Below are 72,089 nucleotides of genomic sequence, written 5' to 3'. Positions count from 1 at the left end.
TATTACTGATAGTGCCTGCAAGAACCAGTAGATTTTGGTTAGCGTACAGTACGGTCCCTTCATCCATATATCCCGATCGAATCAACAACCATTGGTATATCGAGAGTTGTTCGAGATTCGACAACTATGCATAACATCTTGGAAATCTATTAGTGACATCGCATGTGTTACTAGGAAAACCCATTAACCTAAAACACATCATGTACTCTGGCCAGAGATTCGTCACACTAATATCTCCTCAGATTGCATAGGATATCCACACTCGCAAGTATGTGATGAATCCTTGACAACAAAGTATCACTCCTATATGTGTCGTAACTGTACCCAATCCCGACACCTAATGACCCCAATAGAGTCGGTAAATGAGTCAAAGTACAGTACTAGCATATAGAGTCTCAATGATGTTTCAAGTAATAAGGACTAATGGTGTACAACCAAAACCGCGGACTTTATCCACTCGATAAGTGATAACCACTTGGAAAGTCCGAATAGGGTAGTTCGATCATTCATCATATGAATATCCATTTGCATGCTTTGAACATCTCTATGTTCCATACCAATGAAACGTGGTACTCGGCATCGCAAATGCTAGTCTCAATCTCGAGCGATCCTTATCCTTATTTGCGGACGGCTCAATTGACTAGGAACAGTTTAGAATATACAGTGACTATAAGATGTGTTTCATGATAGCCATCCCCATGTGCTACCACATCTTACATACACTATAGTATATTCAAGGTCTTTATCAAAACAACAATAGTATATCATAATATAACATTATGAAGAAAGATAAAGTCAATGCCATTATAAAAGTGTAAATTATATTAAACAAAAGATTGTTTTACATAGAGTCATAAAAGCCCTTAGCCACAAGTTGGCTAACCGGGCACCCACTCTTTCATATTCTTGTTCAGAAGAATCACTTATAGCATAAGCATCGAAATAGCTGAAGACGCTCGAGATTCAATGTCTGATTATGGATTTTGAGCTCGTAGCGATCTTATTGTTTAGAATATCTGGTATCTATTTTCTTATGAGGAGATTTTCGTAATCTTCCTGATCTTAGAATCTGTAGTACTGGATTCACGGTACAGACTTGGTATTAGAAAGAGAAGATGATTAGAAGTACTGAGGAATTTCTGATTGGGAATCCTTTCTATCCGGAGTAATTGAATGCAGCAGCTGTAGCTCTGAGCCGAAAGATCTGTTCTTATTTTATCTACTTTCGGTATATTGTTTTGATCGTCCAAATTAGAATTGTTTGAGAAGATCAAGATTGTTCATAGATTTGATTTGATTTATCAGTATTCGTTGAAGAAAAGTCAGAACTGAACCAGTTTGAGATTCAAGTTGGTGTTAATGCTTTATTTGTGTTTAAGCATTTTGTTGTGCCAGATGTTTCTGATGGAGACATCGTATCTTGAGATTGGCACATTGCAGTCTATTCAGTATTCTTTGAGATGATCGAAAGGTATACGATGATTGCAGAGTCAGTTCTGGTAATAGCAGATGAAGAACAATGTTAGAGGTACGTTTTTCTGATGTTTTGAACTATCTGCAGTTGATAGCAGAGAGAGAATGACCCGACGGTCTGTTATACAGTTTATTCTGGTTCAGAATGGGATAGAGATCATGTTTCTAATGGATTCGTCAGGAAACTTCTTTGAGCAGTCTGAGTTTGAGGTACTATCTGTTTAAGATTGACCTATTGGTGAAAGCTGCTACTGTTTTCCGTACAGGATGATTCTCAGAAGTAATCAGAGGATAAATATTCTGTCAGAATTTTGTCAGACCGTTTGATTTACGAATTTGGTCTTTCAGATAGAGATCTTTGATATACCCTTTCTTTGCTATAGTCTTCAAAGAGGCTTTTGTTATTCGATTACATCTGAGTTCAGTTGTTATCCTCAGAACGACGGACAGTCAGAACAGATGATTGGGATTAAGAGGCTTTGTCGAATTGTGCTGCTATGCCGATGCAATATCTGAATAGCCTGATTTGGGTTGGGTGAGGGTGAGCAGTCCATGTCATCTCTTAAGCTCAATTATTACCAGATTTGGTAATTCATGGTACCTATCTTGAAGGTCCATGGTTTGAATTAGAGGAAGATATCCCTGACTCCGGGAGGAGAAGATCTGGAGTATGGTTCTTGATCTTTGCACTAGCTGACGAGTGTCGCAAACTCCTATGGAGTTTTTGTACAACAACAGCTATCAGATGATTATCTGGATGGATTCTTTTGATGAGTTGTACGAGCAGAAATGAAATCTCTTTGTATTGGGATGATTCTTTTTCTGAGATACCTGTTTTGGGACCAGATTTGTTTCGAGGTTTTTGAATAGATGATGTTTGTCTGTCGAGAATGAAGACGACTTGGACTAGATAGTCGAAGTATAAGAATGTTAGATGCAGAATTTCATAAATTGATCGGAAAGATCGAATATTTCTGAAGATTTCTACTTTCAGAGGATTTCTCATATATGAGAAGTGTAGTGACCCAACCCGGATCCACTACCTAATCAGAGTTATAGTAAAAGCGCATGCAATAAAAGCTTAAAGCATAAAGTGCGGATAATTAAAATACAACAAATCCAATCGGCAGAATACAACCGACGATATCACAAGTGTATAAGTACTGTTATACAACCAAATCGAAGGTTCAGGGTAAATAAATCCCTACCCTCTACAACTTCACACTCTCCCAAGGTCAATCTTGCTGAGAGCCACCTGAACCGTCCAGCCTCAAACCTGCCCCGCCAAGGTACACAACGAATACCCAAACATAGGGGCGTGAGCTAGAACACTCAATACGAAGCAATGATATAAATACAAATATGTGCACACAGATGATTTAAAACTCAAGTTAAAACACTTGCTCATGGCGCCGAGAATATACAGTACCGGCTAGAGAGCGACTCCGCGGGGTACTCGTATACTCCATATCAGGGCTGAGCCAACCCCATCCTGACCCGAATCCAAAACAGGATACAAGCCTCATGTGGAAGCTGTCATACCTGACTCGAGTCCAAAATGAGATCATTGTTCCCTATGGAGACTGTCAATGACTCACATCTCTCCGGATGCAGTCACACGTAAAATCATGTATGTGCTAAGATGGTAAAACATGCTAAAACATTATAAAGCATATAGCACATACTCATGCAACATATATGCAAATATATCATGCCGGCTATCTCGGTCAGTACTTACGTACCTCTAACACTGCTGGACAACCTAGCTCCACTGGCCTATACTCCAAGCCTACTAGTCCAGTTTCTACTACAATGCAAATATCCATGCATCAACAATAAAGCTCTAAAAGCTTTAACTAAGCTAAAGCGTACTCCTAAATATTTTTAGGATTCCAAAGCTATACCTGCGTCCGTCGTTAGCCTTTTGCTGTCGATAGCCTCAAAACTAGGCCATAGCTCCACGACGACGTCTAGATCACTAAGCCAATTCCGGATTACCGATAGGACGCCTAGATCTCCCTAGATCTGAGTTAGAAGGCCTAGGAATTGAGAGAGAAGAGAGGAAATGAGCGAGTCACAAATGAACCTTGGCTCCTCTATTTATAGACGGCATTCGGGCCGTCCGAACTCGGCTTCGGGCCCTCCGAACTGGTTCGGATCCTCCAATCATGACTTCGGATTGTCCGAACTTGATCGGATCGTCCGATCCTAACTTTGGGTCCTCCGAAGTCCCATCAGTGACATCAGCCATGATGTCACCTTGCTGATGTAATTGATGACGTAAGCCCTAACCCTGTTCGGGTCCTCCGATTCCACCGACGGAGCCTCTGATCCTCTTCGGATCGTCCGAACTCCTCGGGCCTCCGATCCTGACTCCGATCACGTTCGGGTCCTCCGAACACCAGTTCGGAGCGTTCGAACCTCCCGAGCCATGCCCACCATGTTTGAGTATCCTGGATCTATTTCTGGAGTCCGTTAGTTCAACAGGACATCCCTAATCATGTATTAAGAACATGATCATGTGATTAATTACTTATTAATCACTAATTCGAGCTAATCGGTAAGGAGCTCTGGAAATCAACGAAGTCCCCGGTAACAACTCGATGTCAAACTCGATCTCCCGCACATGTGGTAAGCCTGGAATCTCTTCTGGAAACACATCTGGAAAATCCCGAACCACTGGTATCTCCTGAATATCGGGTCCCTCCAAGAATGCATCAATGGAATAGATAAGGTAGTCTTCCCCGCCAGACTCTAGACCATGACAGGCTTTCAGAGCTGACACCACTGGCAACGAGGGTCGCACTCCCTCACCATAGAAATACAATGCCTCGCCATCCCCAGGACAAAACTGAACGAACCTCTGATAGAAGTCCACCATCGCTCTGTAGGTGGTCAGGATATCTATCCCGACGATACAATAGAAATCCTCCATGGATAAGATCATCAGATTAGCACTCAGCTGATGTCCCTCAAAATCCAGAATGCAACCCATGACTAGAAGCTTAGCCAAAACCTCTTGACCCATAGGAGTTGAAACAACTAACAACACATCTAGAGGAATGTAGGGTAGACCATGTCTCTTAGCAAATCGTGCTGAAATAAATGAGTGTGACGCACCAATGTCAATAAGAACACATGTAGGATATCTACACAAAACACAAGTACGTGCGATCATCCTGTCGCTATTAGCCTCTGCCTGCTCCTGGTTCAGTGCATAGACTTGCCCGTGAACGCGTGGTCGTAGAGAAGAGTGACCACGGGAAGAAGTCTAAGAATGCTGCCGCTGAGACTGATGCGGCTGCTGCTGATATTGTGGCTGCTGGACAGATGTGTGGGAACCTCCAGAACCACTAGCTGCTCCCATAATAATAGGGCAATCTCTCTTCAAGTGTCCATCCTGTCCATACTGAAAACATGTGCCTGAAAAATGGGGACATGGGCCTGGGGGATGCTTCGCCTACACTGACGACATCGGCTCTCTCTCTGGACACCAAAATGATGAACTCCACCAGATCCGAAAGAAGAAGAAGAAGTACCTCCCGGCTTCTTAAAATACTGTCCTCTTGGACCCAAGGAGCTAGTCGGTCTGGAAGAAGAAAAAACCATAGATCGGTTCCTTTGAATACTGTCCTCCGCTTGGTGACAATGGCTCACCAAATCCTCATAGGTCATGTCACCACCCACTGCAACCATCTGGTAAATCTCAGGGATAATACCCTGAAAGAACAGATCAAACTTTGTCTCAGATCTACCGGCGAACTGTGGAAAATAAGGGAGAAGCTCAAAGAACTTATGCTGGTACTCGTCAATGGTCATGGTCCCCTGCCGCAAAATCAGCAACTCGCTCACCTTCGACTGACGCAAGGTTGGAGGAAAATAAAGTTTCTCAAAGGCAGTCCGAAACTCAGCCCACGTAGTTGCTCCTCTAGCTGCTATGAATGGTGTGGAAGTGAATCTCCACCACTTCCTGGCATTTCCATCTAAGATAAAAACCAAAGTCTCCATCTTCTTTTTCTCAGTGCACTGGAATTCCCTGAAGCAGTTCTCCATATGCTCCAACCAGTCTTCTGAAACTCCAGGTGCCTCACCTCCAAATAGTGGCTTGGGACTCATCTGAAGAAAACGGTACATGCTAAATCTCCTCCGCTCCTCGAGGTGCCTAGGACGATCCCTTCTACGGTCGTGACGATCTTCCCAATGACCGCCTCCACTGTCGTAACTCTCGTCGTAATCTGCCATTTGTCATATAATAACAGATAATATCTTAATCCGCTTTACCAATCCTCAGTTGCAATGCACTCTGATACCAAAAATGTAGCGAACCAACCCGGATCCACTACCTAATCAGAGTGATTAGCGCATACATAAAATAATTAATTGAAGCGTGAAAGCGGATAAATAAAATACAACAAATCTTAACGGAAGAATACAATCTACGACAATAAAAGTGTATAATTTACTCTTTATACAACCAAATCAAAGTTCAGGGTATAAATCCCTACCCCCTAAATCTGCTGCTACAGAATCCTCAATCCTGCTGAGAGCTGCCGTGACCGTCCAGCCTCAAACCTGCCCCGCCACAAGGTACCCAAATACCCAAATACAGGGGCGTAAGCGACTACGCTCAATACATAAGCAATGATATACATACATACATGTGCACACAGATGACTTTAAAATACTATTTAAAACAGTCTGCTCAGAGCGCCATGAATATACAGTATCGTGCTAAGAGAGCGACTCGGCGGGGTACTCGTATATTCTCCTATCATCTATAACTCCTAGTGATAGAAAAACCAGGGGCTTAGCGTCCCCAGACACGAATCCATAAGGAGTAACTCATCATCGATGGAAATGGTCTAGACTCACATCGTACTGGATGCAGTCTTACGTAAAATCATGCATGTGCTAAAGTAGTAAAACATGGAATACATGGCACATGCGAATGAAACATATAAGAATATATATCATGCCGGCTATCTTGGTCAGTACTTACGTACCTCTAACACTGTTGGTCAAAAATTAGCTACACTGGTCTAAGTTCTAAGCCTACAAGTCCAGTCTACTGAGCCTACAATGCAATTACCCTTGCATCACTAAATAAGCTCTAAAAGCCTTAATTAAGCTATTATATACTCTTAGATATTTTTAGGAAGCCCAAGTTATACATGCGTCCGTCGTCAGCCCTTTGCTATCGATTGCCTCACAACTAGGCCACAGCTTCGCTACAGCGCATGGATTGCACCGCCACTCCCAGATTCCCAATAGGATGCCTAGAATTTTCTAGATCTAAGCTAGAAGGCTGGAAGCTATAGAGAAGAGAGGAACTCGGTGCGCCTCAAATGAATCTCGGCACCCCTATTTATAGGCGACGATCGGAGTGACCGTTCTCCGTTCAGACCCTCCGAACACAATCAGAGCGTCCGATCCCAACATCGGAGCCTCCGATGTCCCATCCACACGTAAGAAATGATGTCACCTTGCTGACGTTGATGATGACGTACGCCCTAGCCCTGATCGGACCGTCCGATCTTGTCGACGAACCGTCCGATCCTCTCTTCGGAGCGTCCGATCAATCCAGGCTTTAATTGTTTGTTTTATACTGATCAACCCCTTAATCACCTTATTTGGTTACGGGTCACTACAACCTTCATGTTGTGCGAATGGACATTTGTTTTTTTCTTTCACTCTTTTCCAAATTTGAAATCCTTCACGAGTAAACTTGACATGCTTCGAGGAATTACTCTAAAAAAGATAGAGTGGAAAACAAAATGCATTATTTTTTGCTATCGAGTATTCTAGCCATGGGAATTGTGCAAACCAAGTATACTGAAAATGCCGATTTTGACTTGCATATGAAATGGATGGATACTTGCTATGTAGTAGCCCGATTTCATTTTACAATATTAAGTGATTTTAAACATGTTAGAAATGACATATAATTTTAAAAGTGTCAAAACATATTTAAGGAGTCATTATTTGGTAAAAATAAGTGGAAAATCAGATCCGGAACGTCCAAAAATGGTAGGGAAGATCCCGGGGGTCCAAAACCAGTTCGGAAGCATGTTAAACAGTTCAGATCTTCCGTGCAGATCGGAGCTTCCGATCCCAGTCAGAAACAGGTGTCAAGGAGATTTAAACACGTAGCCACATGAAGGAGATCGGAGCTTCCGATCGTAGTCATCCGAAACATGGCATGCATGCGCAGATCTGAGCTTCCGATCCTGCGATCGGAGCTTCTGATCGTTGCCTATAAATAGGCCATCCAAGGGCCACATTTTCACACCAATGCAACTCTTATCTCTCGGCTTTATCTTAATTTGAGGCCTTTAGGTCATTCTTTGGCTGGTTCAGGGAGTTGGCAAGGTGCTCCGGGGTTGCTACGGAGAGGTACCCAAGTTTTGGGGCAGTCGTCATCAGAGGGCTAACGACGGACGCAGGTATAGCTCTAGATCCTTATAGTAAATAGGGAGTATGTTATAGTAAGACTTTAGAATAAAATTATAATGCATGAGTACTTTGCATTGTAGTACGGATGATAGGATTGGACATAGAGCTGGTTTAGCTTGCCTAGTGTATGAGGTACGGAAGTATTATTCGAGATATCCAGATTGAGTATGCATGTATTATGTGTTTGCATGGATTATGTGATTGCAAGTTTTATATGCCTTTATTACAGCCTGTCATGACTGTATGTTGCATACATGAGCATATTGAGCATTTATCCTTGAGATATCTGGTATTATGATATCATGTTAGTTGATGGTTGGACACATAGATTCGTGTTAGGTCACCAATATCAGTTGGACACAAGAGCTCATGCCAGGTCACTGATAATTGGTTGGACATGTGTACTTATGTTAGGTCACCATCAGGGCTTCTGGGTATGTCGGTCACCTCCTGTAGCGACGGCTCAGCGTGGCACATACCAGGGCCCAAGTTTGTTCTTGATCAGATATTCTTGACCTCGTGTCTTGGTAAGAAGTTTATTTTCATTCATGCACATATAATACAGTATACTCATACTCTCGTACTGAGAATGTTAGGCTCACTTCCGGTTGTTTTCTGTCGGCTGGATGCCTTATTCTATGGGGTAGTTGCAGGTAATTCTCCCGGGGTCAGGGAGGTTAGGTGGTGACCAAGGCTGGATAGCAGGGTTAACCACTAGGTTTTGCTTACCTGGTACTACTTTATTTTAAGATTTCTTAGTTACTCTGATTAAGATTATTTTATTGATTAATTGCAAGCTTAAGTTCTAATTAGTAGGTAATCACGTCGCGAGTCACTACATGCTCAATTTAGGATGATATGGTCCCATTTTAATATACTCTTTTTTGATATCATTACGCATATCAATATGATATGACCATATTGGTGGACGTAATCCCGGATCATGTTCTAAGTAAGGACCACCAATTGTTGAAGGAATATCAACTTTCTCAACTTCTTCAACTTCAATTCTCGGAGATTCATGAATAGAAGATAATTCAATATTGGTGAAGACATAGCTGCACGTTTTTGACCATCATTCAATTTCTTATAAAAATGAGTAAGCTTTGATTTTTTTTGCTTGAGAATATGTTCACTTGACATAATAACCAGTCACCTGTGTAAATTTCATTATTAAAATTAATTAATCACACCAATAAATGTAGTTTGAAAACTAAAATTTTGAAATATTAAAGCAATTCTAGTCACAATTCAAAAAGCATGAAACAATTATTTTACAATTAATTTAATTACTAATAACTAAAAATATACCAAAAAAATTAAAAACAATAAACGAAATATTTAAATAAAAATAAAAAAATTCAAAAAAGATTATTAGAACTTAGTAGATAATAATGATAAATGATTCAAAGTTCAAACTTACACAGTACCTAATTCCCAAACTAAAAAACCAAATAACAAATGATATTTAAATAGTCTAATAATTAATCAATAAAATATATTCAAATAGATAATGGACCTAACTCTCCAAATGTCACGTTTTTGTTCTTTTGTGTTCAATGGAGTGGAATCAAGCGGTCGGTGGTCCCCCACGAATAACTGCCGAGTGCCGGCTGCCCCGATGTAATTCAAAAAGAAAAAAGTGAAAGGGCGCATTTTCTTCGTTGTTTCACCGTTCGATCACTGATTAAATAATTTTAAAGGATTTCATATTGAAATTGGGTTGGGCTGAAGAGTGGGCTAAATTAATATAAAATCAGAAATATACTAATCATATAGGCTATAACTCTAGCACAGTCCAGCCCCTTCTTATGGTCCGTCTCTGTCTTTATTCAAAACACACAAAAATCGAGTCATTGTGGCCTCACTTTCTTCCTCAATATTGGTCCGGATCATCGTGGTCTCTAGTTCCTTGTAGTAATCATCCAAGTTCCTAGACCCTTGCTTCAAAGTCTGTAAATGTCTAAACATATCACGATAATAATGGTTAGGCACAAATCGCTTCCTCATAACTCGTTTCATTTCATCTCACGTTTCAATAGGCCGCTCACCACATCTCCTAGTAGTGGTAACAAGTTGATCCCACCAAATCAAAGAATTATCCAAAAACTCCACCACTGCCAACCTCACTTTCTTAAGATCAAAATAGTGATGACAGTCGAACACAAACTCCACACGCTTCTTCCACTCTAAATACACCTCCGGATCAGACTTCCCATGAAACGCCGAAATTTTCATCTTAATACTACTAATATTCCCATCCTCTCTACTTCCCTCCGTGTATTTTCCACGCATCTCTTCTTGCTTATTTCTACCCCCATTTACTCGTCTCTCCCTTTCCCAATTCTCGTCACAAATCTCTTCATTATCCTCAAAATCATCCACATTCCTACTTTTACTCCTACTTCCACTACCACTTCTTCTAGCTTACTCAACCTCTCATGTAATGGCCCCAACTCTGACCTCATCACCGTAGAAAAATGCCACATAAAGGCATCCATCTGAACCTTGGAAATTCCTTGATTCACACTCACTAGCATCTTTATTAAGATCCATTGTACCTACAAGAAAAAAATGTTAGTAATAAAATATCCTCACACAAATTCTCACAAGTCACTCCAAAACGAATCACTCAACGTTCTCTTTTTTTCACTCAAAATATATGATAGGCTTTGCTTTGTGGAGTAATTATCAAACCTCAAGTTAAAAACTTGTAGATGCCGGAAAATTGACTTCACGAAAGATCGAACAGACACAAGTGAAAAGAAATATATGTATATTCGATTATACTTACCCAATGATGAACACAGACACATGTATAGATAACTTGTAGCACAAGAGACAAAACTTGGGCAACAAGATAGAAACAACGAAGACTTGACGAAGAATAGATTTAGATGAAGAACGACTACAAAAAACGAAGAACAGATAAGAACATATACTTGTCTCAAATAAAACTGTTATCTGATGTCAAATGATATGAATCTGGTTGATTAACAAAAAGCAAACACAAAAATAAGTCAATTCGTGCCCTCAGATCAATTAAAAACAAGACTCAATAGATGTTTTCGATCTTTTTAAGACAAGTATAAACTCGCAAAAAAATTAACAAAAGTTAAAAATTAATTTTCACCTTTAATCGATAAACAATTAACAACGAAAATTACGGAACAATTGAATTCAAGAAAACCTTCAGATAACTTGTATCTGACAATCTTCAATGAAAATCAATTGACAAATGCCACAACGTTTAGAACTTTGATAAAATTGATTTTGAACAAAGTGAAAACTTCAATAAAATTCTTGATAGAATTTCAAGAAAAATTATGCATAAAACTGAAAAACTATTATAAATGAATAAGAATAATGTATTTATATTTTACAACTCAAAATAAAAGATAATACAAAATATTTCAGAGATATGCTAAAGTATTGTTTTAATAATTTCCTATCAAAACTAGGACACCCAAAAATAAGAAAAATATCACGAAATAATATAATAAATAATTACTCTCTTTCACACACAATACGCCGTGTTGTGTGAGATTCTCTATCAAACGCAGATGCGCCATCCCCAAGAGCAGCTGTGCAAAAATTCAGAAAGTTTTCTCACATGAAATTTCTTCAAGAGCATATGCGCTTCACATCAAGATCAGAAGCGCTGAACCAAATCTTTAAGGAAGCGCAGAAGCTCTATAATTCCCGCATAAGAGCAAGGCTTCATATCTTGTTTCTCTCGGATTGCTCAGACGCGCATCTTCATGCTCAGAAGCGCTAAACTCTGAAGACACATTCGCAGATGCGCAACTCCAAGGCGTAGACGTGCGGACCCCTGTACCATAACGCGCATATGCGCAAAGACTAAGGCGCAGAAGCGCTTCCGGCTGTGTTGTTCTTTTCTTCACTTGTTGATCATTTTCCACTTCAAGAACATTAAAACACCCCTCAAGTTGATTTTCAAGAACTCCAACTCCATTTTGATAATTTGTCATGAAATTTTGAAGTGCTTCTTTAAATTTCTTGCTCCGACCTCTCGTAATTGGTCCTTGTGGCATCTCCAATGGATCTTTAGCTTCCTTAGACACTTTTCCAATTTACTCAACATCCATGATTGCATCACCTAGTCTTGGAGTGGATTTTTGCAAAATATTATAATAGTCAAAGTTTTCTAGAGTAAATTCTTCCGAGGTGGAAGAAGTGGTGACATAGGAGTCTTTGAATTCTCCGAACATCCAGAAACAAACCACTATGTCATCTTACATTCAGTTGTGCATTCTTACTTACTTGCTGCTCCGATCAATCCATTGAATTATTAGTTCTAATCTGTTAGTTGAAATCATTCCTCACAATACACTTGTTTGCCAATTAACATCGACACAGGAGAAGAGAAGAGTTCAGTTGACTAATCGCAACTGAACCAAAGAGTTTCGAGGGTCAACTGCTACAGTGATATCGAGAAATCAGTTTATCAAGTTGTTTCTCAAATCACGATCATCACCTACATCAAACAAAGAAAGATCAGCAATATTAAAAGTAGTACTCACATTATACTCACCTAGCAAATCCAATTTGTAAGTGTTGTCATTGATCCTCTCAAGAACTTGGAACGGTCCATCACCCTTAGCTAGGAGCTTTGAATGCCTCTTTTTTGGGAATCTTTCCTTCCTCAAATGCAACCACACCCAATAATCTGGTTCAAACACCACTTTATTGTTTCCCTTATTAGCTTGATTTGTGTATTGCAAGTTTTTCTTCTCAATATTTGCTCGCACCTTATCATGAAAATTCTTAACAAATTCCGCTTTCTTCTTACCATCCATATTCACCATTTCACTCATAGTCAAATATAGGCATGCTTATGGGTTCCACCGGACCGGTTCTGGCTCAATTAAGGTCGAAACCGGTCAGAATCGGTTCCGGACCAGTTCCAAGGTAATTAACCTTGGAACCAATTCGAACCCTTGTTCGATTCGATGTGAACCGGACCGGTTCCAGTCCGGTTCCAACCGGTTCCGTAACCATTTATTAAATATATATTGTTTATTATATTATTATAATGGAAAAATTTTATTTGAATTACTTTTGAACTAAAATAGTACATCGTAATATAAAATTTATTTAAAAAAATAACTTGTAACATTTATTTTTAATTTTTACATCTAAAATTCATCACGATTAACTAAAATATACTTCGAATACTCCAGATCTTCGTCGGAGCATGAACTTTGAAATTCGTCGAATGCTCCAGCGATCCTATTCTTTTTTTTGGCTGCAAACCAGTCTTGGAGGCATGTCAACATACTAAGTGTTTTTGGCTTTAAATTAGTTCTTTGATCACCAATGATTCTTCCACACACTGAAAATGCCGATTCGGAAACAACACTAGAACTTTGAACGGCTAGGACGTCTCGTGCAATTGACGCTAGCACTGGATAAAGCTGAGAATTTACTTTCAACCATTCTAGAACATCAAAACTCTTGGTAGTCTCAATATATTGGCTCAGATAAATTTGGATCTCATTGTAATTAGTTGTTGTTGTTTTTCCCTTCAACTTTTGTCTTTTCAAACTTTGAAAGAAGTTGATTGCTCCACTTTTGCCTATCTCCATCGGTCTCTCGTCCGACTGTGCACTCGGTTCACCCTGTTCTCTTGCATACAAGTCAAAAAATTCTTGGAGAGAATGTGTTCTTGACTTATTTTGATCGGCAACATTCTTCCCAATAAATTTAGCGTAATATTAAAAAAATATATCTAACCCACATTGGCTTTGACTAGGATCAAGTAGTGTTGCTAAACCATGAAAAATTGGGATATTCTCCCAATATTTCAAAAATTTATCTTACATATTAGAAATAAAATCATGCATAAATGAATCACCACAATGTTCCATAAATTTAAAGATCATATTGAAAATCAAAGGCAAAAACATGGGAGAAGTAGGGTAGTGAATGCCAGAAAATATTTTGGTTGCTTCTTTAAAAATTTCTAGCAAAGAAACACAATGACTCAAAATATTCCAATCATCGTCAGTCAAGAATAAAGCCTCTGCAGCAATATTATTATAGTATGTAGTAACTAAATCTTTAAAACGTAATAAAGTTTGAAGAAAAGGATATAAAGAATTCCATCGAGTGTCAACCGGTGCAAGAAATTTTTAAATCTAATACCATTTGATTCTACTATTTTTTTCCAATCACGTCCATATCTTCTTTCACGTAATAATTTTCCACATATTATGAATTTTTCTATTACTGTACACAAGCGATCATCCAATGCACATTTAACACTTAAGTTGATAACATGACAAGCACATCTAACATGAAGCAACTTACCATCTAAAATCGGCTTTAATGAATCTTTTATGTATTTAATTGCAAGATTATTGGCACTCGCATTATCTAATGTAATTGACATAATTTTATTTTGTATTCCATAAGTCTTAGCAACATTACAAACATATCTAGCTATAGTGTATCCATTGTGTGACGATTCTAAATAATCGAGGGATAAAATTCTTTTTTGCATACACCAAGTTTCATCAATCCAATGCCATGTAACAACAAGATAAGATTCAAATTTAATATTAGTCCAAATATCAGTCGTCAAACTAACTCTACACGAAATATTTGAAAGATGCGATTTTAGTGTTTCCTTGTATTCTTTATACATATCAAAACAATATTTTTTTAAGTGTGTGTCTAGAAATATTATGAAAACCCAGTTGAATAGTACTAGTTAATTCAACAAAACCTTCTTGTTCGGCTAGTATGAAAGGTTGACAACATTTCGTAACAAATTTAACAATGGCTTTTTGAGAAATATTTTTAGTAATCGTAAAAGCTCTACCACTTGAAGGATTAATTTGTTGTTGAGTTGGTTCTCTATCGAATGGTTGTAGTGTATCCGGGTCAAGTTTATGTACCTTTACTAAATGTTTTTTCAAAGTACCAGTACCACCGGAACCACCACCAGTTTTGTAAGAATATTTGGTTTTAAAAATTTTACATACGGAAAAAGAGTTGTTCGTACCTTGTTTTTCGATATCAAAGTGATCCCAAACTTTACTTCGTTTTGCTCGGCTTGTCGTCGCACTAGTTGATATCGTGTTGCTTTCTCGAGCGGATGATGGTGTCCCCGCATCTAAATTGGGGATTTGCATTGGTTCTTCCTCTTCGTGCCCAGGTTCGACTTCATCAAAGTCGGGTATATAGGCAAAATCTTGACCAAGATCGAAGACACGCTCGCCATCACGACCATCACCACGATTTGAAGATGATGCCATTGATTGTAGAGAAAGTAGAATATAAATAAATATATATTTGAGATATAACTATAGAGAAAGTAAAGTAAAGAATTGTGAGAAAATTGTTGTGTCAAAATAATGAAAACTATCTAGTATTTATAGTAAATTTTAGGGTTTAAATTATAATTTTTTTTAAATATGACCCCTTGGTTTGGGGGCCAAATTGCAATTAACGAAGCAGCAGCCGTTCAACGGCTACTGCTTGGCACAAATGTCAATGGCTACAAAATTGTAGTCGTTGTCAATTTTTATTTTTTTATTTTTTTAAAAAAAGGGTTTCTGATTGGGGGCCAAAAAATGATTAAAAACATTGGCCCCTGATTGGGTGCCAAAAAATTGACCAACGGATATCAATTGTAGCCGTTGGCATTTTTTCTTCTTTTTTTTTATTTTTTCAATTTTACTGGTTCTGGATCCGGTTCTGGGTCGGATCCGGATTTATCCAGGTCCGGTTTAGGAACCGGAACCGGAACCGGATGAACCGGTTCATAAAATTATGAACCGGTTCAATCCACTAATTAATGGATTGGCCCCGGTTCCGGGTCCGATTCTGCCATATCGGATCCGGTTCCGGGTTCAATGGGTCGGGTCCGATTCGGTTTCGGGCCGAACCGGCTCGTTAAGCATGCCTAGACAAAGAGGTTAATGGATTAAAACCATAGACAATTTCAAAAGGAGAAAAATTCATAGTAGAATTCACACTAAGATTATAATCAAACTCAACAAAAGGCAAACATTCTTCCCAACCTTTTAAATTCTTTCTTAATTATAGTACGTAAAAAGTTCCTAAAGTCCTATTAACAAATTCAGTTTGACTATCCGTTTGAGGATGACATGTAGTAGAAAATAGTAATTTAGTACCAAGTTTGCACCATAAAGTTTTTCAAAATTATCTCAAGAAACGAGTATCTCTATCAAAAACAACATTCCTAGGCATGTCATGCAATCTAACAATTTCACCAAAGAATAAATCACTAAATCAGCAACATGCGAAGCATCATCATATTTATGACACACAATAAAGTGAGTCATCTTTGAAAACCTATCAACCACTACAAACACAAAATCCCTTCCCTTCTTAGACCTTGGTAATCATAGAACAAAATCCATAGAAATATCTATTCACGGTTCACTATGAACGGGAAGTAAAGTATAAAGTACATGTGGTTGTTGTCTAGTCTTAGCTTTCCTACAAGTCACATACCTCTCACATATCCTCTCAACATCATGTTTCATGTGACGCCAATAGAAATATTCATGCAATGTTTGAAGAGTTTTAGTCATGCCAAAATGTCCCATCAAACCTCCCCCATGTGATTCCCTAACAAGAAATTCTCGAATAGAAGACTTAAGAATACATTATTTATTTCCCTTGAACAGATAACCATGATGCATATAAAACTTATCCATTGGACCACACATACATGAATCTTAAATTCCTCCAAAATCCCAAAGTTTCTCACTAAAGTAAGCAACTGGTCGTTCTTCTTGCATCAAAATGTCTCCAATTACTACATCTGATGCATTACATTCAATTTCAAAAGTATTAGCAAAATCAGGTAAAACAAGTAAATGAGCATTAATTAATTTTTGCTTAATATTATTGAAAGACATCTCTTGTTCCTCGCCCCAATGGAATAGAACGTTCTTCTTTATCACTGCAGTCATAGGCGCTGCCAACGTGCTGAAGTTTTTCACAAACCTCCTATAGAAGCTTCCAAGTCCATGAAAACTTCGAACTTGACCAATAGAATTAGGTGTTGGCCAATCTCGAATAGCGCTTACCTTTTCTTCATCGACTCTCACCCCCTGAACATTTACAAAAAACCCAAGAAACACAAGTTTTTTTGTACAAAATACACACTTTTTCAAGTTAGCATTTAAATGTTCAGCCTTTAGTATGATTAGTACAATTCTCAAGTGTTCAACATGCTCATTCAAATTCTTGTTATACACCAAAATATCATCAAAATAAACCACAATAAATTTTTTAATATGTGCACCCAAGACATGATTCATTAATCTCATAAAAGTGATAGGTGCATTAGTTAATCCAAAAGATAGAATCAACCACTCATACAATCCATAAATAGTTTTAAAAGTAGTTTTTCACTCATCACATTCTCTCATTCTAATTTTATGATAACCATTTATACGATCAATTTTTCTAAAAATACTAGAACCATGAAACTCATCTAGCATATCATCTATTCTAGGTATGGGATGCATATACTTGATGGTAATATTATTTATGTCTCTACAATCAACACATATTCTTCATGAACCATCTTTCTTAGGAACTAACAAAACAGACAAAGCACACGATGATATGGATTCACGCACAAAACATTTATCTAGAAACTCACTTATCTGCCTTTGTAGCTCTTTAGTTTCCTCCGGGTAATAAGCTGAACGATTCGGCAATGCACTTCTGGCTACAAGTTCAATTTGTTGTTCAATTCCCCTCAAAGGTGGTAATTCTTGAGGTAACTCCTCCAGAAATAAGTCTTCAAATTCTTGCAAAAGAGAAAACATGTGTATGAAAAATTTCTCTCAACTCACTTTTTTGGGTCATACATATTTTTTTATCGGCCTCTTTCTTTTCAATTTTTTTTTCATCTTTTTTTCTCTCATTGTTTTTTTCTAAGGTCATCTCAATTTTTTGTTCACTCTTTTTTTCGGTCTTTTCTTTCTTTTTATTTTTTAATTGATTCTCCAACACTTGCTTTGGAGACATATGTAGCAATACAATGGGATTTTTTTTCTAAGTAAAGGAACAGCAACTTTGAAACCATCATATACCACCCTCCTATCAAATTGTCATGGTCTACCTAACAAGATATGACAAGAATGCATAGGCACCACATCACATAATACCTCATCTACATACTTCTCAATAGAAAATGGTACCAAAACTTTCTTGGTCACCTTTATCTCCGTACAATCATTAAACCACTTCAATCTATATGGTTGATGATGCTTCAAAGTAGGCATACTCAAATTTTCCACAAGTTCACAGCTAACCACATTGGCCCAACTCCTACCATCAATAATAAGGATGCACATATTTTTATTCACAAAACATCTAGAATGAAATAAATTTTTCCACCGGTTATCTTCCTCTTCTTTATGCTGAGCACTCATAATCTTCCTAGTCACCAACAACTCTCCAACAAAAGCCCTATATCCCTCATCAGGATCCTCCAACTCAGGCATATCATCATAATTTTCAATATCATTCTCACTTTCAGACTCAATTTCACCATATGAATTCACAATAATCAACTTTTATTTTTGCATTGGCTAGCAATATGATCAATCCCTTGGCATCTAAAGCATTTAATATCTCTAGAACGATTAATAGGAGTTTCAAATTTACCTAGTTCTCCTTGCTTTGATGTTTCTTGCTTGGTTTCGACTTGTGGCTTGGACACCATTTTGCCATCCTCTCGTTTTGCAACGTTTGGACGTCAAAAAGTCGAAGAACCTCGAACTAAAATATTTCGACCCATACTCCTCATCTTGAGTTGTTGTTCCACTTTCATGGCAGTCTGCACCATCTCATCAAGATCAATAAAGTGCCAAAGTTTCACCTGATCATGAATCTCCCTATTCAAACCACATAAGAATCGTGTCATGGTTGCCTCACCATCCTCCTCAATAATAGTTCTAATCATAGTAGTATCCAACTCCTTGAAATAATCCTCCACACTCCTCGAACCCTACTTCAAATTTTGCAGTAGCCTAAACATTTCACGATAATAGTGATTAGGCACAAACCTCTTCCTCATAACCCTCTTCATCTCATCCCAACTCTCAATAGGTCTCTCACCACACTTTCTCCTAGTTGTAACAAGTTGTTCTCACCAAATAAGATCATAATCAACAAATTAAACCACCGCCAAACTCAACTTTTTAAGCTCAGAATAGTGATGACAATCAAACACAAACTCTACCCTCTTCTCCCACTCTAAATACGCTTCAGGATCAGATTTTTCATGTAACGCGGGAATCTTCATCTTAATACTAGTAATGTTCCCATCCTCTTTACTCCCATTAGTATATTTCTCACGTACCACCAGTCTCCATGCATAGTGATATGAATCCTTTTGAGAATGATTAGCAAACACGATTATAAATTAAATCGCACCCTCAAATAAATAAACAAAAGATTCAAAGTATTTTTCCCAATCTTTGAAATAAGTAAATCAAACTGACAAATTCTGAAAATAAAACAAAGGATAGAATTTTGAACTTCCACCTTTAATCGATAAATCGATTAACAACAGAAATCACGAACAATTGAAACCAAAGAAAACCTTCAGATAACTTATATTCGACAATCTTCAATGAAAAATCAACTGACAAACGTTTCCAAGTAATTAAAAAGTGAACAAGTTTGATTGAAATCCAAAGCAAAGCTTTGAAGAAAATTCTTGAGAGAATTTCAATAATTTTGTGTAAAACTGAATCTGAATTATTATTAATGAAAAATAAACAAAGTATTTATAGTTTACAATCAAAAATAAAATATATAGCAAAATATTGCCTAAAGATATCAAGGATATCATCTAGAAAGTTTCCTAGTAGGTCTAAAATACTTAAAATAAGAAAAACTTATCAAAAACCCAAGCACACACACAACAAGTCAAAGTGTGTGTTTTTCTAGAAAAGTCTCGTTCGCTCGAGCGGACAAGAATCCGCGCTCGAGCGGATAATACTCTGTCCCTCTATTCCACTTGAGCTCGCTCGAGCGGCAGAATATTGCGCTCGGGCGAGACGTATTCTGTCCCAAAACTATTTTCTTCACTCTTTTCAACCTCTAACACTTCAATGACGCATAGACAACTTCAAAACTGATCTTCAAGTGCTCCAACTCCATCTTGATAATTTATCATCAATATTTGAAGTGTCTTCTTGAATTTTTTAGCTCGACTTCTCGTTATTGGTCCACGTGGCAACTCCAATGGATCTCGAACTCTCATTGCCACCTGATCCACATACGAGCTATCCATGATCGCATTATCCTCCCCTTCTTGAAAAGGATTTCTCCTCAAATCTCGTTCATCCCCTCCATCAAATAGAGATAATTCAGAAACATTAAATGTAGTACTCACATTATACTCACTTGACAAATCCAATTTGTAGGCATTGTCATTAAATCGCTCCACGACTTGAAAAGGACCATCTCCTCGAGATAACAACTTTGAACTCCTCTTCTCTGAAAAACTCTCTTTTCTTAAGTGCAACCAAAACCAATTATCGGGTTAAAATACAACCTTATTTCTTCCCTTCTTCGCTTGCTTAGTATACTGCAAATTCTTTTTCTCGATATTTTCACGTACTTTCTCGTGCAAGTTCCTCACAAATTCATCTTTTTTCTTCCCATCCATATTAACCCTTTCACTCATAGGTAACGACATCAAATCCAATGGTGTCAATGAGTTAAAACCATAAATAATTTCAAATTGTGAATAACTCGTAGTGGAATGCACACTACGATTATAAGCAAACTCAATAAATGGCAAACAATCTTCCCAACTTTTCAAGTTCTTTTTAATGATAGAACGCAACAATGTTCCTAAAGTTTTATTTACTACTTCAGCTTGATCATTAGTTTGTGGATGACAGCTAGTACAAAATAATAACTTAGTACCAAGTTTACACCACAATGACATCCAAAAGTAACTCAAAAATCGAGTATCACTATCAGAAACAATGCTTCTAGGCATGCCATGCGATCTCACAATCTCAGTAAAGAACAAATCTGCAACATAAGAAGCATCATCTGATTTTTGACATGCAATAAAATGTGTCATTTTAGAAAACCTATCAAACACAACATAGATAGAATCCTACCCCTTCTTAGACCTCGGTAACCCAAGAACAAAATCCATATAAATATCTACCCATGGTTCAATAGGCTAGAAGTGGAGTATATAACACATGTGGTTGTGATCTAGATTTTTCCTTCTTACAAGTCACACACCGCTCATACATTTTCTCAACATCATGCTTCATATGTGGCCAATAAAAATGTTCATGCAAAATTTGATATGTTTTAACCACACCAAAATGCCCCATTAAACCATCACTATGCGATTTCCTAACAAGTAATTGCCTAATTGAAGACTTAGGAATGCATAATTTATCTTCTTTAAACAAATAACCATCATGCATGTAAAACTTATCCCTTGGACCACGCATACGCGATGCATAAATTTCACCAAAATCAACATCACTCGCATACATCTCTTTCACATGCTCAAATCTCAAAATTTTAGAATCTAATGTAGTTAAGAGTTTCGTGACAACGCATTCGCTACCACATTCTCCTTACCATGCTTGTATTTGATGACATAAGGAAAAGTCTCCACGAACGCTACCCATTTGGCATGTATTTTATTCAACTTCTGTTTTCCCTTGATATGCTTCAAATATTCATGATCCGTATGAATCACGAACTCTTTTGGCCTCAAGTAATGCTGTCATGTCTCGAGTACCCTCACCAACGCATAAAACTCCTTATCGTAGGTAGGATAATTCAAGGAAGCTCCACTCAATTTCTCGCTGAAATACGCCACTAGCCTTCCCCCTTGAGTCAAGACGCTTCCGATTCCTATACCTGATACATCACATTCAATTTCAAAAGTATTAGTAAAATCAGGCAAAACAAGTAAAGGAGCATTAATTAACTTTTTCTTAATGATATTAAAATACTTCTCTTGATCCTCGCCCCAATGGAATGGAACATTTTTCTTGATAACCGCAGTCATGGGCGCCGCCAATGTGCTAAAATCCTTCACGAACCTCCTATAAAACTCGCAAACCCATGAAAACTTCGAACTTGACCAATCGACGTAGGTGTCGGCCAATCTCGAATGGCACTTACATTTTCTTCATTCACTCTTACACCTTGTGCACTCCAACAAAACCAAGAAATACGAGTTCTTTTGTACAAAACAAAACATTTCTTCAGGTTAGCATATAAATGTTCAGCACGCAATGTGATTAATACAACTCGCAAATGCCCCACATGATCATTCAAGTGTTTACTATATACCAATATATCATCAAAATAGACAACCACAAACTTTCCAATATATGCATGCAAAATATGATTCATGAGACACATAAAAGTACTAGGTGCATTGGTCAAACCAAAATGCATAACCATTCATTCATACAAACCATATTTTTTTTTAAACGTAGTTTTCCATTCATCTCCCTCTCTCATCCAAATCTGATGATAACCACTCTTAAGATCAATCTTACTAAACATACTAGCACCATGCAGTTCATTTAACATATCATCTAGTCAAGGAATATGATGTCTATACTTGATGGTAATGTTATTTATAGCCCTACAATCAACACACATAAGCCAAGATCCATCTTTCTTAGGTACTAAAAATACAGATACAGAACATGGTGACATCGATTCACACACAAAACCTTTATCTAGAAGTTTATTTACCTGTCTTTGCAGTTCCTTGGTCTCTTCCGGATTGCTCCTATAAGCTGGACGATTCGTCAAAGCACTCCCGGGTACCAAGTCGATTTGGTGCCCAATCCCCCTCAAATATGGTAATCCTTGAGGTAGCTCCTCCAAAAATAAATCATCGAACTCCTACAAGAGAGAGATAACAATGCTCGGAAGATCTCTGGCTATATCACTTGTGTTAAGGAGTACCTCCTTATAAAACATCAACACAAGTGGAACATGAGAACTCATAACATCCCTCAACTCACTCTTTTGGGCCATATATATTTTTTTCGGCCTCTTTTCGCTCAATTTTTTTCTCATCTCTTTTTTTATCATTCTTTTTTTTCTAAAGTCATCTCACTTTTTTGTTCACTCTTTTTTTCGGCTTCATCTCTCTTTTTCTTTTTCATTTGATCCTCCACACTTGCTTTGGAGTCATAGGTAACAATACAATAGACTCTTTTTTCATTACAAAAGAATATTTATTTTTAAAACCGTCATGCAACACTTTCCTATCAAACTGCCACGGTTTCCCAATAAAATATGACACGCATGCATAGGGACTACATCACATAAAACCTCAGCAACATACTTGCCAATATAGAATGACACCACAACTCGCTTATTAGCTCTCACCTCTGTACAGTCATTGAACCATTGCAACCTATATGGTTGAGGATGCTTTAAAATAGGCAACCCCAATTTTTCCACAAGCTCGCAACTCGCCACATTCGTACAACTATCCAAATCAATAATAAGACTCCGCACCTTTCCATTCACAAAACAACAAGTATGAAAAATATTTTTTCTCTGACTCTCTTCATCTTCCTTAGGTTGTGCATGTAACACTCTCCTAGTCACCAATAATTCACCAACAACAGTCTCAAACCCATCCTCATCATCAGGATCTACTAACGCAGTTGCGCATACCATCATAATTTTCCTCACCCTCATCACTTTCAGACTCCACATCACCACAAGCATTAATAATCATCAATTTCTTATTTGGGCATTGGCTAGAAATATGATCAATACCTTGACACCTAAAAAATTTAATATCTCTAGACCGAGCATTAGAAGTTTCAGGTGTACCTTTTGTTACTTGCTTTGGTGCCTCCAATTTGGTGTCAGATTTTGGTTTGGACACTGTCTTGTTATCCTCCCATTTTGCAACGTTTGGATGCTAAGAAATCGACGACCCTCCACTAATAGTCACTCGACCAGCTCCTCTCCTCTTGAGTTGCTGCTCTACCTTCATGGTCGTCTGCACCATCTCATCCAAATCAAAACAGTGACGAAGCTCCACTTTATATTCGATCTCTCTATTTAAGCCACACAGAAAACGTGTCATTGTAGCTTTATTATCTTCCTCAACATTGGTCCGGATCATCGTGGTCTCCAAGTCCTTGTAGTAATCCTCCACACTCCTAGACCCCTGTTTCAAAGTCTGCAAACACCTAAACATATCACGATAATAATGTTTAGGCACAAATCTCTTGTTCATTGACACGCTTCATCTCATCTCACGTCTCGATAGGCTGCTCTTTGCACCTTCTTCTAGTGGTCACTAAATGATTTCACCAGATTAATTCATAATCAACAAACTCCACTACTGCCAACCTCACTTGTTTAAGATCAGAATAGTGATGACAATCAAACACAAACTCCACACGTTTCTCCCACTCCAGATATGCCTCCCGATCATATTTTCCATGAAACGTTGGAATTTTCATCTTAATACTGCTAATATTCTCATCCTCCCTACTGCCCTCCGTATATTTTCCACGCAACGCCTCTCGCCTATGCCTACCCCATGTACTCGTCTCTCTCCATCCAAATTTTCATCAAAACTTTCTTCACCATCCTCAAAGTCATCCCCCTTCCTATTTTTATTTTTTTCCACTACCACTACTTTCCTCCAATCTACTCATCCGCTCATGAAGAGGTTCCAACTCCGACCTCCTCATCCTAGTCAACTGTCTTATCAACGCCTCCATTTGAACCTTGAAAATTCCTTGGTTCAAACTTTCTCCTTCTTTAAATTCATGGTACCTGCAAAAAAATTGTTAGTAATAAAAAAATTTTCACACAAATTCTCACAGTTCACTCCAAACGAATCACTCAAACACTCCTTTTTTTCACTTAAATTGGTGGTAAGGCTTTGTTTGTAGAGTAAAGGATCAAACCTTCAAGTTTAAAAACTCTTAGACGCTTGAAAATTGACTCACAAAGATTGCACAGAACACGTAAGGAATTTTATGGACAACTGACCTTGACTCGCGCCCATGGATGAACAAAGGCAAAGGAATTGGCCAAATGTTACTTTTCTTCACTTTTATTTTAACAAATTTTCGGCCCCTTCAGATTTTTTTTTGACCGATTTTTTTTGTTAATAACTTGTAGCACAAGACACAAGACTTGGACGAAAAGATTGATGCAGAAACGACCTTGAAATTTGGAAAAAAAAATAGAATCGGATGAAGGACGAAATATGAAGAACGAAGAACACGAAGAACAGATATAGATGAAGATAAGATACTTACTTGATTCAAAACTTTGGCTTTGATACCAAATGATATGAATCCTTTTGAGAATGATTAGCAAACACGATTATAAATTAAATCGCACCCTCAAATCAATAAACAAAAGATTCAAAGTATTTTTTCCAATCTTTGAAACAAGTAAAACAGATTGAAAAATTCTGAAAATAAAACAAAGGATAGAATTTTGGACTTCCACCTTTAATCGATAAATTGATAACAACAGAAATCACGAACAATTGAAACCAAAAAAAACCTTCAGATAACTTGTATCCGACAATCTTCAATGATAAATCAACTGACAAACATTTTCAAGTAATTAAACTGTGAAAAAGTTTGATTTGAAAGCCAAAGCAAAGCTTTGAAGAAAATTCTTGAGAGAATTTCATTAATTTTGTGTAAAACTGAATCTAAATTATTATTAATGAAAAATAAACAAGGTATTTATAGTTTACAATCAAAAATAAAAGATATAGCAAAATATTGCCTAAAGATATCAAGGATATCATTTAGAAAGTTTTCTAGTAGGTCTAAAATACTTAAAATAAGCAAAACTTATCAAAAACCCACGCACACATACAACACGCCGAAGTGTGTATTTTTCTCGGAAAGTCTCGTTCGCTCAGCGGACAAGAATCCGCGCTCGAGCGGATAATACTCTATCTCGCGATTCCACTTGAGCTCGCTCGAGCGGTCAAAAACCCACGCTCGAGCGAGAACAACTCAGCCTGAAACTCTCTATGAGGCTCGCTCGAGCGGCAAAATATTGCGCTCGGGCGAGACGTCTTCTGTCCCAAAACTATTTTCTTCCCTCTTTTCAAACTCTAAACTTCAATGACGCATAGACAACTTTTAAACTGATCTTCAAGTGCTCCAACTTCATATTGATAATTTATCATCAACATTTGAAGCGTCTTCTTGAATTTGTTAGCTCGACTTCTCGTTATTAGTCCACATGGCAACTCCAATTGATCTCGAACTCTCATTGTCACCTGATCCACATGCGAGCTATCCATAATTGCATCACATAGACACTAGACCACTGATGAAATTTTTGGCTCTCCTCGTAGATGCCTGGCGATGAAAGAACTTAGTGTTTCTGTCACCATTTGCTAACCAATTAGCTCTGCTTCGCTGTTTCCGGTATATATATTTCCTCCTTGATAACCATATTCTCAATCTCTTTCTCAAGTGGAGGGATCTGCATAACTGCATTCTGCCAACATTTCAGAGTTTTAATCTTATTCAACTCGGCTCGTTTTCGTTTGATTTGGCTATATGGATGTTTCTGAAACGTGCACCAGCCCACAAACGATGAGACTCCTTACACCTTTTGATACGCTCAGTTAAAGTAAATGTAAATACAAAATCAAAAAATCTAAATCAGCACTGAAAAATAGTAGGTGATTAATATATGACCGATTAGCTTTGTTTAATGTTTAGATAATTTGAACTTAGTGTCAAACAATGGTATTAATGGTAATTACTCTGTCATCAATTGAAATCCTCGTGTAAAGTGTAATAAATTATAATAAATTATCGTTTTACCCTATGAAACTATAGATAACATCTAATACTTCAAAAACACTTGTGTAAAGTGTAATAAATTATTGTTTTACCCTATGAAACTATAGATAACACCTAATACTAACACAAAGATGACAAATATTTATGAGACATATTTTATTTGAGTTAGTTATAAAAATTATTAGTTTTTTAGTAGGTATTTTATGAGACAGTTTCGTGAGACGGACAATCATACTCATATTTACAATAAAAAATAATAATTTTAACATAAAAAATAATATTTTTTATCGGTGACCCAATTAAGATATCCGTCTCACGAAATTGACCCGTAAAATCGTCCCACAAAAGTTTTTGTACAGTTTTTATGCTTAAAAAATTATTTTTTATTATAAATATAAACATTATTGGCGCATCTCACAAATAAAGATCCATAAGACAATCTTAAATATTATCCGAGCGTGTTGTCATTTTAATCTTTTTCTTTGATACGTGGACACGTTTTGATTTTGTGTTATTGAGGAAAATCGGTTCATTGATAAAACTATATTTCAATAGGTGATTAGGTGCGATTTTTTTTCTCGCATTACTATTATTATTCATTTATGTTTATATACAAATTAGAGATGTATTAAAATAATCAACAAAATCTTCGAGAAAAAAAAAATCATATTGGTGTGTTCTTGTTATTCAAAAATTTCACATCAAATAAATTACTTCGAACCGATAATTAATGAACCAATTTTTTCAATAAACCAAGTCGAATGATCCCAAAATATTTCTGTGTATCAAAAGAAAACATGTGAGATGGCTCGTCCGGAGACGAAGTTACTCCGACGCTCAAGTCAGTGTAGGATTCAATAGAAAGTGTATGAAAAGAGTATAGAAAATACATTTATGAAATGTGTAAGAGCGTGTGAAAGAGTTGTAGAAATGGTCTTATGAGCGTGTATGAGTGTGTAAAAACATATAACAGACATACCGTAATAAGGGTTAGAGACTCTTATTTATAGGAAGAGAGTTTCAGTCCATATAGAATTTGTAATGTATAGGGCAACGAGAACCATGCATATCTATGCAATATTCTGATATATCTCTAAAATATAAAGTCAACCACTTCATAGTTCTTGCTCATTTCATTCGTCGTCATGATCACTTCTTTCCGGGAGGTAGTATTGATGATATGATAAAAATTATATCATATATTATTTATATTTTAGAGATATATCAAAATATTGCATGGATATGCATGATTCTAGTTGCATTATACATTAAAAATTATATATGGACTGAAACTCTCTTTCTATAAATAAGGGTCTCTTACCCTTATTACGGTATGTCTTTTATATGTTTTTACACACTCATACACCCTCATAAGGCCTTTTCTACAACTCTTTTATACGCTCTTACACATCTCATATATGTATTTTCTATACTTTTTTCATATACTTTCTATTGAATCCTACACTGACTTGACCGTCGTAGTAACTTCGCCTCCGGGCGAGCCATCTCACATGTTTTCTTTGATATGCAGAAATATTTTGGAATCATTCAGCTCGGTTTATTGAAAAAATTAGTTCGTTGATTATCGATTCGAGATAATTTAATTGATGCAAAATTTTTGAACGCATCATCATGTATTATTATTTTATTTATTTCTGGAATAATGTATGGGGGATTGTTATACTAATACGAGTATACGAGGACGATTTCGCTTGGTCTGACTATTACGATCCGGTCAACGACTAATACCCAAATACTTTGACGCAACTGAAATTAATTAAATATTCTCTTTAAAAAAAATAATATAATATTAATTCTTGTAATTTGAATAAATATCCGACCGTCAATGTTCTTCTACAATTGGTGATGAAAAAGTCGCACGCAAAAAATAAATAATAAATAAATAAATGGAGGTGTGAATCAAATCATTGTCATCAAACCTTTTTATAAAACTGAGGGGTCGAGTCAAATACCATTTGTTGCATCAAAATCATGAATATTATATATATATATATATATATATATATATAGTTTTTTTATGGTGTCCAACTCATATGCCCACCATGTACAATATGTGAGTTGACCAACACAATTGATGAGTTGACTTATCACATATTGTACATGGTGGGCATGGAGTTGAGCATATAAAATTGGGCACCATAAAAGAACTCTATATATATATAGATCTATCTATATATATAACCTGCAATGTTAATCTTATCTTAATCTTATAACCATGAATACACGATGAAGAAAATGGATCGGGCCCACGCTGACGCAGTCCACCATGGAGATAAGAATTATGTTAAAGGCTACTTCAAAGTTAGTTCCCAAAGAAGAGTTTTTGATGAATATTCAAAGTCATGGGATTGAATCAATGTTTCCAGAAAGTGCCCCCATAGACAAGAAACTATGTTGGCTACGATCTCAAATCATTGGCAGCGACTCATTTTTCGACACCCCCTTTGGGAGACGACGCCTCACTTACGCTGATCACACCGCCTCCGGTCGATCCCTCCGCTACGTCGAGGATTACATAGCATCCAATTTGCTGCCTTTCTATGGTATATATATATATATATGCATGTGTGTGTGTGTGTGGAAATACAGAAAGTTTCATTTCATCATCTTATTTTAAATCGCATGTTTTGATATTTCCAAACCTTTGTTGCACCATGCATGATTTTGTGTTTTTAACTAACTCTAATATATATCTATCTACCTGACATGAGAGGATAATAATTTTATATGTTTACATACATAGATGTTAAAGATATTAGTGATTGTTGAAGTATACAACTATGTATATTGGATTCTTGTCATTTAATTAAAAAAATAAAATTTACAATATGATGATGATTGTTTAGGCAATAGCCACACGAGTGATAGTTACGTGGGGATACATACAACAAAAATGGTGAATGAAGCAACGAACTATGTGAAGAAATGCCTAGGTGGTGGAGAAGATGATGCGATAATGTTTTGTGGATCGGGATCGACGGCGGCGATTAAACGGCTGCAAGAAGTGATGGGAATCGCAGTCTCCTCTATTCTGAGAGAGAGAGTATTGAATTGCCTGAGCGACGAAGAACGGTGGGTGGTGTTCATAGGGCCGTATGAGCACCACTCCAACATACTGTCGTGGCGTCAGAGCCTGGCGGAGGTGGTGGAGATCGGCCTCGATGACCGGACCGGCTCGGTCGACATGGAGGATTTCAGACAAAAACTTGAGCTGTATAAATCTCAGAACCGGCCCATTCTTGGTTCTTTCTCGGCTTGCAGCAACGTCACCGGGATTTGCTCCGACACCCGCTCCATAGCTCGACTTCTTCACCGGTTTGGAGGCTTTGCTTGCTTTGATTTCGCGGCAAGGTAAACATACATGCATGTGTTAGGCTACTGGTTACTTGGCCACAAGAAATTAGATAAAAACATCTAGAATTAATATTGAAAGAACAAACTTGAACAATCCACATAAACCCTAGCCAAAGCTAGTATTTCCCTAGCCAAAATGCTAGTTACAACCTGCAAAAGAGAACAACCGAACGAATGCTCCTAAATCTAGCCAACTCCCTTCTTTATATAATTTTTCCTTCTCCCTTCCTCAAATCACTATTTCTAGAACCATCGATGGGTTAAACACTCACTTAGGCCCAAATTATCTTATCTAGGCCCATTATGCTTGGGCTCCTAACAATACCACCTTCTCAAAACCAGCCTTGTCCTCAAGGCTGGAGTTGAAGCTAAGAAGTCGATTTGGCTTTAGGTTGAACATCCTTCTTGCCAGAAGTGAAACCAGTAGGGCTGCCATTCCTTCCACCCGACATCGAAGACAACTATCTCAAAACCAAGTTCAAAAAACTCATTACCAAAATAGAGGAAATAAAGAGGATACTCTTCATCCCACTCTGTATTTATCTCAGATTTGTCGACCTTTTTGTAAAATCCCTTCACTACAGTTACTTCTTGTGCCGTAACACCATAGTCTCGGCCCCAATAATCCATCGCAGTTCTTATACCAGCAACAAGATTTTCTCTTCCATCTTTAGCAACTCCCACTATGGTCATATGTTGATCTAGGAACTTGAAGTTGAATTCTGTTGTCTTGTTAGCTCTTAATTCTTTCACCACAACCTCTGTCCACCCGTGTTTAGGTAGCTTCTTCTCTCCATTCTGCCAAGCAGCTAAATGTTCACCAATTAGTATCTTGTTCTTTCTTTCCAATGATTGCAAAAGTAGCCCTTCATTTTTCTTTACATCGAACAGCTTTTGCCTAGCGTTCACTTGTTTCTCCTCCCCTCCAAGACTCATTTTTTGAACCTTAACAACTGCAACTGGAATCAGTCTATGGGTTCTCATTCCAATCCAAATTCCATTCTTGAACCCGCTGAAACAACATAAATTCTGTCTTTCCATACGATCTCTTACCTGAGTCAACACAATCGCACCGTATAGTACATTTACCCCATCCATTGTAAGCCCTGACATATGGGAATCACAGTCCCCTATCCTTCTATCAGCGACGTCTTCAACAACGGCCTCTATGCGCTGGTATTCGAGCAATAATTCACCATCTTCTTCGTCTACCACCACGTAGGGATGACGCTCGGTTAAGCTATGTTCCACGCGGTGGGATAAAATACCAGTGCTAAGTAGTTGGGCCCAAGTAATTGTAATTGGGCCATGGGTTAATTGGGCTTCCCAATTGTCCATGGGTCTATCAACCCAATAGCCCATGTATTCTAAGTCTACCAGAGCCCATTTTTGGGTAGTCCAAACTTTAGGTCTCACAATTTGCAAGCCCGTGATCGACTCCCCTTTCTTCAACGCTACGAGAAATTTTCATGGCGGTTTTTCCTTTTTTGGATCTTTCTTTTTAATCCATGGGAATCCTTGGATCATCGGTCTGCCTTCCACTCTCGGATCGGTTTCCGAAGAAAGTTCCACTATGGTATCTGAAGCCCAATTGCCGTGTAAACCAGTGACATGGTTGTAGAAGAGTTCTGGGCATCCACTCCTAGATCCAAACTCATCCTTGATGATCACCGTGTAATCTACCTCTCCTTGTGAGACTTGTGGGCTCTCTTCCTTCACTATAACATGTATTCTAGATTTTATTATGATATGGCCAGTGAACTCCTCGTTCTCCATCTCCTTCTCGCTCGTAAATGCACCCAGACCCCATATTTCCAGAGACAGCTCCTTCTTCGATGATTCACGTTGGGCAGAGGCTGCATGGTACTCAGGAGAGCCAGGTTGGTGGCTGGAATCCTTGAATCTATCGGGCAGCAACTTCTCCACAAGAGAAGTTATGTAGTCTAGCTTTTTGTGGACGGAATCCATTTCCTCCTGAAGCACCGAGACTGAGTTTTCGAGAATCTCGATCCTTTCATCCGAACGAGTGGTGGCCATGGCAGGTCGGACCCATTGTTAGGCTACTGGTTACTTGGCCACAAGAAATTAGATAAAAACACCTAGAATAATATTGGAAGAACAAACTTGAACAACCCAGAGATAAATCTTTGTACATAAACCCTAGCCAAAGCTAGTATTTCCCTAGCCAAAATGCTAGTTACAACCTGCAAAAGAGAACAACCGAATGAATGCTCCTAAATCTAGTCAACTCCCTTCTTTATATGATTTTTCCTTCCCCCTTCCTCAAGTCACTATTTCTAGAACCATCGATGGGTTAAACACTCACTTAGACCCAAATTATCTTATCTAGGCCCATTATGCTTGGGCTCCTAACAATACCACCTTCTCAAAACCAGCCTTGTCCTCAAGGCTGGAGTTGAAGCTAAGAAGTCGATTTGGCTTTAGGTTGAACATCCTTCTTGCCAGAAGTGAAACCAGTAGGACTGCCATTCCTTCCACCCGACATCGAAGACAACTATCTCAAAACCAAGTTCAAAAAACTCATTACCAAAATAGAGGAAATAAAGAGGATACTCTTCATCCCACTCTGTATTTATCTCAGATTTGTCGACCTTTTTGTAAAATCCCTTCACTACAGTTACTTCCTGTGCCGTAACACCATAGTCTCGGCCCCAATAATCCATCGCAGTTCTTATACCAGCAACAAGATTTTCTCTTCCATCTTTAGCAACTCCCACTATGGTCATATGTTGATCTAGAAACTTGAAGTTGAATTCTGTTGTCTTGTTAGCTCTTAATTCTTTCACCACAACCTCTGTCCACCCGTGTTTAGGTAGCTTCTTCTCTCCATTCTGCCAGGCAGCTAAATTTTCACCAATTAGTATCTTGTTCTTTCTTTCCAATGATTGCAAAAGTAGCCCTTCATTTTTCTTTACATCGAACAGCTTTTGCCTAGCGTTCACTTGTTTCTCCTCCCCTCCAAGACTCATTTTCTGAACCTTAACAACTGTAACTGGAATCAGTCTATGGGTTCTCATTCCAATCCAAATTCCATTCTTGAACTCGCTGAAACAACATAAATTCTGCCTTTCCATACGATCTCTTACCTGAGTCAACACAATCGCATAGTATAGTACATTTACCCCATCCATTGTAAGCCCTGACATATGGGAATCACTGGCCATATCAGGAGCGAGAAGGAGTGATGGGAATCACTGGCCATATCATACTAAAGTCACTGGCCATATCATTGTAAGCCCTGACATATGGGAATCACTGCCTTTCTAGCTTTTTGTGGACGAAATCCATTTCCTCCTGAAGCACCGAGACTGAGTTTTCGAGAATCTCGATCCTTTCGTCCGAACGAGTGATGGCCATGGCAGGTCGGACCCATTGTTAGGCTACTGGTTGCTTGGCCACAAGAAATTAGATAAAAACACCTAGAATTAATATTGGAAGAACAAACTTGAACAACCCAGAGATAAATCTTTGTACATAAACCTAGCCAAAGCTAGTATTTCCCTAGCCAAAATGCTAGTTACAACCTGCAAAAGAGAACAACCGAATGAATGCTCCTAAATCTAGCCAACTCCCTTCTTTATATGATTTTTCCTGCCCCCATTCCTCAAGTCACTATTTCTAGAACCATCGATGGGTTAAACACTCACTTAGGCCCAAATTATCTTATCTAGGCCCATTATGCTTGGGCTCCTAACAATACCACCTTCTCAAAACCAGCCTTCTCCTCAAGGCTGGAGTTGAAGCTAAGAAGTCGATTTGGCTTTAGGTTGAACATCCTTCTTGCCAGAAGTGAAACCAGTAGGGCTGCCATTCTTTTAGGCTACTGGTTACTTGGCCACAAGAAATTAGATAAAAACACCTAGAATTAATATTGGAAGAACAAACTTGAACAATCCAGAGATAAATCTCTGTACATAAACCCTAGCCAAAGCTAGTATTTCCCTAGCCAAAATGCTAGTTACAACCTGCAAAAGAGAACAACCGAATGAATGCTCCTAAATCTAGCCAACTCCCTTCTTTATATGATTTTTCCTTCCCCCTTCTTCAAGTCACTATTTCTATAACCATCGATGGGTTAAACACTCACTTATGCCCAAATTATCTTATCTAGGCCCATTATGCTTGGGCTCCTAACAGCATGCATGATGAGTTTCAACTACGGTTAGTTTACTTTTAATGGTATTATTCGAATTGTTTTATATTTATTAATTATTGAATCGACAGCGGTCCTTATATAGAGATTGACATGAGGTCCGGAGATAAAGATGGGTACGATGCCGTTTATCTAAGTACACATAAGTTCTTGGGAGGTCCAGGATCGCCGGGGATATTGTTGATGAACAAAGCCCTTTACCGGCTAGGCTCTGCTCCACCGTCCACTTGTGGCGGCGGAACCGTTAATTTTGTCAATGGCCGCTGTGAAGAGGTACATATGTATATTGAAGTCGTTTTGTCACCCGACCTCATCTAGAAAGAAACTTGGCACTGCTAACTAGAATAGTGAACTAAAGCCACTATTCATTGTGAATTGATTAATAAAAATGAATTGTGCCTTTAAAGTCGACTTGATTTGTTTTTGTTCTAAGAGAAAGTGTTGTTAATCCACTTGAATTTGAATGAAATATTATAAATATCATTTAAACAAAAATGTTTAATAGAGTCGAGAGAGAGTTAATGTGGGGATGGCTAATTAATAACATGCTTTCTCTAGCTTTAATTTGATTACTTTTGCACTGCAATATTCAGGACACCTTATATGTGGAGAACCTAGAAGAAAGGGAAGACGCGGGAACCCCACCAATAATTCAGAAAATAAGAGCGGCGTTAGCTTTCTGGACAAAGGAATGGGTTGGTCTCAAACACATTGAGTGGTTTGAGGATATATACATAAGACGAGCTTTGGAAAGACTTCTCCCCAACCCAAACATATGTGTTTTAGGAAACACCACCTCCAAAAGACAAGCCATATTGTCTTTCTTGATATGTTCTACCACACATTCTGAGGACGAGACGTTATCGCGTCAAGATAAGGAAACAGGGCTGGATTTGTGGGGAGTCACAAGAGGTAAGCCGTTGCATGGACCTTTTGTAGCCAAGCTGTTGAACGACATATTCGGAATCCAGGCTCGTGGAGGTTGTGCTTGCGCAGGACCCTATGGACATAGGTTGCTCAACGTTGACGAGTCACATTCGTTTGGTATCAGATCACTCATAAAAAAGGTGAGTACTCAATGCGTCAAGATATTCCTGTATATGTGACACAGATATGGGCATGGTAATATGAACACAACATTGTCAATATTCACACCAAAAACCATTAATCATAGCATGGCATGGGGTTCCATAATACTATCACAACCTCACACATACGTACATGGCCGAATATCGGGTTTTACATGTTCGGAACTAACATACGAGGAATACGCTTTCTCACTAGTTGGGCATTAGATAACAAATACAATGCCAGGACAAAATGAAATATATGACGTCTCACATTTCAGAGTTCTTGAATGTCTCACATTTCAGAGTTCTTGAATGGTTCTAATGTCATGGTAAAAAATGACTTTTCCGAAATTTGAACTCCTTTAACAAAAACAATGGAATTAAATAAGTTCACTAAGATCATTTGCTACAATTTTGATCACAGGGTTACATGGGAATTAAACCTGGGTGGACACGAGTGAGCTTCCCATACTACATGCCCCAAGAAGAATTTGAATTCATTCTGGCAGCAATCGAATTCCTATCTGTTTATGGGCAAAGATTCTTGCCTCTGTATCATTTCAACTGGAGAACCGGAACATGGATTTTCAAGAAAAATGCACTTTCCAGCAACAACACAGGGAGCGGCTCGTCTTTGGCCAGCCTGATCAAGTCACTAAACCTGGAAAGCAATAAAAAACAAATAATTATGAGAGATGATGTGATACATAGGTATACCAACTACTTGGAAGCTGCAAAGCACATAGCCAGCCTTCTTCCAAAATTCCCACCACAGAGAAGTATACCAGAAGGGATTGACGTTGATTTTGTGCCATTTAGATTCTAGAGTAATTTTTTACACAGTAATTGTTATCAACGAACCATGAGATTTAGCTCATGATTTTAGTTATACTATACACCGAAATTAACTCATGGTGGAAAATATTCACAAATTTATACTTGCAACTTTAGATGAAGTTATTTATTCTTTCAAGACTACCTCAAGACAAACTCAACTCCTCAAAACAATGTTACAATAATGTACGAGAAGACGAGTTATATAAGAAACTGTTATTAACTACTTGCTAGGAATCCGATAAAATAAAAGATAAAAACTAAACTTCAGTTTAAATATATCAAGTGTGTTTTTCTTGAAATCATTAAGATCATGAGCATTGAGGTATTAACTTGCCTGTAATACCTTCTCTAATTTAAGGGATTCATAACTCTTTAAATTGAGAACATAACTGATGTTAACTGCATGAGAAAACTGGAAATTTGTATGGGATGCAGATATGGAAGCTGACAAGCTCCCATTTACACGTTAGCCAGCACAAGAAATCCACAGAGGCCCGATAGAAGACAAGATGACTAGTAAGCATCAGCCATCAGGTAGCACTTGTACAGGAAGGGAACTTAACAATGAAAAATTATTTTGTTGGAAAAAGAAGGAATTTACCATATATACTTCACTGAATCCTACAGGAAATGGCTGGACATTAGAAGTTGCGGTTTTTCTTTATCCTCTTCGATTTCAATAGCAGCCTCAGCCCTAATTTCTTGAACTCTTTTATCCCATATTCCATCGATCAAATTCCATGTGTCATCACTTATGATTTGAGTCTGCATGAAGACACAAAACTTATCATATATGGGCCACAAGAAAAGAAAATTATATGATGGCAATTTTGCTGTAGACACCATTCAAATCAGCAACTAAAAATCAACCATTCCTTCTCACTCCATCCCCTTACGTGCCCTCGACCATGTTTTCCCCTTCAATGACATGAAGGAAGGAAGCAACAGAAGAAGTCTTTTGCACGTACCTCCATAGGACGAGGTGCACCAAAAGTAGCAAATCCCACATTTCCAGGTGCAAAAGTTACCCTCCCAGGAAGTGAAACACCATGAAGTCCCCAACGTCCGGCATATATAATGGCTCCATATTCATCAACTTCCCTCACAGCAGGCTGAGATACAGGAAATTATCGTTTTCAAAAGTCATGAAGATGGTACAAATTTGCAAGATCAACTACGAATTTCCCATTGACGGAACGTGTTCCTCCTAGGTAATGACCACAGCCATCAATTGAAGCTCAGAACTCCTTACCAGTTACCACCAGATACTTTTGTATTATCTTCAAGAAAATAGTTTTTAAATGTTCAAGCGTTAAGACATTTTAAAATAACTTCATTATTTACATCTAAGAGTGTTTGGTGCTAAAAAAAACCAAATAATAACAGCATGACTCACCAGCCTACAACCACAACTACCCAAGAAAATAACGTGGTTCAAATTTGAACTGTTGCATAATATGAAACTTAGATGCAGAGAATTTTTCATTGGAGCTTGAATGCAACTCCTCGGACAACAAACAAACTGAAACTCAATAGGTTCAAAGACGAGAAAATGTAAGATGGTCTCTTTCGTTTCGTGACTAAGTACGCTAATGCACACAGCAAGGATGTCGAGTTGTCGACCATAAAGTTAAGAATACTGAAGATCTAAATTTTCATGTATGAAACTTAGGATGTCATAAATTGAAGGACATGCGTAGAGTAGTAATCAAGGTTCTAAAATTCGCTAGGCGCTAGACCAGCGCCTAGGCGGGGAATAGGCGCCGCTAGGCGGATTCCTCGGTATAACATAATAAATCAGATATTATAACTCCAACACGATAACATCAAATTTAATATGAGTTAAAAATCACATAACTAATAAAATTCCACAAATTTACTCTACTTCTCCATAAATTTCTCTACTTACTATTCTCCATATTTTTCTTCTCTTTTATTTAGAAACGACGTTGAAAGTGTTTTTGTGGAAGGGTAATAAATTTTTTCTGTCATTTTTTTACTGGGCTTATAATTTAAAAGCCCAAAAAAATTCATTTCCGCCTATAGCCGCCTAGGCCCGCCTAGGGGCCTAGGACGCCTAGGCTGGCCAACTAGCACTTTTTCGGTGCAGTCGGCCGGCGCCTAGCGCCTAGGCCGATTTTTAGAACACTAGTAGTAATTTAACTTCATCACTTCATTTTAATCCCTACCAAGCCTGTTTGGCTCAAAAAGCCTGTACATGATTGATGATAAAAGCAGAACCCGAGACAAACCCAGTTTGGAAGCTAAGGTCAGTATATACCTGAGGTATTCGGGGCGAGCTGTTATAAATGTCCCAAATTTCATCTGCTTTTATCTCTCCTTCTGCAAGTAGAACATCTGCTTGTGGACAATTAATCAGCATGCGGCAAAAGATATGGAGAAACTAAAATAAAGGTAGGTTGATGAAAAATGCAAGAGTGGAAGACCTGTTATGTTCTCCACAGCAGGACGGTGCTCACGTATAACACATGCACACTTTTCCACGGCAAAACGCATATACTCCTCTCTGAGTGCTTCAAGTTTGGCAGCGAGCTGCCAATCATGATTACAGTGCATTTACTATACCCATAAACCATTGAAGAAATAAAATCAAATTTCATGCTTAAAATCGTGATGTATCCTTACATTAGGCACAAGATCATTTTGATATCTGTAACAGGCCTTGCCAAAAGCAGTCATTCCAGTTTGCAGGATTAAGAATTCTGCAAGTCTGGAAGCTTCCAGTGTTGCCTTGGAAGAAATCCAGCATAGATTGTCAACTCCAAATATCTCTTCTTCAATTACTCTGGCTAAATATTTAAGGCATCAATCCCATGAAAAGAAAATATATTTTTTCATTAATATTTGGTTCCGATGGGAAGCACCAAGAAATTTGTTCATATAAAAGATACTGACAAAAATATGGAAGTTCGAAAGCATGAAATGGAGTATCTACAGATCACAATGGCAGGTTGCACTGGTCCTCGTATGCACGGTTTACGCATAGAGTTAAGCCTATGGTCATTGTGAAATAAAATTTGGATTATAGACAGAACAAAAATAGTAATCTGATACTGCAATCGTTTCTGATATATTTCAGTAAATATTAATCAGATTCACCAAAGCCAGGTAAGGTCAAGCATTAATGGAACTCCTGCTACAAGTATTTGAAAATATTTCAGCTGTTGGTAGAATATCAATATTCAAATAATGTCATAATGATTAAAAATGATCAAACTAAAACATAGGGATTGTAAGCTATACTGAAGGGCTGCATTTCACTAGAACCAACCAGTCCAAATAATCCATTCCATAAAATAGACTATCTGACTTAGTCAAGCACTATTTATCAAGTAAAAAGTTAAAATAATTGAGACTAGATGTATGCTAAGAACCATGTATTTGAACACTATGATTTCATTAATACATGAGAAAACAGATATTTGGTCAAAAACATGATTCTGTACAAGATAAATACCATAATTTGTTGTGCCAAAAATAATTTTTCGCAGTTCCTCAACAAGAAAGAGGAAGCTCCATGGGCTAAGTGCAGCATTCCAATAGATTGCCTAAAAAATACAGCGGGAACCTACTTTTATTTGAGGGAAAGACTCATTAGGAAATCGTGACACCTAAATTACAATGTTGAAGAGTTCTACACAACACAATGGCATACTCCAAAGCTATTGCATCAGTCAGCAAACATCTCTCACTACATATCCATGCTTGATCTATTGCACCCGTTCAACACTCAACCTCTTGCCTCTGATCATACGACTCACCAAAAAGAATTTGGCGAGTATCTATCGAGTCACAAAATACAGGCAGGCATCTTTCGAGCCCCCAAAAATAACTTTTAAAGTTACACATTTCGATATGATTTGTGAAACTCACGAGCACATGCGTAGACTATAGAGTTTACATAATCTGCTTTTCTCTTGAATACCCTTCCTAATGTCTCGCTGTAGCGCATGTTTGGCTGACTGCATATGGAATTAATATCCGTCTGAAAAATTATCAAGCAAGGAATCAAAACTCAATCATAATCAAAAATGGAATAAATACACACATATGATCTGATAAAACATACATCAGTGAAGGGACGAAAGGGATCCGGAATGTAACACGCAAGAACAGCAACAGCTGCCTCTCGATATGCCAATCTCAATTTTAACTCTTCAGGAACTTCTGTGCTATCTTCTTGGCCAGTTTCAAAAGTTCCCTTTTGCTGTAAGATTTAATTGACATCAAAGTAATAGTAATTAGAAATGTTAGACGCACTAATATGCATTAGTATCATAGAGCCTATGTGCAAGGTAGATATCCATCCGTACACGGAGCCCGTAAAAGTCAAGACAATATCAACAATATATAAAGCTCCAATCTCTGACTAAGTCTAAATAGTTATTAGTTTCAAAGAGATTATTTATTATTATTTTACATTTCTTTTCTTTTTTTTAAATATTATTACTAACAACATTTAAAGTACACCAAAAAGGCACCTGAGCGGTAAAGGTTAACCAAAAATTGGACTTAATTGTTAAAGCATGCAATTCATCAAAAGGCTGCACCTTAGCTTGTTCAAACTACAAGGACTGAGCCTCGCCAAACCTTAAGCCTAGATGCACGCATTGAGAGATTATAATAAATATGACCAAAGAGATTATGCACAAAGCTCGAACAACATAAAAGGTAAAATTTCTGCATTTCTATGAAGTTTAAAAGATCACCCGCTTAAAGGCCTCAAGAAGTTCTTCTCGTCCTATGTAGTCTAAGTCCTTTCTAGCAGTCAAAATTCCAGCTTCATTCCTGTCAAGTTTATATCATCAGATTGCTCTTCACAATGAATAGTTGAGCAAGACTGAAGTTTTTAAGGTTTATTTACAGTATGTTTTGCAACTCTGCTCCGGTAAAATTCTCTGTCAGCTCAGAGATTTCCTTCAGTAGAGTCTCTTTCTCTTCCTCTGATCGAAAATATTTATTTCGAGCATGAACCTGTCATGTCAGAAATGAGAACTGACAGAAGGAAAATAAAACAAAACTGTTCCTTTTGTGAATATCATTTACCTCTAGCTTTACCGAGGTCAAATGTACACTAGTGAATAACTTAAGCATACCTTCAGTATGGCCAATCTACCATCTTTTGATGGTAATCCAACACGAGTAATCTTGTCGAAGCGGCCTTTTCTTAAAAGAGCAGGATCAAGAATATCCAATTTATTGGTTGCACCAATAACCAACACCTGATAAACGTAATCTTCTCAAGTCAACACTGGAAATTACAATCGTCCTTAAAAAGAGACAACAAATTAATCTAAAGTCAACCTGTGATGTTGATACTTTAAACCCATCCATTTCAGTAAGTATTTGAAGCAATCCTTGTTCCCTCTCAGCACCACCCTAGTATGTCAAATAAATGCAAAAGTACATGTCTTAAAACTTGCAAGGAGAAATTTAGTTGCTAAAAGAAATTCCACTTGTAAATACAAGATGAACCACTATAATGTACTGGTAAACTCTGAAAGTAAACTTGTTAAGTTTGACATCTAATATCTCTCAATTGACCTTCCTTGCGTGCATAATAGAGAACTCTGGATTGATGAGGCTTGCACTTAAATTGGATGTGTTTCTGTTCAAATAGATATTTGCAATATGTAAAGAAAATGTAGCTCTACCGTTTTTATCATAAATTATTCACCAGAATCACATTCCATTTTGACAAGTATCTGAAGAACATTTCAAACTAATAAAGGAAATTTTTATGATAAAAAATTAGTACGACTTCTCTTCAGAAAATAACAGTTAGAAACTTAGAATTAGTTATAGGTCACCAAGTCAGTGGACTCAAAACGTATTTGAGTACATCACGAACCTACAAGTATCAGTCTTTCAAGTTTTACCCCTGCAGAAAGAGAAGTCAGGAAAAGAACACAAATTTGCTGACGGACAATATAAGATAAGAATAGTCATACCCCACCAATATCAGGTCCACCACGCTTGCTACCGATTGCATCTATCTCATCAATAAAAATGATGGAAGGAGCAAATGACCTGGCACTGGCAAATAGGTCTTTCACACGAGAGGCAGCCACGCCAACAAACATCTGGAAAAAATTAACAATAAATTAATTTGGTTGATAAAACTTATTTTAGAGCACCACAATTCCTTTGAAGTCACACATGTACAATAGTCTAAATCTATGATTGATTATTCTCACAAATAACTAAACTAAAGGCCTCTATAGGGACCCAAATGAAACATCTCTGAATGAGAGCTAAAACGCTGGACGAGAACCATAGCTGTGGAGATGCAGGCTGGGAAAAACAAAGGCCCCTATAGCGAGGCTAAGAGATTTGCAGCAAGCCTAGAAAAGGAAAGAAGAGTAAAAGGCGAGATAGGTTACAGAGGTCTAAGTACCGACAGTCAGCGGTTCAAGGTTTTGGATCGAAAGACTATGGCTAATCTTCAACGAGCTAGGCTTTGGGTTCCAAGATTTGGTTCGAAAGAGTAGGGTTCAGCAAATCAAAGGGCGGGTTCAAGGCCTGGGTTCAACGAGCTAGGGTTCAACAAGATAGGGACCAGCAGAGCTTCTACGCTGCCAGGCTGGGGTACGAAAGAACAGGGTTCAATCCGAGGCATGGGTTCAAGGCTTGGGTTCAACGAGCTATGGTTCATCGAGCTAGGGCTTCCGTACAGCCAGAGAGAGTCATTCACCTTGCATGCACAACGTAACACCATCGAATAAGGGTCATGACACAATAGGTACTATAATCCACCAACGGACTCTACCATTTAGGGAGTTACAGTAAAAATTTAAAGCCTCACATCCTTTGATTGTTAAAATAAAAGAATATTTATCGGTAATATAAATAAGGTTCACTTAGTTATATGTGGATTCCTCAAATGTACGTACTATCAAATATAACATTAGGCAAGTGTGTCAGTACCTGGCCACCTAGTCAACATTAGACAAAAGCAGTTTCAATGTTTTTCGTAATTTGCTACGAGATCAATTTCCAGAATAATCTTACTAATAAGGAGATAGAAATGATCTTGTGAATTCTAGTGCTTGACGATTGTTGAAGAATAAATTTAAGTCTTGGTGTTTAACAATTAATTAAAGGCAAAACAAAACGACTGATAAGAGTAACTCAACTGGACGCAGATGGACAACTTACCAGAGTTACTCAACTGAACAGTTCAGTCGTGATTAGGAACCCGTCCTAAGCTTATTAAATATTTATACGACTGAACTAAGGCGACTTAACTTATCAAAAGAACATTCAACTGAACTTTAGCATAATATTTTGAAGACTGAAGTTGACGACTCAAATTAGTACTTTGATTGAACTACGACTAGATGTCTATCTCAAAATCAGTCAAGGATACTCAACTGAAGACTGGGCGACTGACAATCTTCAAAGAGTATTCAAGAAAATCAGTTGCAGTCAATCTGACATTCCCTAAACTATCAGAGTCAAGATATTTGAATTACTAACATTTATGGAAAAAGACAAAGCATCCTAAGACGCTGCAACAGTGGTAGTGCACAGGATTGTATTATCCTCATAATTTGTCTCCAAGACGTACAACTCAAGCAACGATAAATTAATGTGAGGAACGGATATAATTGTAAGCATTTATGACCGTTGCAGAATGGTGCCTCTAAATAGGCCTGAAGATCAGTTGTGGAAGCTCTAGAATTTTTCGAACTATCAAGCATTCTAAGTTATCTGTGATCAAGTCAGTCGAGCTATCAAAATCTCATAATATCACATAACTGTCAAAGCACACTCTTTCAAGTTATTCATTCGATCATTAAGGATCAATGTTGTGCTAAGTGTTAAACACTTTCTTCACAGTTTGTAATATCACTCGAGGACTGAATTTGTGTATTGAGTTTAGGAGTTTCAGTTAAGGCAGTATTATGTCCTTTCTGAATTGGGGTTGTACAAGTGTTTGTATCACTCAAATCTTCTAGTAAAGTCTTCCAAAGGGAAGAAGGGGTGACGTAGAAGCTTTTATCTCCAAACATCCATAAACAACTTTTGTGTTCTAACCATTTCAGTGACCCTTACTTTTTGTGTTCTATCTATTAGTTGATCTTATTCCACGCAACTCTTTTGTTGATCAATTAGTATTGAAAGTCAAGAAAGAAACAAATTGTTCAGTCATGACCACGACTGAACTCAGTCATCAATTCGAAAAAAAGTGCAATTGGTGTATTCACCCCACTACACTCAAACACTGATCCTAACAACGATTCTATTAGCATGTACTTTTATCCTTCGGGAACGAAGAGTTAGAGTCAATGGGAGAAACGATCTTTAGAGACCGAACCTCAAAAGAGGTCCAAGTCAGCGGAACGTGTAGCATTGGAGACAGACGTTGGAGAATTGAAGTTCAATGTGGCAGATGTTAATGTCTTGACAGATCCGATCGGGTGTTCATAATTTGGAGTTAGTATAAATTCTTACTCTTGTAAGTCTCCTCGCTACACCTTTTCCTTCTTAAAATCTAGCCTATCCAACTGTTGAAGTTTTTTAAAATTAAAAAAACCAAACCAAACCAAAAAAAAAAAAAAAAAAAAAAACACCACCTCAACAAAATCAGTGCCATTGGCTGCAAAAAATGGAAGACCTGCCTCGCCAGCTATAGCTCTCGCCAAAAGTGTTTTACCAGTTCCAGGAGGACCATGTAGAAGCACACCTTTGGGGCAATAGATTCCTTTATTTTGGAACTCCTCTTCATTCTTTAGAATTCGTACAATCTCTTGTAGCTCCCTCTTAATATATTCTTGGCCAGCAAAATCATCAAAGGTAACACCTGTTTTTTCTTCGGCTGATATGAACTTTGCCCTGACATGAAAGTGACGAAAAGAGACCAAATATAATTACGAGTTGGCTACCAAATAAACTTAAATTTATATTGCCCATCCAGTAAATTCAACCTTATGTACATACCTTGATTTTGAAAAATAGCCTCATTGAAAGCATAATAAGTTACTATAGTATAGTATCCATGGAAACTTGCCATGAAGGGTCATTGACCTCAATAAAAAAATCAACTTCAAACCGAGAAAAAAATATTGGTAGTGAATCAGATGAAATACTCTCTAACCAATGATAAAATAGGACCAGAATGATATCTAATATTTGGCTTGACAACAAATTGTATCATGAACCTTGAAGATTTTCCCTGTGAAAGCATGATACAACTACACCTCTGTAATTTGCAACAATGTGAACACTAGAGCTGAAGCAGAATCAATAAAAAGACATTGAGGTTGGTTTGCTAGATCATATTGAACTTTTGGAGTTGTTAGTTGCAATGATATTAAAATTTCTGGGGAAAAGTTTAACTGAAAGTTCAAGAGACTTGTTGAAGACCAATATCACTGTCATGCAAGAAACAGTAAATGATTGTCTTTGTCAGCGTATCACTACAAAATTATGAGGCAAATAACATTAGCCCGATAAAAAGGACATTAAATTAAATTTCCTAGGGCAAGGAGAATTGGATTACAGTCATTCATACAAGAATACCTGCAATCAAGGAATTGACACATGGGCAGTTCGTTCCCACTTCCCATGGGTACCAAATTCTTCAAAAGAAAATAGTCAAGGACTACATAGTAAATTATAAGATATAGTTTAACCTCGACATCATTTGATAGTAATTTATATCGAATAATAAGACATAATTGTGAGGGAATACCCATAACTTTCTTAGAAAAATGCTTATCATTTGGATGAGGCAGAAAGAATTGAAATAGACATATATATATATATATATATATACATACAGCTTGACTAACCTGCTCTTCCCTAACGACCCAAGGGCACGGCTCTCGATTGGCTGCGTTGTCATCTTTTTAGGAGGCTCACCAAGATCACAAGGAATTAATTTTGCATATATCGGTCTCATCATATTATCAATCCAGACATAAAGAGCAACAGAAAGAGCAAGCCTCATAGACCACACAACTGCTGTGGTAACGGTGGAATAAACTTCAGCAGAAACGGTATTCACATTAAGTACATCAACATTTACAAGCTGTTGATGCAACTTTCGCCAAACATCATTCCAACAGTCACTTGGCATACGGCCGACCACATGGCGCCGGAAAACAATTTCTTTTTTTCTATCACCCTCAGGGCCGTCAATCTTTCCGTCTTTATAATATGGTAGAATCACTGTGCACATAACCGGAAAAAAGGACTGTTAAAAAAAGAATATGATTGGAGTATAATTTTAAGTAATCATTTGCAATTGTTACCAACATGGGTTCAAAATTAAACCAGAAACAGGCAAGTACCTTTCCTAGCTGAGTCAATAAATGCACAGGTGCAACATTGAAATGCAGCAACCAATCTACACATCCAGCACGACACAGATTACAAAGAAACTACAATTTCTCTTGTTTCCATTTTATGATAATTGATAGCACTATCAACCTTTTTTTTTTTGTCTCGCGTTGTTGAAGAACAAATATTACTTCTTTAGTCCGAGTACACAATCTCAATCATCAAAATGTTACTTCTCTAGTATGAGTACACAAAGAATCTCAATCATCTTTCAACATTCAAAAATTCAAAATAAAAGCTAAATTTTAACTTCAACAAACATGATATAGATTCAACTTCGCAAAAGGCTTACAACAGCATACCAATTCGTTACTCAAATAATACATTGGGCAACCTCAATTTCAGTGGTACACTTTCATTAAGAATAACTAACATATGAAACATATATTAAGAAAACCAGAAAGAACTCTGACCTGAAACTGTCTGACCATAATTAGAGTACTCCATAAATTGGACAGCATTTGCATCAAGAAGTCTCTTGAAGTCACTATATTCTATGATGTGAGAACTTTCAGGATCCCACTCTGTTCCTTTCAACTTTCCCCTCGCTGCTAAGAGGGCTCTGCTCCACTCTGAAGCCATCACAAGCTGCCTCTCCAACTGAACATTCGCCCTTCTTTCAAATTCTTCTAATTTACTTATTCGTTCTCTCTCAGCCTCCTTCAAATTCTGGCAATCTCCAACAACAATTTATGAATTCAGACGAGTTATATTACTCAAAACTTTTAAAGAAACCGAACAGCAAATTACTGCTTAGGATTGGAGTGATACATCTTGTAGCTTCCAATTATTAACTTCCAATAGATGAAACCAACATGCTTTGACAGGAAACAACAACTTCTGGAAACACCCATACTTGTTCACTAATTAAAAATAATTAAAAATAATTGTGATGATCATGATGAGAGTTCCCAAGATTCAGTTCCAGATAACTTAGAAATGCAATAAAAGTAACGTGCCCAAACGCGAAGCGTGAGTAACAAAAAAAAAAAGATCAAAATTATCGTTCCTCCCGTGCTATAATCCAAAATTCTACTAAGCCGCGTGAAGCAACGAAAATAATAATACAAAAAGCATCATACTCCAGTTCACCAATAGCATTCCAAAATTCAAAATTCAATCAATTCTACTCATAAGAACCCAAAGAAAGGATTCTGTAAGTTCTCCAGCGTTTCTTATCTATAGGTTGGTTTCCAAAAAGAGTCGTTGTTATCCTTGGGAAAATGCAGAATACAGATTACAACGTGGCGAAGTGATTAAACCGACCTCGAATAGCTGCTGCGCCGAATCAGCGTCCCCCTCTAACGTGTTTGAACTGGTACTTAAAGAAGCTTTGCAAAACTCAATTCTAACTCTTTTAACATCGATGCACAGCCCTTTACTGCGTGATTTGAACAGAAAATTCGCAGCATATGAGCGTCTCAAACGCAAGAATTTAGGATGCCTGACATTCAGAGCGTGTAGGGTTCTAGAATGAGGGTGAGAGCACGAGGGTCTTAGCGCGAGACCAACAGATAATGATTGAGAATCCAAAGTAAAGTTGGAAGTACTGGGCAGAATCATTTTCTTCCTCAGGGTCCCTTATCTTCCTCCTCAGCTAGCATAAACCTCTGGGCTTGCTGCATTCGCATCCATTTATGGTTTCCTGCCTTCGGCCGAGCGGCAGCGGTGAAATCGTGTCACCAAACAGCGATTTTAAGATGACTCATTATTATTATTATTATTCCTATTTCTTGAGCAAACGAGTTCAGTCCTAAGGCAGTGTTTGGTAGACTGGATAGCATAGAGATTAGTGTACAATCCAATGTTTGGTTTGTTTTTAACGGAAATTGCTTATACCTACGGCCCGGCACTAAATACCTGTAGCAGCTGGAAAACATTGAACTGTTGTCAAGGCCTCACACGTGGTATTGCTAAGCCCAATGTGTACAGTACGTTGGATTAGTTAATTTTTGACCTTTCTACCCTTAGACCTAATATTTCTCCACTCCGCCATTAGAAATCTTTCATGGCCGCTTCTTTCTTCCTCCATTATTTCCCGCGTCGAAGGTATGAACACTCTTCGCCTAAGCAATTTTCTCTTCTTCTATTTAAGATGTCCAACTCTCGTTTCGTGAAATAGGTAATTGTCGTAGTTCCAACTCTTGTTTGTGAATAGGATGTCCAAGAACAGGTTGATGCAACAATTCCGAGCTTTGATTTTTCCACTTTGTTGCATGAACCCACGGACAATTCCGTGAAAGTGTCCAACAATTTCGAGCTTTAATTGTCGTAGTTCCAACAATTCCGTGAAATACGATGTCCACTATAGCTGCAAAAGTTCAAAGAAACCTCAAATTAATGAGTAAGAAAGTGTCGTTGTACAAAAAAACAAAAGGGAGGTGAGATCCAGTCATCCAGATCTGGAAATGAGCACAACCGTATCAAGGGAGAAGAAGATGGAAATTAGATCTGGTATCTGGTAGTGCCGTGCAGGAAGGTAGCCTTGATTGGTTGGGGGCAAAATCATGGTCAACAAGGGGTAAAATGGTCTATACAAATATAAACACTTGTTTTATCACTAACTCAAAAATACTACCAAACAAATAATAAAATTATCACAACTTTTACTATCCTTTATTTTATCAAACTTTATATCTATACATTATTAATCTCATCACACCAATCAAACGATGCCTAAATGTAATCAGGGACACCAAGTCCCAGATTTGGCCGTGTTTCTGCTTTGTCCGGCTTTCTTTTTTTCCTTTTTTTTTATTTTATATATTTATTTATTTATTTATTTGAAATTAATAAAAATAATAAATAAAATCTAGTAAATAATATTTAATTAGAAAGGGCAAAGTCTCTATAAATCCCCAAGAGAAAACTCAAATGATTACTCAGTCCTTGTGTAAGACATTTTGTGTTCTAGCTCCCTGACAAATGCCTGAAATATGTTTGAGCTCCCTATTTGTGACCAATTGACCAAACTACTCTCAACTTGTTTGATAACCCCACAATACCCTCTACTCTTATTTGAAAATTAAAAAAAAAAAAAAAAAGAAACAGAAAGGTAAAGAAGAACGATCAGAGTAAGAACGGTCGGTAATTTCCCTCCTTTTTCTTTGTAGATCGGATTAATGAACGATCTGTATTTTTCTTCCATCGCCTTGGGTTTCTTTGTAGATCTGCGTTGACTGAAGGAAACCGTCAATCTTTGTGCTCAGTGCTCATAGTCAATTTTTCGTAGATTTGAAGGTTTTAATTTCGATTTGAAATATTATAAACTGTGGGCGAACATTAGATTGTCCCAAATTGATGTATTGTGTTCGTGTTTAAAATGATGAATCGAAGGAATTGTTTGAGATTTTGTTATGATTTTAGAGGTTGCGTTTAATTTGTGGCATTGCGATAATTTTACAGATTTGCTTACAATATCTATTTTACACGTCTGTTACTGGGAATGCAGTTCATTTTGTGGAATTTTGTGATAGATTAACTGGTATTTGTTATTGTTCTCGATTATAATGTTTTAATTTCTAATATAATGGTTTTAGTTTTAAATCGTACTGTAATTGTTCTTGAAGTTGTTATCATGTAGTATTTGTCTGTGTGTAATGTGTTACGAATGAGTGTATCATGTTTCGATTTTTGAGCATGTGTTTATGTAGTTTGAGAATGGAATATGAAAGTGATTCAAGCAATGTTACGCTTTTGGGTTGCTGTAAATAAAAGAAGAAATTTGTCATCTAAATCTTTAGAGGTTGTAGCTTGATGGATGTTTTTGTGAGTCTGGGCAAAAAATGTGCAGAAATATCTCCGGAATCCATGATTTATGGAATTGTTTGAGATTTTGTTATGATTTTAGAGGTTGCGTTTAATGTGGGGCATTGCGATAATTTTACAAATTTGCTTACAATATCCATTTTATACGTCTGTTACTGGGAATGTAGACCATTTTATGGAATTTTGTGATAGATTAGCTGGTATTTCTTATTGTTCTCTATTATAATGTTTTAATTCCTAATATAATGGTTTTATTTTTAAATCCTACTGTAATTGTTATTGAATTTGTTATTGTGTGTCTGGTTTTTGTAGTTTGAAAATGGAATCTGGGAGTGGTCCTTGCAATCTTTCATTTTTGGATTGCTGCAAATACAAGAATCAATTGTTTGCCATCTCAATCTTCAGTGGTTGTAGCTTGATGGATATTTTTATGAGTCTAGGCAAAAAATGTGCAGAAATATATCCGGAATCCATGATTCTTCACTACATAACTCCATTGCATAAGATGCTTGTGTCTTTGAACGATGATGATGATGTCCTTAATATGATTCATCTTCATATGTGTGTAAAGCTTGCGACGATTGAATTGAGGGCAGAGAAAAAAACGAACACCTCGGCAACTTGAATGATGGGAGGTAAAATATTACATTTATTTATTATTAAAAACAAGTTCGTACTTCTGTTTTGATAATATTTTAGTACCATGTTTAAGAAATTAAAAACAAAAGGTTAAATATTGTAGATTAGTTCTTACACATTATCAATTCGTTATTTATTTGAAACAAATACAAATTTGGAAGATATTTTATATTTGTTCTTGTAGTTGTTGTTCTTTTTCATATTATTAATTGTATATTAAACTGGTAAGGGTTGATGAGAAAGACACGCAGTCGAGGAGTGATAACGAGGTTGAAAAGTCTCCTTGCTCCAATACCATATATGCATGGGTTAATTGCATTCGTGGTGTAGGACAAACATTCGAGGGTACTGCTGAATTTAGAAAATGTTTGAAAAACTATTCTGTTGCTACCAGACGTTCATTTGTGTATGTTAAAAATGACAGTGAGAATGTTATTGTCATTTGTACTGAGAAGAGCTATGAATGGAGAATTTATGGTTCGAAACATAAATCAGACAATATTTTTGGCATCGAAAAATGTATGTCGAAGCATAGTTGTGGTGAGAACAATCTACGTAGTAGAGGGCATCCTAGAGCTGATGCATATTGGATAGCGAATGTTGTGAAAGAAAAATTTAGAGGAGAGCCCTCTTATCATCCTTGTACAATGCAGCAGGACTTGCAAAGAGAATTTGGGGTAGTGTTGTTAAAAAGACTAATCCTGGTAGTATTGTTGCATGTGAGATTGATCCTTTGACCAAAAAATTCAGAAGGTTGTTCATTTGTTTTCATGCATGTGTTGTTGGTTTTGTTAGTGGTTGTAGGCCATTGATTTTTTTGGATGGTACTCATATAAAGAATAAGTATAAAGGATGTATCTTAGTTGTTGTGTCAAAAGATGCAAACGATGATCTTTTCACAATTGTCTATGCCGTAGTAGATGCTGAGAATGATGTGAACTGGGATTGGTTTTGTTATCATTTGAGAAGTGTGCTCCTTTTCCATCAATGCATTCCATTCGACGAGTTCACATTTTTCTCGGACAAACATCCTAATATCATCAAGGCAGTGAATCAACTATTTCCTGGGAGTGGCCATGCTTATTTTTTGAGACATTTAGTGGATAATTTTGTGAAACAGGTAAATTCTAAATCACGTATCCTTGACCAATTGTACTGTAAAATTTTCATATTATTTGATTATTTTAAGCTGAATGTAAATTGTTTTTCTTCATTTTAGGTGTTGAGAAGTTATCCCAGACATAACAAAAAACATTGGTCTTCGGTATTAAAGAAAGTTGCGTATGCTCCGTCCTTCCAAGAATATGAACAGCATATAAACAGTATATTCGAGTCAATGCCACTTGCTAGAGAGTTTATTCTAAATTTTGATCCACAGAGTTGGGCAAATGCGTTGTTTGTTGGTAACAGATGGGGTGTTATAAATAATAATATTGTCGAGTGTTGAAATAGTTGGGTTAGGCCAGCTCATCATCTGCCTATTGTTGGTATGGTGGATCACATACGCGTGCAGATAATGAGCATGATGCACCGACAGCGTGAATCAACTTTATCCATGAATAAGGAATTAAGTCCAAGAAAAGAAAAATTTGTTGCAAGCGTATATATCGAATCAAGAACATTAAGAGTGCATCGTTCGAGTAATTGGAAGTTTGAGGTTGTTGATGGTGAAAAGTCATTTGCCGTGGATTTAGCGGATAGAACTTGTTCATGTAGAGTTTGACAGATCAATAAGCTTCCATTCAAGCACGCCTGCTCTGCCATTGAGTCGAAATCGTTGTCATTATATGATTTTTGTGACAGGTATTTCAAGATCGAGATGTATCGTGCGACTTACAAAGGAATTATTAACCCAATCCCAACCTTTGACAAGAGTGAGGCATGTGTTGATGAATCCGATATAATCCAAGCTCCTTGTGTGCGTAGTCAGCCCAGTCGTAGGAAGACGAAGAGGATGCCATCACAAGTAAATAGTGTGTCAACATGTGGTCATTGTCATACGAGATGACACAACAGACGCAGTTGAAAAGAACCTATATAGTAGCTGTAATTGATTCAAAAATTTGTGTTTCCATTTTTTTGTTATTAGTAAAATTTTGTAACATACTTTATTAAAAAATTAATATACTTTGCGCTACACATATACAGGAGAAAGCGATTATTGAAAGGGGGTTCGAGCATGGAATTTCCCTCGAGACGACATACACGTTCGAGCGGAAGAATTGCTGGATTGAACTTGGTTTGAGGCATTTGTGGAACCAACAGTTGTGATATTTGAACTTGATATGTGGTTGTAGTGTACTCTAGGCATTTTGTGTTGTCCTATGTTCTTCCGAAACCAACTGTTTTTGTGGTAAACAATTATGCCACACATTTGACTACTATGTAATATTCGAATTTGAGAAATGCTCTTTTTCATGGATGTTTCAGTGAAATATGTTTTCCCAGTTACGAACTAATCAAATTAGTCGTTCTTTTTAAATTTTCAAATGGCAGGTACTAATTGCTATGTAGTTCGTACAACTTGTATTTAATTTGGAATAAAACTGAATAAATTTGGAACATATTGTATGATTATTACAATAAACAGAGCTAGAAGTAAAATTAGCATAAGAACAAAACACGTGCAACCAAAACAACAACATATTTCTACGATATGGTCGGGCCCGGGTGTTCTAGTAGACTGGTTGTCTAGCACATCAGAGGACGAATGCTCATTCTTTTTGTAATTGAACTGTTCTATTGAATCATGGATGGACGATGATGCAGATTGTTGATTCATTGAATATGCGCAACTCTCTCTACCTTGCTTACTTGGGTCTGGTTTGAAATTTGATGATTTTTGAAGATATTCACCGTGATAATCATCGTACCAAAAAAATAGATTTTTATGTTGCAGCTCACGAGGACAAATATAATACAACTCTCCCGGGCGGGTTGAACGTGGTTCGGCTCTTCGTAAAATCATTTTTACGAAACCACATAAACATTGTGGTGCAATCTTCATTTCCATTGTGATCGATCTTGAAGAATGAAATTTTATTTTGAAAATCAAAACCCTAACCAAACTAGAAAGAAGAAGTGAATGGATAAAGTGTACCAACGGAGCTTAATAATGAGGGGTAGGTGGGAGTCAAAGTCTATTTTAATTATTTTTGTTTTATTGTGAGGGTCAAAAGAGTAATTTCAATACATGTGACATGTCATATTGTTCCGTAAATCAAACAGATAATTCCGCATAATTCAAGGATTGTTCCATATATGTGACATTTTGAGCTACTTAGCCATCTTGGTGCATTTGCAAACGATAAATATCAAGTTCACAATGACATGTCATCTTGTGCCTTAAATCGAACATATTATTCTGAATATGTCTTGGGTTATTCCAAATATCTGCAGTGTATTATATGATTTTGGTGCATGTTAACATGGGCATGTCTTATTGTTCCTCAAATCGAAAAGATTATTCTTCATAAGGCTAAGATTGTTCCTAATACATGACATTTTGCTCCAAAGCCACTTTCACTAGGAGAGTGTGATCCACATGGCCCACAATGTTTGTCCTACAATTGGAACACATTGTTCTTGATTGAATAATATTTATCCCATCCATGCGTACTAGTTGTGCTCGATCTCTCACTGACTTGTTCTTAAAGATGTGTGGAATTAGAGTAAATGATAGTCATTAAAGACAAGAAAACATCATATTAAACAAGTTATGAGTTTGGATTTTGGACAATATACCCCTACTATATACATTGGGTGGCAATGGACATCCACAAATGGTGCTCTCATTGGGTAATGATCAATGTCTTTCTCCTACACCTTAGACAATGTAGAACGCAATACATTACTAGACAAACACTTGGGTGATAGTTCTACCAATCTTTAAGGATTGAAAACTCCTCTCCACTTGTGTCATGCAGTGTATTATATGATTTTGGTGCATGTTAACATGGGCATGCCTTATTGTTCCTCAAACCGAAAAGATTATTCTTCATAAGGCTAAGATTGTTCCTAATATATGACAGTTTGCTCCAAATCCACTTTCTCTAGGAGAGTATGATTCACATGGCCCACAATGTTTGTCCTACAATTGGAACACATTATTCTCGATTGAGTAATATTTATCTCATACATGCGTATTAGTTGTGCTCGATCTCTCACCGACTCTCCCACACCACAATGTAGAGCACTGACATGTCATACTATTTGGACATCCACAAATGGTGCTCTCATTGTTCTCGATTGAATAATATTTATCTCATCCATGCGTACTAATTGTTCCAATGACATGTCATCATGTTCCTTAAATCGAACAGATTATTCTGAATATGTTTTGGGTTATTCCAAATATTTGACATTTAGATCTGATATCAATTTCACTAAGAGATACTGATCTCGATGACCCAGATGATAGTCCTCAAATTTGGGACAAATTGTGCTCAATTAAATCTAACGTGTCCTATTACCGCGTACTAGTTGTGCCCGATCTCACTAACCATATTCTATATGATTAGTGGTATTGTAGTACATGCTCCGTCTTATAAATTGATGTAATAGCTGATTCTGAGTTATTTACCATTCGTTCTTAATATCAACTGGTGACCGGTAAATATCATTTTCAAACCAGACAAGAGATTATTCCATTGACTAAAGAGAATATTCTAAATCTATGATAATTTCATCCTAAATTGAATTGCACAAAATATGAGTTTAATCGAACTTGTTTCATCCCAAATAGAGTTTTACAAAATAATTTAAACATACTTACGTACTGTATCTCCATAAACCATAAAAGCATACAAAGAATATACATGTTAATCAAAGTTGTTTTTCAGCATTCCCCTTTCGTGAAATAAAATACTTGCAGCCAGTCTTGCACGGTAGGTGTCCATCTTCACAGTATTTTGATATGTCCACATTTCATCTAAGTCACGGGCTAGACACTCTACCCACATTCATGCATAAACACCACAGTCAAGTGTTTCACCTTGATGACGCATACGTTCCCTCAACACATCAGAGTCGGGTATGATGAAATTTGAATGATGACGAACCCAAACAACCAAAAAACGTGCCTTCAAAGATAAATATTATCAAAACACATTTATAAAATTCACATAACATGACACAATAAAGACTCACCAACGTTCTACATGCCCCTGGGCTGAACGAATCGGGAAGTGAATTCCACATTTTGAATATCCCTTCCTTTGCGTGAAACACTAGCAAAAACCAATGCACTCTGCTATTGATTGGAAAAATAAGGTATTTGCATCTCTTAAACAAATCACCATTCATTTTCTGCAAAAATAACTTTGAGGCAGAAAAGAGTCGCGAAAAAAGGAGTCGTAATCATTATTTTGAACCTTCATTTTTTCCCAAATTTTTTGAGGTGCTCAAACAATTCTGCCTGCAAATGAAAGAACAAGAAAAATGAAAAACTAACTCAAGTGTATAGTATATCAAACGTAAAACATTTAAATTTTACTAACCTGCACCAAAGTGTCCATGCAAAATATTTCATTTCCATTATCCACACTGTATTTTTTCATCATGCGCATTTGAACATTTATAATCTCATGACTAACAAGCTACCAAACAAGAAATCATAGAAAACGAACCCTGGTAAATGGAAAATTCCGTCTTGCCAAACATCAACGCTACAAGAAAATACGAATTATTTTGTATTCAAAAAAGATCCCAAAAAAAAGATAAAAAAAATACACGATCTTTCAGATAGAAAGTCATACACTATGTCATCACTCGAAAGATATTCTTTCAACAACTTTTTCTCTTCGTCAGTGGCTTCTTCATGTCCACATAAATCTATTCTACCTTGATATTCACCAATCCAAGCCTTACTCAAGTCGTTATCTGGTAGCTCCTCAACATCAATTACTTTATTTGCCTACGCCAGAATACATAAAGATGGTAAAAACAATAAAGATTTTAACGAATTAAAATATAGGACTTCAATATCAAATAATCAAGGTTAAAGTAGGTTCCTGTCAAAGTCAAACATTTTTTCTTCCCTTCCTCTTTGGCGTGGTACTGGGTGGAGTCACAAACATTGACGGTTTTCTTTTCTTTACCCGATCACCCCTCGTTTTAACATTATCGACAATAGAAAATTGGAAATTAATGATTTTCTCAACCTTCTCAGAATTATCGTCAGTCTCGTCCACCCCACCACTTTTGTCAGAAGTATCCTCATCAATACGACTTTCAATCACATTGGTTGAAATATCACCTGCAGAAACATTATTCTCTTTAACCACTTTTGTTACAATATTATCCAACAACTTATCAATCTCATTCAGATCTTCACTAATATCGTCACAAGATCCGTTAAGAGAATTCTCTCCATCAGCTTTGCTTTTTTTCATTCCCATGTCACCACTTTCTTCATTTTTATCCCTCCCAAGCTCAGCACCAACAACACCTTTTCCATCCCCCAAGTCATCAACACCTATACTTTCTTTCATCTCAAACTCGACACCAGCCACACCCTTTCCCTTACCCAATCCTTCAGCACATACATCTTCTCCCTTCTTCAATTCACCAATATCTGAAATTTTGGTCTCAACCAATTTCTGAACAACCTCACCTTCTGCATTCAAATTTTCAGATAAACCAACACTTTTACTCGTAACCATTTGGTCACCATCTGCCCTTTTTTTCTTCAACGAGTAATCAACAGAATTATGGACGTGCACATCAAAAAAATCAAAAAAATACCACCTTTGTCATGTCTCAAAATCAACTCTTCTTCTTTAATTGTCTTATCGGCCCCATCAACATCGTCATCAGAACTCGGATCATTGTCAACTACAATATCATTTCCTTTGCGATTTTGAGCAACTTCCTTCTCCAACACTACATTTTTTTTTCACATCAAATAGCTTCCTCTTCGCTCCAACTCTCTCAGGTTTCAACTGTGCACAAATGCGTTTCAACATTTTTATCTCAGCCATTTGTTTCTTCACCGTTTTGTCGAGTTCACAATTATCTGGACTGCCTCCTTGTTCCTTCAAACCCGGCAGCACCAACTACAATAATAAACAAATTAATACATAATGCTTTTTTATTTCTAAAAATATCAAATAAAGGATGCTACTAGAATTACCTTGTTGTCCAATAACATTTCCTCCTCTAGAAATGGATATATTGACAAAACCTGATCCACAAATAAATATATATATTAATGCTTCTACATTCAAAATAGGATAAGTAATATGAAAGATACCTTGGTTGAAGATATGAAATCGAAAACCGATTCAGCTTTGAAAACATCCAAATGGATCTTGCTTTTTCCAAAACGAAACAAACGAGGAAAGATATGAACACCACGTGGTACACCTAATGATGGCACTCTCTTGTAAAACCAAGCCTAAGCCAAAAATTATATAGGTAAACAGATTCAAAAAATTAATAGCATAATAACTGATAGAACTTAATACTCACCATCAATCCAACTGTGCAACCATCCAAGTAAAGTTTGCTTCATTGATTATCTAATTCTTGGTAAAGAAACCAAAATGCTGCATCTCCCCAATCAAACTTAAATAATGTGCTCAGATCATCCATATAAGGAAAAATAAAACCAGGAGTAATATAATTACCGATGGAGAATATTACACAATTGAATACAAACAAAATAAACATCCGAACAAAATCATCAATGCCAGCTTCAACATTACTACTCGCAAGTGAAACAAGCTTTTTTTTTATAACAATCCTGTGAGTGTTGCTTATTTTTCCTCCGAAGTGTCGAGACATAAAGCTTGATTCAAGCTTGAGGTCCAAATCAACTTGTTAACTCTCTGATGCAAACCAAGCACGATGAAAAAATCTCTTGAAGTGAAAGGAATGGAAATATCACCACCAACAATGAAAGAGCACGAAGGGCTATCAAATCTTTTAAAAAGATAGTCTACTCTGCCACTACTCACAGGAAGAACTGCCATGTCTATCCATTTACCAACTAGAGTATCCTTTATCCTACTCAGTTGTTCGTTCCCTATAATCGGCTTCAACTCTTCCATGATTTTTTTACAATAAGCAGGGGAACATCGTGTAAATATTACCTTTACACTATTCATCAACTCAACATCATCATTTATTTCCTCTTCATCGGCCATTTCTAATATTTAAAAATTTGTACAAAATATTATCATTATCAAATCACATAATAAAATATGGAATGGTAAAGAACAATCCAACCATATTTGGGAACAATTTACAATATATTTACAAAAACTGGTCATTTGTCGAATTAGCTATATAAAACTATCCAATATAAATTCACAACAACAAAATCGTCAAATTTCATAACAAAATGTCATTCATTTAGAAAGATTGATGTTCTAAACCAATATATACTTTAACAAACATCTTCAAGAACAAAACCCTAACAATTAGGGATAAAATATATATAATGAAGAACTGTAACAAATAAATACGAAATTCAGAATAATCATTCCAATTTTTCGACAAAAATATCAATCAAAACATAACAAATTATGTAAAAAAAGAAAAGTACCAACACATTTGACAACAAAACCCTAAAAAATTGGGACAAAACGAAACTAGAAAAGATTTTAAAAAATGAGACCAAAATTATTCATCAAAACGCTAAAATTGTGGGTTACTCGCGCAAAATAATATATTGTGGTCGATTTCAATAATATAATATATGTTTAACCTATTTCTGATTTTTTCTTCTTCATCATCATATTCGGCGATTTCTTTTCCTTTCTCACTTTAGCAGTGCATGAACCTGACTTTTCTTTCGAATGTTTGCCTCTCCTCGTCATCGGTGCCATCATCAGGACTAAGAAGATTGTCGTTAAAGATCAGTGCTTTCTGTTCGTCGAAGAAGAATCGGTTGAGGAGGGAGGGAAATAAATTTCTCTGATAATTAAGTATTTAAAAAATGAAAAAAGGGTATTGTGGGGTTATCAAATAAATTGGGGGTAGTTTGGTCAATTAGTCACAAATAGGGAGCTCAAACATATTGCAGACATTTTTCAGGGAGCTAGAACACAAAATGTCTTACACATGGACTGAGGAATCATTTGAGTTTCCTTTTGGGGATTTATAGAGACTTTGCCCAATTAGAAAATCAAAAATTTTAAATATTTTTTTATTAAAATAATAACCATAAAATAAAAGTAATTTCATTTAATTAATTGCTCTTATGCTTCATAAATTAATTAATGGACTAAAATTTTTAAATAATTAGAATTAGTTTAATTAATTACACTATTAATATAAATATTAAGTACGTAAGTTAGAAACAAAATTTTTTGTGCTACGTCAGCACTCACGACTATCTTAAAAAATATAGTATAAAAATAATTTTAATAAAATATATTAGTTTTAAAAATATCATTAAACTAGTACAATTCAGGACAATTTATTCTGGATTGAACATGAGTTTTTCTATAGTGGCATAACACCTGTTGAATCCGGGACAAAGTCTTCCTGATACAAAAAGTTTCATTAACATTTTTGGCCAATAAATGATTTCGGATAGAATAAAAAAATGAAAGAAAACTTGTTCTTTAATTGAGTTATTATAATAAAAAAATTAAATATTATCTGCATTTAATAAAAATAATATTTAAAAGTTAATATGAATATTAAAGTGATTTTATTTAATATATCATAATATTTTATTATTTTTAAATGTATTATTTTGTTAAATGATAAATATTGTTAATATTTAATACTAATATTAATATTAATCTTAAAATAATTTTATGTTTTTAATTATTTATTATTATAATAATTTTTAAATGTGTTTAGATTATAATCATATTTGTTGAATTTGTTTCTAATTTTATTGGAGTGATTTGTTAAAAGGTAATATGTAATAATTAATTATTTTATTAATTGTATATTTCTTGATAATAATACATTTGATGTTTTTTGTACAATTTTTACTTGTAATATGAATTAATGTTATTAAAAAATCGTAAATTACTTTTCATTAGTTTTGTGTCATAATTTCTCTAAATTTTTGAGAAAATATTTGTAAATTATTATGTTTTATGAAAAATTAAAGTTATAAATTCTAATATTTTAATTTGAAATATTATCAAATAAAACCAAAATAATAATATTATACTGAAAATAACTGTAATTATTTTATTTTATATAATCATATTAGCAATAATAATACATTACTTAATATTTATATTAATAGTGTGATTAATAAAACTAAATCTAATTATTTAACAATTTATGAATATAAGAACAATTAATTGGATGGTATTGCTTTCATTTTTTGGTAAATATTTTAATAAAAAATATTTAAAATCTTTTATTTATTAATTAAATATTCTTGACTATATTTTTTTGAATTTGAATTTAATAAAAATAATAAATAAAATATAGTCAAAAATATTTAAAACTCTATTTTATTAACAACTAATTTATGAAACATAAGATCAATTAATTGAATGAATGATTTTCATTTTATGATAATTATTTTAATAGAAATTTTTTTAAATTTTTTTGATTAATTACTTAAATATTATTGACTAGATTTTATTTATTATTTTTATTAATTTCAAATAAAACAAAAAAAATAGAAAAAATGAATCGGGACAGTGTCCCGTCATTGGCAGGAGGCCTCCCATGGTTCTGCCACCATGGCAAAAACCCTGCCAAATCCGGGACTTAGTGTCCCGGATTATAATACTTTCATAAAGTTTTATAGAATGATTTATTTTTATAATTAATTTTTAAATTTATATTATTTTTTAAAAAAGCCCTAAATGTTTGGACACCTTCCCGGTTCAGTCCTTAATATTTTATGTTTCCGGTTTCGTCCCAAATATTTTCTAAAAGTTTTCGGTTCAGCCCTAAATGTTTTTACGTTCCTGGTTTCATCCAAAATATTTCCCAAAAGTTTTCGGTTTGGTCATTCCATCTACTCGTGGGTTAAAACTAACAGAATACATCACGTGTCATTCACACGTTGTAAAAGTCCTAGAACCCAGATTAAAATCCCTGACTTTCGTTTCACTTCTTCCATAGTTTCGTTTCTTTCTCAAAGAAGTCGAAAAATCCCTGGTTACAGATGGTCTATGGCCTTCCGTCAAGCGCCATGTTGGTTATTGGCGGTCCCTCGGAGACAACATTCAAGGACTGCGAAATGAAATTCGTTATTTCAAGAGGAAAAACACGATATGGATCAAAGGCTTGAAGAGGCTCGGTTTCGTGCTGAGAGAGCTACGAATGTTGTCGTCGATTGGTCAAATGAAGGAACTCTGAAGCTCGAGGAGGCCACGGGGATCTTGCGAAAGTACGATGATATTAAGGTTTGGAGTACAATCGTGTGATAGTCGACAGACAAGAATGCTAAGAGGACTGCACAAGGCATTGAAAAACTCCGAAAAGATGGGAATTCCATCGTTTATGCTTGTCCCGCCCCTCCACCATCCATGGTGTCATCTATGACAAACCATCTATGGAGTTTGAATCCAGAAGACAAGTCGAGGAAGAAATCATGGAGTCTTTGAATGATGACCACGTTCATGTGATAGCCATTTGCGGTTTAGGAGGAGCCAGAAAGACAACCATGACATAGAGAATGGATTTCAATATGGGATTTTGGGGCTTTTACAACGTGTGAATGAAACGTGATGTATTCTGTTAGTTATAACCCACGACTAGACGGAAGGACCAAACCGAGAACTTTTAGGAAACATTTGGGACAAAATCGAGAACGCAAAAACATTTAGAACTGAATCGAGAACTTTTGAAAAATATTTGGGACAAACCGGGAACTTAAAAACATTTAGGACTGAATCGAAAATGTGTCCAAATATTTAGAACTGAACCGGGAATGTGTCCAAATATTTAGGGCTGAACCGGGATTTTTCCCTGATAAATTGCATGGTTTCCGAGAGCATAAAATTAATCTAATATCTATTTATATTCATATTTCAAATTACCTGCTCCATGTTTGTGGAGTAGGTAATTATTGGTCAGAGGTCAGAAGTTCAATTCACTCTATCAACATCTTCTTGGACTAGACTATCACACAGGGCTTGCCTAGTGTGTTTTACCTGGCTAACGTAGTTTGCAGGCTATTGCGTTAGTCCGGAGGTTTACCCAGTGCGCACCAAAAGATAGCGATTGCGGGTTCTCACGTCATAAAAAAAGTGCATGGTAGCCCACAGAGGCATAGATGAGTTGGTAAGGTCTGAGGTGATGCGAAAAGAAATTTTTCGTAAGCTCTAGGGGTTGGATCATGTTGTCCTCTCCCTCGGGTCTCTGCCTACTCGTGTACATCCCTCGATTTAAATTCTGCATTGTCCAATGGGTCTCTGACTCATGCAAAAGGTTCTCCTTCGGGATCAACCCTTTTAAAAAAAAATTGCATGGTATCTTGATATGACAACACAAAAATAATATAATTTCTACCTATTTATATATTTCAAATTTCAATTTATTTTAATAAAGAAGGGAGTGAAAAATATATCCTTGAGCAAGAGGGCCGTATGACAACACAAAATTAACATTTCGATTTTTTTTCAAATTTCAATTTATTTTATTAAAATAAGGAGTGGAAAATAGTTGATAACTCATAATTCTCCAATTGCTCTATATGGTTATTACTTGCTATTTGATCATTTTCCATGTAACGTAACTGTAGCAGCCCAATTTCATTTTACAAGATTAAGTGATTTAAACATGTTTAAAATGGATAAAACATGATTAAGAAAATTATAATTGGGTTAGTGGATTTGAAAATCAAATTCAGGACATTCAAAAATGGTCCGAAAGGGTCCAATTATTCGTGTGGATCGGCTGATCCGAACCCAAGTTCGGATGGTCCGAACTTCAGCAGTTCGGAAGCTAAGTTGGGTTCGGAAGGTGGGTGATATCGTACGATCCTATCCCAAGATCGGAGCGTCCTAACTCAACAAGTTAGGTGTCCGATGTGTTGTCAACTTGAGATCAACCCGTGGCAGAGATCGGACCGTCCGAAGTCCACGATCGGAGCGTCTGAAGTGCTGGCAAGTGAGATGGCTTTGATCTTGACCCTGGTATTGCATGTGCGAGATCATACGATCCAAAGTCCAGTTCGGACCGTCCGATCAGAGCAATCAGACATGTGGTGAAGCATGTGAGATCAGATCGTCCGATCTCCGCCTATAAATAGGGGGTCCAAGATTTAGAATTTTGCACCAAAATCACTTCTTTCCCTCTCATTTTGTAGTAGTTTTAGGGACATCCAAGACTTCTTTAGCAAGAGGAGGGCCTTGGCAAGGTGTTTCTGGAGTCATAGCAGAGTTGTGCCCAAGTTATAGGGCAATCGACATCAACGGACTGACGATGGGTGGAGGTATTCTCGAGATCTTAAAAATAGTTTGGGAGTATTTAATAGCCTAGTTAAGGCTTTTAGAGTATTATGAGTGATGCATGGTTATCATGATTTGTAGTGATGGACTATAGATGCTTGGACATTTAGGATATTATTAAGGTACGAAAGTACTGTTCAAGATATCCAGACTGAGTATGCATGTATTATGTGTTGCATTGTTTATATGGCATGATTTTATCTACATATTACCTGTCACGATATTATGCTTCTTGCATTAGAATATTGAGTTTTTACCATTGAGATAGTCGATAGTAGGGCGCTCACCCTACTTATAGTGGACGGTTGGACACGTAAACTCGTGATCAGGTCACCTATATCACATGAGGTATATGAGCCACCTCCTAGTGCGACGGTGCAGAGTGATATTGTAAAACTCGATTCAATGACTATCAAAGAAATTCGGACGATAAATTTTTTTTTTTTAAAAAAAACTAGCGCGGCTGGGCTAGATTTCTAGCGCTGATGCGCTACTCAGTAGCGCAACAACGCTAGTGAGAAATCACTACGGGGCGCAAATGCGCCCCTTCCATAGCGCATATGCGCTAGGGATTTACAAGCCCAACCCAGCTCTCTGCCATTTCACGCTGCTACGGGAGATTTGGGTGCATCTGCTCTCTCACAATTTACAATTCTCTGTAAAAACACGCAATTGCTCAAAATCAAGCGCATCTTCTCAAATAAAATTTTGAGTCGGATCTCAAATCTCGCAAATAATCTTCAACCCCAAAAATTCCAAAAATATTTAAATCTCAAAATCGTCGATAACATACAATCAAAAAGAGTTAAAAAATATTAAAAATGAGATTCTAATACATCATTTAACCAAAATATAAAATCAAGTTTTACAAACCACAATCGATAAAACTCCAAACAGAAAATCCCGAAATCCATTTTTACAACACGATCAAACTAACCAAGCTTTCTCTGTCTCGATCCTGCCCCACCTGTTGCCAAGTATACATACAAAACAAGACAACAGCCGGAAAATCCCGTGAGAATAATATTTCCAGTAAAGCAACATAATATGCAATATCAGATAATATATCAAAGTCATGATATATAAAACAACATATTCAAAAATGAATAAAATGCAATGTATGTCTTTAAAATCATGATTATCTAAATCGGATAATCAATTCGTTTCATCGGTTGGGATCCCGAGGTCAAGATATCACAACAACTCACCTACTCTCCCATTCGAGGTGAAAGATTGTATATCTCGATCCTCTAAACTTTGGAGCAACTATAAAGAGCATTCTAGCTCTTGGAAAAACTCAAAATCCAAGGCCACTCGATTATAGTTCCCAAATCCTTTAATTCGATATGCAATCAAATCATTTAATTTGGTATGAATGCATATGTAAATCGAAAGGCATTTAAAACACATAATTCAAGTAATCATATAACATGCAAGTATATGATTTCAGGGAACTCGAAAATCAACTCAGATTCGAGTATTCATCCCTATTCGATTCGATGTCAACTTATATCTTTTCTCGATTCGATTGATGCTCCAAATCTGGAAATTAACATCAAATATTCAATCAAAATCTATTTCAATCTCAAAACACATATTCAAGGTAAAACTCATTACCAACTCGATCAACTCGTCTATCGCTTCGAATTCTGATAATTCCAATCTCCAAAATCTTTAAACAAATATGTACGGAGATATTTAATTCTCAATATCAATCAAATAAACTCAATCAAACCAAACCAATCGATTTCCCAAACTTGAATAGACGGCATAACGATTAGAAACCGGCTAACCGAAAATCAACAACAATTCCATAATCCTCAAACTCAAATCATATCAATATCAACTCAATATAATCAATTCAATATCAACAAAGAAACCAACATCCAATTTTCTAATTTTGCTTCAAAAATTCATAACAAATCTGTACGTCGTTATTTTTTTCGATTCGAATTCGAATATACGACATATGCTAACTCAAGCACGTTATATCCAAAGATAATAAAAATCCATCGACAACCGAAAAATGAATTATAACCTATCCAAGAAATACTTACGATAAAACGAATCCCTCGTAGTCGGATCATGAATATATATTCAAATCGAATTTCTATCGGTCGGATCGTGCAGATCGAAGAAATCAAGAACTCAAAGAGGCGACTATGGAGGTTGTCTCGTTGGAGGAGAAGGAAAGAATATGATAATAATGAAAGATAATCCCACTCAACAATATAAATATCTCAAGACCAAGTCAAATTCCACAAATTGCACTTTGGTCCCTAAATTATTCAAAACTTTCAATTCAGTCCCTGATCAAATATCAATTTAGCCCTCGAATTTCATAATCTCAGAATATTAATAATAATCTCAATAATATAATTTTCTGAGCATTACAATTCTCCCCCTCTAAGAATTGATTTCGTCCTCGAAATCGAATACAAATGGATCACATAAGATAGAAAATAGAATCAAAGACAAAATAAGAACTCACATCATAGAAATAAATCTGGAAATCGCTGTCTCATATCGGATTCTGTTTCCCAAGTTGCTTCTTCCAATCCGTGTCGGTTCCACTACACTTTCACCAACTGAATCGATTTGTTTCTGAGTTGTTTCTCTTTTCGGTCTAAAATCTGAATCGGTCGTTTGAAATAACTCAAGGTCTCATAAAGTTCTTCCTCGTCTGGCTGAAGAATATGAGAAGGATCTGGGTGATACTTTCGCAACATAGAAACATGAAAAACATCGTCAATACCAGAAAAAGATGGAGGAAGTGCAAGTCGGTAGCAAGATCACCTATCTTTTCAAAAATTTCATACGGCCCGATAAATCTCAGAGACAACTTCCCTCTCTTTCCAAATCTGATTGTGCCTCTGAAAGGAGAAATCTTCAGAAATACTCTGTCTCCCTGTTCAAAACTCAAAGGTCTACATCGTATATTCGCGTACTTAGCCTGTCTATCTTGGGTTGTCTTCATTCTTAATCGAATAATCTTCACCTGTTCATCCATGTCTCGAATCATATCTGGTCCCAACTCAGGCGACTCAGAAATTTCATCCCAGTACAAAGGAGATCTGCATTTCTTTCCGTACAACGCTTCAAAAGGTGTCATACCAATACTCGTCTGATAACTGTTGTTGTACGAAAACTCAATAAGAGGTAACGAATCTTACCAACTAGTGCCAAAATCAAGCACTACGGCTCGTAACATATCCTATAATGTCTGAATCGTTCGCTCTGACTGCTCATCGGTCTGAGGATGATATGTTGTACTGTGGGGATCTCGAGTTGCTAATCTCATCTTAAGGCAATAAACGATTAATCAACAATTAATCATATAATAAAAGAATATTCAACCAAATTTTTTTTTCCAGAACCCCATGGGCGCCCGCGCCCCACTTCAGGCGCGCCCGCGCATAGGTTTCGGACAGAATCTGGTAAAATGATAAACATAAAAGTTGTAGATCTTTGTCTTAGCTTTCCAATGCCGCCAACCGCACCCTAATCGAAGTTTTAAGTAAAAAGTTATGCTCATTCTACCAAGAAGGGTCGGTGCAGAAATTTACAAAAATTATCAAAGGCTACAACAAAGATCAAAGTTGCTAGGGCTATTTCAAATCTGAAAAATTGCATACATAATCACAATATGTCCGAAGCATAAACACATGCATATCTAGACATAACAATAATCGCATACATGTTTCTAAGATGCAATACAATAAACTCAATTCTAAGTTTTCTAAGCTCAAACTAAACCAACACTTTCTAACATGCATTTGACAGTAATCTATTCTTAGCCCGAAGTCACCACATGCTAATCTTTCTCAATCTTGAGCTATCCAAGCCACATCTGACTCGCTCATGCCCCAAACCTGATGCAATGCACACATACAAACAAAGCAACAGCCGGATAGCTCCGGTGAGAATAAATCTCAGTATAAATAGCATGCATATACATCATCTAAACATATAGCTAATTCACATCTTGAATTAACATAACATGCTAGCATTTATAAACGCATAATCTAAACCATAGAAGTCTCTAGGTTAATGCATAAATGCAATGCATGTGCCAAGGAATAGGCTAGCAAAGCTGATACCAATAAAGCTTGGTTCTTTGGGATCCCGAGGAATAAAATAGCTCTCAAACTACCGACACTCACATTCGAGGCAGCATCAAGTATTTTACTCCTCTGACTTTGGTGCAACTATAGTGAGTCTTCTGGCTCTGAACATAAATCCATATTCTGTGCCATGAGTCAAGCTGACTCTAGAAATAAATCTACATTCCATGTCACTCACTACAGCTCTCCAAACGTCATCTGCACTCTAGGCGATGGCTGCCCTCTGTGCTATTAAGGCTGGAGTTCAAGATGAATACAACATAAGCTGTATGCATTAAAAGCTATAAAACACCTTGAACACTTGCTCAATAACCAACTAAGAAAAACAAAGCAGCTAATCACATAAAGATAGCAATAAATCTGCAAGCATCTCATAAAACATGTAAAACATGTTCAATACAGCAAATAATACAAATCAGCTTACACAGGTAAACATTTACATAAATGTTCTGGGAAATTCAAGAAAATAGCTATCCTGAATAATTTATCCCATTTATGTAAACGTAAACCATAACATATATAAAAACATGCAAGTATGTGATTTTAGGCAACTCGATAAGCAAAACAATCTCGAGTTATTCTGCCCATCTTATTAATGTCTATTCATACCTGCATTTCTGATTCAAATAGCTGACACTCTGTCAATTCTTGATCAACTACAAGCTGTCCAAATCTGACATCAAATTCTGCTTATTTCAATCAGTGCTACTTGAAGGTATTCTTGATTCAACTTCAAAGATTTTAAGTCACTCGAACTCGAACTCGTCAATTCAACTTCGATAATCTTCAAGTCAAATCTGAAATAATGTATAACATATCTAAACATCAATTTCCAATCTGAATCGATGTTTCTTTAAAGCTGATACATTTCAAATCTGACTAACACAATCGGAATTCAAACCGACGTAACAACTATTCGAATTCGATAAATCTTTCGATTCAAATATCATTATACCTTCATTCTAAATATAACCACATATTCAATTCATCCACTAAACACTTGAATATGAGCTCTAGACATATAGAATGAATAACAATTCAAAATCTTGAACCGGCGGCGTAACGGATTAAAACCGAAAATTCTAAAAGCTTAAACATCAATTTGACAATCTTATAAGTATCAGAACATCCATAATTCAGCAGCCTAATCACGTGAATTGCAGCGCTCAAAATTCAGAATTTCGATAATTCTTTCAATACTCCAAAACATGTCCAAACGACGATCTTTTCTCGATCCGTCTTAGATATGCTATCATCGTATATGCTAGAACATGTTTATACAATCAAATCTTAATTCTAACAACATCATAAAATTCAAACATGGTAGAACTTCATAAAACTTACGTCAAAACGTAGCATTCGGAGCTGTGATCACAAATATATATTCAATCGGAAATTCTACCAGGCGGATCAAAAGATATCGGAGTTTGAAAAGGTAAAAATGGCTTAACCCTTCTTTTTTTCTTTTCTCACGGTTTCTTCTGTTTCCCCTCTGAGTCCCACGTGAATTCTGCTGAAAAGAGTGAATATTAGATATATATTGGCCTATTTGTAGTTTAGTCCCTGAATTCTTCAATAATTGCAATTTGGTCCTCGACCAATCTTTTAATTCAATTTCAATCCTAAATAATTTAAGAATATTAGAATTTAATTCTCAACTCTAAATATTCTTAAATTAAATATTCTCGAATTAAAATTAAATCATTTCGGACCTTATCGCATTTTAGTCCTTGAACTACTCAATATTTGCAAATGGGTCCTTGCTCGGATTTCATCCTCAAATTAAATCCTTGATATTTATCATCTTGGAATTCACATCTTAACTTCCATAAATATCAATTGCAAATATTTTTAATCTTTTAATTTAAGAATTCTGGATAATAAACTTCTTAAAATTCGAAAATCCTCAAATTAAATATTTCTGACCCGAAATTGCAATTCCACATTTCTTAACTTCTTCAAATAAATATTTTCTCATATCCGGAATTTAAATCTTAAATCCCGTCATTAAGAACTTAATATTTACGGGCCTTACATTTCCTCCTCTCTAAGGAATGATTTCGTCCTCGAAATCGCATCGATCTTACTGCTGATTCTTGTAGGCTGTGTAGCTGACTGAAGTAATACTAACTTAAATTCTCTGAGCTATCGATATCTATTCTGATATCTTCTCTTCTATCATAGCTTAATCTTCTTTCTGATTGTTTCTGCAATCATATCTATTCGCATTCACATATAATCGCTGAGTCAACTTATATCTAAGTTGCTCTTTCTTGTGATCAACTCTGCATCAATTACTTTGTCTTGCTTACAATCTTATTAACTTCTGTTGCATCTGAATTGAATACACATACATGTTCTAGCTGATATTCTTCAGCCAATGCATATGGATAACAATTCATCTATCTGATACTTCATGCTTGAGTATTAATCAATAAGCTAGATCAAATACTCATAGAAATCAATTCTGAAATTTCTTTCTAAATCTACTGATGCTCGATAAACAATTTCTGAATTGATCATTCTGCTCAGGCTTCAAATCTCTATATCTGTTGCCCATTTTCTAGCTCAGTCACTGCTGTTCTATTTCTGTTCAAAACAATCTTCACATTCTCTATCATTTCTTGACTCATAGATGGTCAAATAGCTGATAGTTCTGAAAGATCATTTCTATATAAAGACATTTCTTTGTTTCTGATCAATCAATCATAAAAATATTGTCTTTATATCAATCAAATAGCTGTCACATGAATCATAGTAATCACGTGGCAAATAATCAAGCAACTAGTACCGAATCTAATACTATAGTTCTGAGCATATCCTCAGAAATTTGGATAATCACATCTGATAGTCCACTAATCAGAGGATGGTATAATGAAATCTCATACAACCAAACACTCAGAACATCTGACAATCAATGCCACAATCTAGAAAACAGATCTAAAGTTTCTATCTTGACAATAGATTTCCATAATTCCTGTAATCTGATCATCTTGCTAAATGCATGACAAGTATCTTTTATGTTTGTATCATATCTAATACAACATATTCATAAATCTGTAGAAATCTACTACACTCTAAACCGCAAAATCATGACGATTCGAGTAGATTCAAACTAAAGTCGTTCACAAAGTTGATCTGTTTTCAACTCTTATGTAACTAATCTGTTACATAAACCACTTGCGTTCTTCTTTTCTGCTTCTTTTACTGGAATTTTAGTATTGGTACTGTCAATTCTGTCGTATCTGTTTTCAGTTCTTCTTCCAATACTAATTTCCAAGTACTGACTACGTGTAAGTCATACATGTTTAGACAACAAAATGGATATTAAATCTGTTGTCATATGCATTTTTCAGAATCTGATATTCCATATCTAGAATATCTGGCATAATCAAACGATTATTCACCGCAAAAATTCATCTGTTCTGTTCTGCTCTGCTGTCTTATCTCTTATCTTAATCTAGCGTTCTCAATCAATATTCTATTGCTTGATCTTAGATCAATGTTACTTTTATCGTTCCAAACCAATCGAGTTTAGCTTGGATCGCAACAATTCTGATCATTTA

At 36.5% G+C, this 72,089-nt stretch overlaps 2 protein-coding genes across 2 annotated transcripts; one reads left to right on the top strand and one right to left on the bottom strand.

Moving 5' to 3' along the window:
* The first annotated feature begins 29,014 nt into the window (after nucleotides 1–29,014).
* On the top strand, nucleotides 29,015–36,421 carry LOC140893385 (uncharacterized). The gene is made up of 5 exons (XM_073302448.1): nucleotides 29,015–29,347; nucleotides 29,651–30,155; nucleotides 34,404–34,605; nucleotides 34,926–35,399; nucleotides 35,827–36,421. The coding sequence occupies exons 1-5, from the start codon at nucleotides 29,071–29,073 to the stop codon at nucleotides 36,226–36,228; spliced, it is 1,860 nt and encodes a 619-aa protein (XP_073158549.1). The 5' UTR covers nucleotides 29,015–29,070; the 3' UTR covers nucleotides 36,229–36,421.
* On the bottom strand, nucleotides 35,925–48,313 carry LOC140893384 (probable inactive ATP-dependent zinc metalloprotease FTSHI 4, chloroplastic). The gene is made up of 17 exons (XM_073302447.1): nucleotides 47,874–48,313; nucleotides 47,021–47,276; nucleotides 46,058–46,436; nucleotides 44,840–45,098; nucleotides 42,212–42,343; nucleotides 41,565–41,639; nucleotides 41,357–41,482; nucleotides 41,125–41,234; nucleotides 40,970–41,048; nucleotides 40,330–40,467; nucleotides 40,134–40,245; nucleotides 38,886–39,049; nucleotides 38,687–38,792; nucleotides 38,521–38,597; nucleotides 37,208–37,351; nucleotides 36,841–37,004; nucleotides 35,925–36,063 (listed from the first exon to the last, which is right to left on the bottom strand). The coding sequence occupies exons 1-16, from the start codon at nucleotides 48,168–48,170 to the stop codon at nucleotides 36,861–36,863; spliced, it is 2,598 nt and encodes an 865-aa protein (XP_073158548.1). The 5' UTR covers nucleotides 48,171–48,313; the 3' UTR covers nucleotides 35,925–36,063; nucleotides 36,841–36,860.
* Between the last annotated feature and the right edge of the window lie 23,776 nt (nucleotides 48,314–72,089).

The sequence above is a fragment of the Henckelia pumila genome, chromosome 3 (genome assembly GCF_033568475.1).
Source record: "Henckelia pumila isolate YLH828 chromosome 3, ASM3356847v2, whole genome shotgun sequence".
Lineage (NCBI taxonomy): Eukaryota > Viridiplantae > Streptophyta > Magnoliopsida > Lamiales > Gesneriaceae > Henckelia > Henckelia pumila.
Note: the sequence above shows the minus strand (reverse complement) of the source record. Positions and strands in the feature narration are given on the sequence as shown.

Bases quoted from the DNA above. Each gene is read 5' to 3' on its own strand.
- LOC140893384 (XM_073302447.1), bottom strand. From the start codon at position 48,170: ATGATTCTGCCCAGTACTTCCAACTTTACTTTGGATTCTCAATCATTA. The intron at 47,277-47,873 runs GTCGGTTTAATC...GGAGATTGCCAG, and splicing joins CGGCGCAGCAGCTATTCGAG to AATTTGAAGGAGGCTGAGAG. The intron at 42,344-44,839 runs GTGGTGTTTTTT...AATTTTTTCCAG, and splicing joins ATGGCACTGATTTTGTTGAG to ATGTTTGTTGGCGTGGCTGC.
- LOC140893385 (XM_073302448.1), top strand. From the start codon at position 29,071: ATGGAGATAAGAATTATGTTAAAGGCTACTTCAAAGTTAGTTCCCAAA. The intron at 29,348-29,650 runs GTATATATATAT...ATGATTGTTTAG, and splicing joins CAATTTGCTGCCTTTCTATG to GCAATAGCCACACGAGTGAT. The intron at 34,606-34,925 runs GTACATATGTAT...TGCAATATTCAG, and splicing joins TCAATGGCCGCTGTGAAGAG to GACACCTTATATGTGGAGAA.